The sequence below is a fragment of the Nuphar pumila genome, chromosome 16 (assembly GCF_984573655.1).
Source record: "Nuphar pumila chromosome 16, dmNupPumi1.hap1.1, whole genome shotgun sequence".
Lineage (NCBI taxonomy): Eukaryota > Viridiplantae > Streptophyta > Magnoliopsida > Nymphaeales > Nymphaeaceae > Nuphar > Nuphar pumila.
The window spans coordinates 62,362,529-62,434,617 of record NC_143264.1 but is presented as its reverse complement, the minus strand read 5'-3'; the positions used below and the strand labels follow the sequence as shown (position 1 = coordinate 62,434,617).

At 38.4% G+C, this 72,089-nt stretch overlaps 1 protein-coding gene across 1 annotated transcript; it reads right to left on the bottom strand.

The window, feature by feature from the left end:
• Nucleotides 1-27,902: 27,902 nt before the first annotated feature.
• On the bottom strand, nt 27,903-71,277 carry LOC149813341 (short-chain dehydrogenase TIC 32, chloroplastic-like). The gene is made up of 8 exons (XM_089991935.1): nt 71,106-71,277; nt 69,041-69,272; nt 68,853-68,932; nt 48,307-48,460; nt 47,978-48,056; nt 46,685-46,769; nt 28,509-28,555; nt 27,903-28,406 (listed from the first exon to the last, which is right to left on the bottom strand). The coding sequence occupies exons 1-8, from the start codon at nt 71,212-71,214 to the stop codon at nt 28,248-28,250; spliced, it is 945 nt and encodes a 314-aa protein (XP_089848061.1). The 5' UTR covers nt 71,215-71,277; the 3' UTR covers nt 27,903-28,247.
• Between the last annotated feature and the right edge of the window lie 812 nt (nt 71,278-72,089).

Below are 72,089 nucleotides of genomic sequence, written 5' to 3'. Positions count from 1 at the left end.
TGAAGATGATGTTTACGCTTCAACGCAACTTCTCATGAGTGTCAAGAGAAGCATGATTTTCACCTCTGTTGTTCACTCTCATTTTCTGGGACTGGTCTTCATGAGCTGCAATGGACTGATGGTGAATTAACTGCACATTTTCAAGTAACTTCCTTGACGCTTTTCTCATACATACATAGGCTTATTCACTTTTCGATGCCAAATCTGCAACATGCACAAATGACCTACACAATTGTTGGTAACTGGAGGGTATGTGGCACTTCTCATCAACACCAGATTGATTAACATTATTTGTATCCAACAGTTCAATCCTTGTTTGTCTCTTTCATCTTTGCATTAAATATGACTCAGGTATTTCTCTTATCTTCTCTTGATTAAGTGTCTTTAATGCATGACGACATAAAATACCTTTGAATTCATACTTTTTGCATGTACATTTAACTGTTTTGTTGTCAACATTGTAGGTGACATGTGCTTCTTGCCTTTTCTGATGCTCTTTGCCCTTCTATATAATATGGTATTTGTGCATATTCTCAGTTTGCACACATCCTTCTATGTTGCAATTCATGACTTGTATAACCTCATTTTTAATCTATTCAAATACAGTTAGTGTATACAGATCTGCAGGTCTCATCAATATTTTCATGTCCAAAGTTACAGGGCGTGTATTGAAGCATTTCATATATTGTTCAAGCTCATTCTGTCTACAAATAATTCATATTGTTCCATGAAGCGAAACATTGTTAAACATGAATATAGGGTTTTCTTTAGTGTGGCATGCATAGATTCAGCTCTTTGTGTGCTTATCATATCTGCACAAAAGTATTGTCTTCCATATGTCAATGCCCACTTCTGTTTTTCTGCATATAAATTTTGTAACCACAGACAGTCTTCAAGGTCGTACATTTGAATTATTTCCTCCCAATAAGACATAAAGGTGACCTCGTCTATGCTCTCAAGTGCACACCTTGTAAACTTTTTGTCAAACCCTATCTTTTGATTAAATATGTGTCATATGTTCTTTGCTGTATTTTGAAAGATATACCACAAACATAGGCGATGATGTGCATTTGGCCACACATGAGACACTACAGTCGCAATTGCGTGATCACCATCTATAAGTATAGCTTCAGGTTTCTTCTTATTCATTGTCTGTGTAAATACTCTGAACAATCACTTAAAGCTTTCCTTGGTCTGGTCATACAAAAAAGTGTCGCCTAATATACAACTATGTGAATGATGGTTCACTCCGACAAACTGCGCAAATGGCCACTATTCAGTATTAATCTTCACTGTCGTATAAAAAATAAATACATCATTGAAGCATTCATAATCTACTCTTGACTTTGAATCTACCCAAAACATAGTCACAACATATCCATCTTCATCCAGTTGCATTGAACTAAAGAAACCAGGGTCATTGCTTGATTTCTTCTGTAAATAATCAACCAAACAACATATTCTTCTATTCTTCATGTTATTTGACATCTTCCTTCTCAAGTGGTTTCTTTGATCCATAGGTGTGAATGGCACATTCTTGCGACCACCATTTATGTGCGTGCACAAATTATGTCTTCCTTGGTACAATATCGGCGCTATCAGCTATTTCAACAATTACAACATGTGCTTCAGTTACTTTATGACGTGACCTTAACATAGAAGTCATAAATGAAGCTGCTAATTCATGGTTATGATCACTGATTAAAGTATAAACTATATATTTTCCATTCGAAAGTCTTCTTAACACCATTCTTGCTGAACAACCAGATCTTAAATCTGGCTTGCTCCTTGTTGGATTTTCACTTGACTTCTTCCAACCTTCCTTAGAAAAAACATATGTCTTTCTCACCACAACACCCTATGCATTTTTTGACTAAGAATACCTTCTAACACTGAAGCCAAGTTTTAAGGCATAATCATTGTAAAATTTATATACAACATCCTCATTATTAAACTACATTTCTTCTACGGGAACAAAGTCAAGTGTACTATCATGTACATTCTCAGTGCCTGCACCTTTGTCAAGTGTGTTGTTACGATCGTCTACCTCATTATTGAATTGCATTTCTTCTGCTAGAACATTCAAGTCAAGAGTGAATCCAATGCTTGCACCCTTCTTATCATGTGCATCATTAGTGCACATGTTCACTTCTTCAGGTGCGTCATTAGTACAAATATTCACTTCTCTTTAACTTTCCAATGATTGAGATAGATCATCTTCATTACAACCAGATGATAAGCTCACCACTATTATAAGCAAGATATCAATTTGTGTTAGCCAGCGCATACGTTTACTACAATTTATTAAAGATGCATATAACAATGGATACCGATAAGGTTAAGCAAGTAAAAGAAATGATTTAATGAATCACAGTATAAAAGCAACAATGATTTGTTGTTTGCTTATACTATGTATTGAGTTGTTATTTACCATGCCAATAAAAGAAACGATTTGTCGTATATGTGTGTTGACGATAGCGATTCACATGACAGCGATTTAATTATATCTACGACACTCTAAAGAGATTTCAATAGAAATCGCTAAATGAGCAGTGATTTGAATACGAAAATCACCACCGCAAGCGCACAATAATGTATTTTTGCAGGCACACGTTTTAAAATTCTTTCTACAAATATCTTACAAATCGATACTAGAAAACACATAATATCTTACAAATTGATATATATATCGCATAATATATTACAAATCGATACGACAATTTAGCATAATACCCTATAAATCGATACTACAAAACACATAATATCTTACAAATCGATATACATATCGCAAAATATATTATAAATCGATACAAAAATTCAGCATAATAGCTTATAAATCGATATTAACAAACAAAATAATATCTCACAAATCGGTAGTATATTACTACAACCGCGATTTACGATACATTGCATATACTGAGTGAATGAACGATACCAGATGAGGTAGAGGCCCTTCCTCGCATCTGTAAACAAGCATTATTGTCAATAGGTCGCAGCGTCTTACAAATATCGTTAAGTTTCCAACAGTCGAAAGGACAAGATCCACCTGCAATAACAAAACAAGCTTTAATGGCACTCACGATGACATACGTTCTTCAACAATAGCATGATGACATGGAAAGATACTCACGACGCCTTAGTGGCACTTGTTGGAATGTTTGTGTGTCATTGCTTTCTTCCATACTGCCTAACGACAACGAAAAAGAAGAGAAGATTGTAAAAAGAGATGGCCGACAAATGCTCCTATGACGCCCACCAATGATTAAACCAGTCGATCGCCAATCCGGGAATGTTTTGTAACACAAGGCAGGAACGAGAAGGCGGCAATGTATTGTAACACAAGCTAAAAACTAAGGCGGGAACCTGGACAGGAGACGACGGCAAAGGCAGCTCCGACGGCAGCAAACAATGGTAAAGGGTGTGTCATCAAAGGGAGCTTTTGTTACAGCAGATGGTGCAAAAGTTTACTACTTAGGGCAAAAACGGAACGTTTGGACTTTGAAGAGTTAACATCATCCTCGATTTTCTGGATAGAGGACATTTTTGTCCTTTTCTCAAATCGTTGTTTTCCTTTTTTTGAATGAAGGACATTTTTTTTATTTTCTCGAACCATCGTTTTATGGCGAGAATAGCAGGAAAGGGTACTTAAGTCTTTGCAACTGCACCTGACTCTGATGCTAAGTGATGCTGACACTCACGGGAATACGAGCCCCACGTGCTTATATATGTGGCGCTCATTCGGACCCCTGAACACGCACTATAGCAAACAGTGTCTTCGGGTGAGAACACACAACACCCTATGTGACATCGTGTCCACCATCCGTATGTGCCAAAAGGATGTTGTCTTGGATGGTCTGCTTTTCTGATTTTGTCAAATGATTATGGATAGGATCCCATGCACTGTAAACCATGATTTTTTTTTTTTTAAATTATATAGGGAGTTGCACAAGCTAATAGATAGGTATTGACTTAAGTTTGTGGCACCACCCTCCACTTTAGATAAGCGTGCGATTTGCACAAATGTGCCTCAACATTTTCTTCCTCTTAAAGAAGCTCTTAACTGCTCGGCATGTGTCAGGACCTACAATATCCCAGCACTTTTGGAAGAAGCCTGGGAAACAATCTGGCCCTGAGGCACTGTTTCCATCCATCAGAAACACTGCGTTCTTCACTTCTTCATCATGAACTGGGTTCAGTAAAATGACAGTCTCCTCCCTACTCACTTTCGGATCCACCTTACTGCCAAAAGTTTCCTAATCAATTTCCTCTCTACTGAATAGCGCTGCAAAGTAATCCCGTGTTGCTGCTTGAATCTCCGGCTTGGAGATTACTTGGGATCCATCTTCACAAGCAATACATGTTATATGCTTTCACAGATTATTTTTCTTCACCATTGCATGGAAATAACTCGTGTTGCGGTCAAGCTCTTGGATCCACCTGCATCTTGACTTCTGCCACCAAAGGGATTCATTCATCTCAAGCAAGGATTGCAATTCTTCATGCATCAACATCTCTTTGTTTATCTTCTTCCTACCCTTGATCAACTCTCAGTTGGAGCATTGATATCTCTTCTTGAATTTCAAGGGACTTGAATGGAATGTCTCCCACTACTTGGGCCTTCCACGTAGGGGTGGCAATCGGGTCGGGTTGGCGGGTCGACCCGGCGGGTCAGCATACCTCAACCCGAACCTGACTCGTTTAATAAACGGGTTGGCTGTGGCAAACACGAACCCGACCCGTTTATTAAACGGGTAACCCGACACGACCCGCCAACCCGTTTAATAAACGGGTTGGGTCGGGTAAACGGGTTGGCGGGCGGGTCGGGTATGGGTAAACGGGTTGATCCGCCCTCCTAACCCGTTTATTAAACGGGTCAGCCGGGTTGGGGGGTTGGCATACCCCTAACACGAACCCGACTCGTTTAATAAACTGGTTAGGCGGGTCGACCCGTTTATTAAATGGGTTAGTTTAAGCTAAACCCAAACCCGCCTAAGAGGCGGGTTGGCAGGTCAGGTTGGCAGGTCGTGACAGGTTTTGCCACCCCTACTTCCATGACATAATCTCTTTCTTTACCATCTCCAACCGAGGAGTGACCCTAAACATGGGACACCTATCTTGGTCTAGACCATGCACGGTGAACTACTTCCTTGCATCTAGGAATAACAGACCATAACTCAAAATTTTGAAAGGATGACTTGGTACCTATGTTGGCGCCTGCTTGAAGCAAGAGAGCAGTGTGATCAGATATGGTGCAGGGAAGCAATCTCAGCTTGTTGATCGGGAATCAGGCCAACCTATGTAGTTATGGTTATCCCAAATTATGAATTAAGTTTGACCACGTTTTTTGATGGGAAAGTGGAAATCAACAAGCTCCACTTTTTGTGTTTGCTTGCGCAATTGAATAATAAATTGCCCTGGCTCTTTGTTTTCCACTTCAGTTGGCAACATCAAGGATTTTGCTCCTCGTATGGGGAGATGGAAAATGAATCCACATATTAGACCTCATCAGTTTTTTTTGAAAGGCAAGCTGGGGTTAGGCAGACCCCAACCAGATTTCATTCATTCCTTTAGAAAATAATTACAGTAAATTATATTTCCTCCCTCAAGGGGAATCAATCTGGAGGTGATCTTTCCAAGATTTTTGTATGCCTCCTTTAGCCATCTTAGCTAAGTATTGTGCTATGTAATTGGAGTTATACTTAGGTTTTTGTACAATTAATCACTCTATCACACACTACAACAAAGCAGTAGATTAGCGACGACCACATTCCGTCGCTAATCCGTCGCTACACATGTTAGCGACGGATTAGCGACAACGAGGCGACGGTATGCTTACATCGCGAATATTTCGACGCTAACTGGCGACGGAATTATTCCGTCGCCAGGTCCGTCGCTAAGTGCGACGGACTAACGAGCGCTATATTTCGTCGCCAATCCGTCGGTACTAAACGGCGACCACGGCTTGGTGACGGATTTACTTCCGTCGTTATGTCGTCGCTAGATTTATATTACTAGCGACGGATGGTTCCGTCGCAAACACGAAAAAAATTAAAAAAAATTTATTTGAAAATTAAATACCGAGAACTGTACAATTTATATTTCCTGTACAACTTATATTTCCTGTAAATAAAAAACAAACCACACAAAAAATTTCATATAACAAGAATTTACAACAATTAATCGTTCCACCTTAAAATTAACAAGTTTAATTATTTACAATTCAACAATTACAATTAGGAAACATAAAAAAATAGAACTTCTTCAACACAGTTCTCTAATCATCGCCAAGATTTTGTGCGTCTTCTTGTTCATTGTCTTTATCTGTCCCTTCAGCTCCACTACGCTGATTATCGCTAGCAACCTACACAAGAAAAGAACAGTCAGTATTGATAAACAAAATATAATGAAATAAATTACACACTATATGTGATTCTATCATGTGCTCATGTGTGATCTAAGGCAATAAAAAAACTCTATATGTGATTCTATCATGCTTATATCTGCTCTAAGGCAGACAAAAAGTTATATATATATGTGATTCTATCATGCTCATATGTGTGCTAAGGCAGTCAAAAAATTGAATATGTGATTATAGCATGTTCATATGTGTTCTAAGGCAGCTAGAAAAACTCTATATGTGATTCTACCATGCTCAGATGTGCTTTAAGGTAGGCAAAAAACTATATATGTGATTCGATCATGCTCGTATGTGTGCTAAGGCAGTCAAAAAATTGAATATGTGATTATAGCATGCTCATATGTGCTCTAAGGCAGGCAAAGCAAAAAAAATTATATGTGATTCTATCATAAATGATATATGTTCTAAGGCAGTAAAAAAAATCTATATGTGATTTATGCATGCTCATATGTGTTTTAAGGTAGTCAAAAAACTGAATATGTGATTATAACATGCTCATATGTGTTCTTAGGCAGTCAAAAAACTGAATATGTGATTATAGCATGCTCATATGTGCTCTAAGGCAGACAAAAAAACTTTATATGTGATTATAGCATGCTCATATGTGCTCTAAGGCAATAAAAAAACTCTATATGTGATTCTATCATGCTCGTATGTGTGCTAAGGCAGTCAAAAAACTCTATATGTTATTATAGCATGCTCATATGTGCTCTAAGGCAATAAAAAAACTCTATATGTGATTCTATCATGCTCATATGTGTGCTAAGGCAGTCAAAAAACTGAATATGTGATTATAACATGCTCATATGTGTTCTTAAGCAGTCAAAAAACTGAATATGTGATTATAGCATGCTCATATGTGTTCTAATGCAGTCAAAAAAACTTTATATGTGATTCTATCATGCTCATATGTGTTCTTAGGTAGTCAAAAAACTGAATATGTGATTATAACATGCTCATTTGTGCTCTAAGGCAGGCAAAAAAATTTATATGTGATTATAGCATGCTCATATGTGGTCTAAGGCAATAAAAAAACTCTATATGTGATTATAGCATGCTCATATGTGCTCTAAGGCAATAAAAAAACTCTATATGTGATTCTATCATGCTCATATGTGTGCTAAGGCAGTCAAAAAACTGAATATGTGATTATAACATGCTCATATGTGTTCTTAGGCAGTCAAAAAACTGAATATGTGATTATAGCATGCTCATATGTGTTCTAATGCAGTCAAAAAAACTTTATATGTGATTCTATCATGCTCATATGTGTTCTTAGGCAGGCAAAAAAACTTTATATGTGATTATAGTATACTCATATGTGGTCTAAGGCAGTTAGAAAAACTCTATATGTGATTCTACCATGCTCAGATGTGCTTTAAGGCAGGCAAAAAACTATATATGTGATTCGATCATGCTCGTATGTGTGCTAAGATAGTCAAAAAATTGAATATGTGATTATAGCATGCTCATATGTGCTCTAAGGCAGGCAAAGCAAAAAAATTTATATGTGATTCTATCATAAATGATATATGTTCTAAGGCAGTAAAAAACTGAATATGTAATTATACCTGAGAGGGACCTGGAATCGAAGATCCCCTTTCCAGAACAGCGGCCTTGATCTCATTTCGGAGAAAGGGGGCGACGGTGTATTAGAAGTAGTTATTCAGTGATTCATTAACGATCTGGCGTACAACATCATCGGAAAGAATAGTCGGTTGCTTGGAGCTTATGTCGGCGCAAGAAGTCGGTGAGCCGTAACTGGAAGAACCAATAACTGGTGAAGTGTTCATATTACTCCAAAACCCGAACACGCGACCTTTTTTGGGTTCACCTGCTATAGTCACCCATGCTGTAGGATCAAATGATGGATGCAGAGTAGCGTCATCGCTATATCGCTCTACCATCTGTTGCTCATATGCCTCCTACAAAATAATGTTTAAAGTATTCATTAATAATTAATGATAACATTATGATAACTTGCATATATATTGCAATGATTATTAATAGAATTAATACATACCGTTGTCATTCTCGCCTTCTCTGATACGAAGACTCCCGTGGTCTTCCGTTTATGTGTTTCAACAAACACATCCTTATATGGTACACTGCCTCCTTTTTCTTCTTCCTGCGAAGTTAAATAACAAAAGATTTAGTACACAAGTTTGCAACAATACTTATAAAATTAATATTATATATTAATGAGTTACCATTTTCTTCAGGTGGCTCCCAAATGTCCTAGATCCACCTGTGTGTAGATGGGCTTCGGGCATCTTCGATCGATTTTGTGCAGCCTTCGCAGAGCGATTTCTAAATGCATCTCCCGCCTACTTATCACACATTTCATCCCAGTAATCTCTCCTGATAGTAATAGGACCATGGCCCTTCCACAGTAATGGATCATCTACTACGCCAGATGTTTTTTTTGCTGCAGTCTTCATAGTGTGCAGCATGTCTGCAAATCGATTGGCAGCCACCTTCTGCCACACCTTCCTTGCATCATTTTCTTCCACCGTAGTGGTGAAGCGATTCGAAGCCTACAAATATTTTCAGAAAGTTAGTAGACATTGCTTAAATAAATTAAATATGAAACACATTAACTATGAGGAACAATTGTATACCATGAATGAGGACCACAATCTGTCTAACACCTCTTTTGGGTACTCTTTCCATTGAGCAACTAGTCCTGGTAGATGTTGAAGAAGTGAATTCCTAATCTCCCGTACTACTTCTTGTGGCTCAAACCTCGTGCTGCACATGAATTGTTACACAGTAAATATCAATATAAAATATTTAAAAGATATGCAATAAACTGAACAAAATACTTACGGTCGATTATCGATATACACTATTCGAATGAGTCTTCTTGTGCCAGCCTGAGAAGACCCTGTTTCCTGTGTTGGTTGTTGACTTGTGTGATCAACTGGTGTAGGTGGGTCGTGTACAGGCGCAACATCATCTGTAAAAAAATATATTAGAAATTCTCAGAATGCGCATTTGAACAAATTAAGCATCCAATTAGTTATATGATATACCTATCACAGGAGCCCGTGAAGATGAAGGCTGAGCCTGGCTACTACTGGATGTGCGACCACTATAACCTCCACGAATCATATTCTAACAAATAACATATGTCATACAATACATTCAAATAATTCACATCAAGTATTACAATGCATTCAAGTCATTCACATCAAGCATTGCAATGCTCAAATCATTCGTTGCATAAATTATAATACATTCAAATAATTGAAATCATTCACATCAAGTATTACAATGCATTCGAATCATTCGTATCAAGTATTACAATACATTCAAATAAAATTTTTAATCATTCACACCAATTATTGCAATACAACTCACATCAAGTACTGCAATGCATTTAAATAGAGGTTTGTAGTATAAGATTTTGCTCACTAGCTTGAGAATTCTTCCTCGTCACTAGTTTGACTTTTTTCTTCTTGTTCTTCTTCTTCTTCATTGTTTGCCCATCCACTTGGTACATCATTTGGATCACATTCCTCTATGAATGTTTCATCGGCCAATGGAGATATAACATGCATATCATGCGCAACATCGTGACCATAAGCGAAGTCATAGACATCATCTGATTGATAGTAATCGCTGTCTTCAGCTAACTCATCTTCCTGTAACTGATCATACTCGGGGTATAGTTTGGATTTCACCTTGCAAACTGCCCACCAATCATTTCTATCTGACTTTTTTATACTCGGATATAAAGTATAATAAACTTGTTGAGCTTGCGAGGCTAATATGAATGGTTCATATGTTCCAAACCTGGATTTATGATTCACCTCCACAATGCCGGAAGCTTTGTCGAGTCTTGTTGCAGTTGGATCAAACCAATGACACTTGAATATCGTAAGCTTGTTATTCATGCCTAAGTAAGTCAACTCCATTATTTCCTCTATAACACCGTAGTAATCATGTTCATTTTCACCGTAGCTGCTACCCTTGACATACACGCCACTATTTATCGTTGATTTGTTTATACCGTAGTCTTTTGTATGGAATCGATAACCATTTACGATATACCCGTTGTAGCATTGCACAACTTTGGTCAGACCATTTTCTAAATCACATATTTCTTGATCTTTAACATCACCATGGCGAACCTACGGACAGACATAAACAATGATTGTGATCACGATCAATTAAGTAACTTAGTGTTGTTTATAAGTACAAAATTTATGTTAGCTTCTTTACCAACTGTTTCAACCACTCCACAAACTTAGTTTCACGTTCTTTTTGTACTTCTGCATCAATGAGATGTAAAACTTCGCTTTGCAACTCCAGATCAAATCGTCTGCAAACCACAAATACTTATATTACCGAGCCATGTATCCACATATAGAACATAAAAGGATTTATAATTGAGTTGCATATACATATACTTACTCGATGTATGGGTCGATCGCTGAGCAATTAAAAAGAATATAGATGTGTGCTGCATCTTGCTCTCGATCTGTCAATAGCCTTGATCGGCAACTACCAAATGCATGCCCAAGTGGTTGAAATATCAACAGCTTGTCAACTACAGTTACTTGTTCTTCATCATCGTTACGGGGCGGGCATGTGTAACGTGTTGGAATATGAGGTTTGAAGTACATAGATGAGAAATTTGAAATCTCTTCTAAAATGTACGCCTCACAAATAGAGCCTTCTACTCTTGCTTTATTACGAACCTTTTTTTTAGGTCGAACATGCATCTGACAAGAATATACATTTCAAATTTTAAATATCTGTCATTAAAGAGACAAATATAAAAAAACATATACCTTTCAAATGGGTACATCCATCATATTGCACAGGGCCACCAACCCTTAGTTCATATGGCAGATGTATGATCAAATGTTCCATAACATCGAAAAATGCTGGCGGAAATATCTTTTCTAGCAAACAAACAGTGGTGATGACAGAGTCCTCGAGATTCTTTACATCTGATACAATGACCTCCGATGCGCACAATGTTCTGAAAAATCCGCTAAACTCAGACAATACCCCCCATATAGGTTTGTCTAACGTATCATGGAATGCTAGGGGTATCAATCGTTGCATAAAGATATGACAATCATGGCTCTTCAACCCATATAACTGTCCATCGTCAATCTTCACAGCCCGAGCAATGTTAGAGACATATCCATCTGGAAATCTCAGTTGTCTCAACCATTGACATACATGTTTTATTTGATCAGGTCCGAGCACGTACTTCGCCTTTGGTTTTAGTACTTTGCCATTATACTCTTTGAGTTCCAATTCTGGTCTTTTACATATTAATTTTAAATCCATACGGGCCTTCGGATTATCCTTCGTTTTTCCTTTAATATTCATTACTGTATTGAACATATTATCAAACACATTTTTCTTTACATGCATCACATCCAAATTATGTCGTATCAATAGGGTCGGCCAATACGGTAGTTCCCAAAAAATAGATTTTTTCGTCCAATTGTGATCCTTCCCAAATCCACGGAAGGGTGTAGGACTGCGGGCATCTGTTAATACATCTGGAAAGTATCGCAATCTTCTTAGAATCTCTATGCCGGACAATCTTGAGGATGGACCTTCCGTTTCAGTTGTGCCTGCTTTAAATGCGTTCTTTTGACGTCGGAACGGATGATCGCTGGGTAGAAATCGACGATGGCACTCAAACCAGCAAGGCTTCCTTCCATGCCTCAATCTAAAAGCTTTGGAATTCTCCATGCAGTACGGACAAGCCAACCTCCCATGTGTGCTCCAACCAGATAACATATCATATGCAGGGAAGTCACTGATTGTCCATAGAACAGTGGCCTTCATGTTGAAATTTTGTTTTTTGTGGGCATCATACGTGGTAACACCGTCATCCCACAGTACTTTTAGTTCATCAATCAATGGCCTTAGATATACATCAAGATTTTGGCCAGGTGAGGTCGAACCAAGGATCAATAGAGACAAGAAAAGATTTGGACGTTTCATACACAAGCTTGGTGGAAGGTTGTATGGAGTTACAAATACTGGCCAACATGAGTATGGAGTTGATCTACCCCCAAATGAATTAAATCCATCTGTACATAGACCGAGTCTAACATTTCGCACTTCCATTGCGAAGTTCTGATGAGTTCGATCAAAGTGCTTTCAAGCTTCAGCGTCAACAGGATGCGTGATCTTGTTTTCATCGTGTCGAACTTTATTTGCATGTCATCTCATGTGTTTAGCTGTCCTTGAAGACATATACAATCGCTGCAATCTAGGAGTGATAGGAAAGTAGCGGAGCGACTTGTATGAAACTTCCTTTGATCTCGTGCTACCATTGCCTCTTGTCTTTGGCTTGAACCGAGGATGCCCACATGACGGGCATGATATGTTGTTTTCCTGCTCCTTGAAATACAACATGCAGTGATTTGGACAAGCATCAATCTTTTTATAACCCATACCTAGAGCGTTGACCATAACTTTCGCACGATAGAAATTTTGTGGCAATTTCTCATCTTTGGGCAACATACACTTCACAATCATGCACAAACGGTCAAAACATGATTGACTCAAATTATACTCGGACTTCAAATTCATTAGTTGAAGAACTGCAGACAAGATAGTGTGACTCTCACAACCGTTCCAAAGTGGCTCATCAGCATCTCTAAGTAAATCATAAAATCTACCAGCTGCATCGTTTGGTGATTCTTCATCTACGGCAGTTCTTACATCACTAGAACTCATAGCAGAACCCAGTTCTGTTCCTGCGGCATCAAATATCAAATTCGTATATGGATTATCATGCACCACATTCACCCGTGCATCAAAATCGTTTCTAAATTCTTCTCCATGAAACGTCCAGTTCTGATAATCACTCACAAAACCCTTCCTGTATAGGTGATGTCTAACGCCATGAGGTTCTACAAATCAATTATTCTTACAAATCTTGCAGGGACACCTAATCCGACCTGTGGGATCTACTGTACTGACACTTGCCGTTGCAAATTCAATAAAATTGTCAACACCATCTATATATTCATGCGATAACTCATTGTCCACTATCCTACGGTACATCCATTCACGGTTTGCAGTCATTTTGTCGTATGATGTTGCGAATAGTATCCTAACCAGTTAAAAGAGAACCATCAGAATGCTATGATGAAGAAAATATCAAATTTATCATGCAATATATGATGTCATACAATCACAAGAATTATGATGCATGCATTGATAACTTAATATTTTCATGTGCAAACTATTCATGACACGATACATTCATTTGAAGCATGCTTTCAGTATACAATTTCACATGGAAGACATAATCAAATTAAAAGTAACTACATGTAAGCATGGATACAATCACATCAAACATTGCAATACATCGAAATAATTCATATCAAACAAATCTCAAACATGTACCTGCAGCAAACACACTTCAATATCCCACTAACTACTACCATGCCTAGCATGGACTCCGTACTCCAAAAATAAGAACATTTCCATATTCATACATTAAAATCATGCTCAGCATGATCTCCGAACTCTAACAAAGCAGTCCTAGATATCAACAACTAAGTGAGTGTGTGAACAATAAAGTGTTACATTCAATAAATTAAATAACATGTGATGCACTTGCATCACTTACTCACCATGGGTATTTACCCGATTTGCATTGTTTTTGTCACTTACTTACCACGAGTGGCGGGGCACAAGCGAGTTCCGTTGAGAAATCTGCACACAAAAAATGATGTTTTAAAATGAAGTCACCATGAAAAAAAACCCTTTCAAACTTAGGACAATAGGATCCTGCCAACTCATCCTTGGGCGGATATGGATCCACGAATATCATATTTGTAGGAATTGTGACTAAATTTGCTAATGGGCAGCGCCGTTTGAAAAATGAGGTGTGGAGGGGCCCAGCTGAGCATTCAACGGGGCTTAGCTCTTGTGGAAGATTAGTTGAGGTGGCTCTGGCGATTGGAGGCACATGTAGGTGACTCCGATGAGGCTCCGACGGACATGGGAGAGGCTCAGGAGGCTGTGGATGGAGAGGTGTGAGGGTTGAACTCGAGCGCAACAAAGGAGAGGGTGCAATGGGAAAGGGCTTTTCCTTGCCGGGGTCGATCCCCTGCCGAACATGACAAGGGGTTGACCCCCTACCGGACAAGGCAGGGGGTTGACCCCCGGCCGGACACGGCAGGGGGTTGACCCCCGGCCGGACACGGCAGGGGGTCGACCCCCTACCGGGGTCGACCCCCTGCCGGACATCAAAAGGGGTTGACCCCCTGCCAGGGTTGACCCCCGGCCGGACACAGTAGGGGGTCGACCCCCTGCCGGGGTTGACCCCCAGCCGGACACGGCGGGGGGTCGACCCCCCCCCCCCCCTCGGCCGGACACGACAGGGGGTCTACCCCCTACCAGGATTGACCCCTGGCCGGACACGGCAGGGGGTCGACCCCCGGCCGGACACTGCAGGGGGTCTACCCCCTACCAGGGTTGACCCCCGGCCGGACACGACAGGGGGTCGACCCCCTACCGGGGTCGATCGCCTGGCGGAGTCGACCCCCTGCCGAAAAACGCAGGGGGTCGACCCCAAATCCATTTAACGGTGGGGGCCCGGAAACACCTGCGGTTGCTCCGGGCGGCGGCGGCGGCGGCGGAAGGTTGACAGAGATCGACTTCCGGCGAATGGTGGGGGCTGGCAGAGAGGTCGACGGGATGGATAGGGCGGCCGAAGGAAGAGGGCGGCAGGAGGGAGAGGGCGGCGGGCGGGAGCAGCGAAAGGAGAAAGGAAAAAGAGGGCTGGGATTAGGGGTAATGCGACATTTCGCGACGGCTTAGCGACGGATTAATTCCATCGCTAAGCCATCGTAATTCAAAAAATGAAAAAGGCGACAGAAAATATTCCGTCGCCTAGGCCGTCGCTATTTTGCGACGGAATTTTAGCCGTCGCAATTCCGTCGCTAACTGCCGTATTTATTGCGACAAAATATTCTCTCGCACAATCCGTCGCTACTTAGCGACGGATTTTGCGAGAGAATATAATCTGTCGCTAGTTTCATGAAATTCTCCAAATATAGCGACGGATTCATTTCTCTCGTTAATCCGTTGCTAAGTAGCGACGATATAACTCCGTCGCTAAATTCCGTCGCTAATCAACTGTTTTTTTGTAGTGCACAACTATACAAAAATGTCTTCACTTCTTGAGGAATACCTGTCTTCACTTCTTGAGGAATATCTTGACCTTGGTATCGGCCTTCTAAGAAATTTGAGACTCTAGACGCTAAATCTGCCCATCCAGTCTCTAAGATGGTTTTCAAACAAGGGACAATTTGTTGGGTTTCCCTTCTTATGGGACCCATCTATCTTGGAAATGGATCGTCTGATAACTGATCATTTATGGCATCATCAGTAGTTTGATGTATATTCATTATCGCGGCAGAATTCTCAAGCACGATGCTTGATCTTCTCGAGAATGATTTGGAGTATTCGCTGGATAGCGATTTGTAGAAGTCCTCATCATTCAGCTGTTCAGAGTTTTGAGGATCAACGATTTGTCGATGGCGATTTATGGTTAGTGCTTTAAGTTGCATAGCGATTTGTTGCAGTATTCGCTGGATAGCGATTTGTAGTATTCGCTGGATAGCGATTTATGATAAGGCAATTCAGGCGCATTGTAAGTTGTGCAAGATGTTTGGTCTTCTACTTTAAATGTGGGTCTCGTCCTCTATTTAAGGGATGGATGAGAGAGAGAAAGTGCGAGCTGAAAAAGCAGGAAGAAAGTTTGAGAAACATTTTTTGGGCACCAAAAGGATGTGTTGCGAACAAAGGCAAGAAGTGTTGTTACACTTCTTTTAGGACAACTTCGTGAGGTTGGTTCTTCAGAGCATTTGTTCTTTGTTCTTCAGTGAGGTATATCCTCTTTGTTTATTTTATTACACCTTCGTGTGTTTGTAAGGGCTTATGTTCTTTGGCCACTTTGTAAACTCTGTTTGAAAATAGTGGAAGGTGTTGACCTATTGACCGCCGTGGACGTACCTCAGTTTGAGAGGGAACCACGTAAATCTTTGTGTGCTTCTTTTATTTTCGTTGTTGGTTTATCTTTCTTCCACTGTCATCGTTGTATTTCCTCCATCGATTCACACTTGTGGGAAAGTCAGTTTTTACCCAACATCTGATATCAAAGCCTTGGTTCCTCTAGTCCCAGTTCGTTATATTTGTGTGTAAAGTCATGAAGAATAACGTCGGTCGTGTGATCAGTTTGAATGACACAAATTAGATGACCTGAAAAACAAAAATAGAAGACCTCTTAGTTTGTAAAGATTTGGATGGACCTATAGAGGGTGATAGCGGCAAACTAGAAGAGGTGAAAGATGATGAGTGAAAAAAACTAGACAAAAAAGTTGTCGGTCTCGTTTGACAATAGATTGATGATAGTGTTTTTTATCATGTATCCACAGAAACTTCTGTGCATGGTCTTTGAACCAACTGGAAAGTCTTTATGATAGAAAGACGACAGTGAATAAGGTCTTTCTATTTCAAAAGCTTGTGAACCTCAAATATAAAGAGAACATCTCTATTACAGAGCATCTAAATGAGATCAAAAGCATTGCAAATCAGTTGACTACAATGAAAATCACTTTTGATGATGAGTTGCAAGCCTTGTTGCTCCTTAGTTCCCTTCCTAAGAGTTGGAAAACCTTGGTGGTCACAGTTAGTAACTCCGCACCTAATAGAACGGTAACGATGTGCCAAGTTATCAACAGTCTGTTGAATGAAGAAACTAGGAGAAAATCATCAGGTCCTTCCCTCTCCGAGGCACTTATGATTGAAATTCGGGGGAAAAGGAGTAAGAGCAAGACTTTGTACTATCGTGACAAATTCAGAGGTCACTCACACTCGAGTTCAAAGAAAGACATTGAGTGTTATTATTTTCACAAGAAAGGGCACATGAAGCGGGATTGTAGGAAGCTCAAGTTCAAGGAGCAGAACAAAGAGAAAAGCTCAGAAGAAAAGCAAAGTGCCACAGCCGCAGTCACAGATGAAGAGCTCATGGTTATCTGTGATGGTACTAGCATCAATTTGATCGGTCAAGAGACTGATTGGGTAATTGATTCTGGAGATTCATTTCATGTTACTTCGCAGGCTGATTTTTTCACTTCCTATTCGTAAGGTGATTTCAAAAATGTTCGAATGAGAAATGAAGATGTGTCAAAGATTGTTGGCATAGGCGACATTTACTTGAAAATAAACATTGACTGCAAATTATTGCTCAAAGATGTTAGGCATGTACCAGACATTCGACTGAATCTGATCTCTGCCAAAAAGTTGGATGATGAAGACTACAACAACACCTTCAGTGACGGAAGGTGGAAGCTAACCAAAGGCTCCTTGGTGGTAGCAAGAGGAACGAAGACCTGCTCCCTCTACACTTTGCAAGCGAAGATCTGCAAGAGTGTTATGAATGCTGTGGAGAATGGCTCCTCCACAGAGTTATGGCATAAAAGGCTCGGGCATATGATCAAGAAGGGGCTACAAGTCTTGGTCAAGAAAGAGCTCCTAGCAGGGGCAGAAGGTACATCTTTGGAACCATGTGTTCATTGCTTCCATGGTAAACAGAATAGGGTTTCTTTCCATAGAAGCATTGCATCTAGAAAATCTTATGTTCTAGATCTTGTACATTCTGATGTGTGTGGACCTTTGAAGGTCAAGACACTTGGTGGTGCATTGTATTTTGTGACTTTCATAAATTATCACTCTAGGAAAGTCTGGGCTTATAAACTGAGAACTAAAGACCAAGTTCTAGATGTATTCAAGCATTTTCAAGCCATGACTGAAAGAGAAACTGGCAGACAATTGAAATGTGTTCACTGGAATAATGATGGTGAATACATTGGGCCATTTGATCAGTATTGCAGCAATCATGGCATCAAGTATGAAAGAACCGTGAGGATGACTCCTCAACAGAATGGGGTTGCTGAGAGAATGAATCGCACAATTCTTGAGAGAGTCAGATGTTTGTTGTCATACTCTAAATTGCCAAGATCTTTCTGGGGTGAGGCAATGAGGTCAACAGTTGATCTTATCAACTTGTCTCCTTCTATTCTCTGGAAGGGAGATGTTCCAAAGAAAGTTTGGATTGAGAAAGAAGCTTCCTATGATCACTTAAGAGTGTTCGGCTACTTAGCTTTTGTTCATGTTCCAAAGGAAGAGAGGTTCAAGCTTGATCCAAAGGCCAAGCAGTGCATATTTCTTGGCTATGGCCATGAAGAATTTGACTATAGACTGTATGACCCTGTTGATAAGAAGGTGGTTAGAAGTTGAGATGTTGTCTTCTTGGAAGATCAGACCATTGAAGACATTGGTAAGTCTGAGCCATCAGAGTCCAGTAAAGGTGATTTTGTTGACTTAGATCCCCTTGATGTACCGTTTGTTCATGATTTTGTGGAGGAGATGTCACCTCCTCATAATGATTTAGAGGAAGGAAGTGTTGAGACAGAAATTGAGGGGGCGCCAACACCCCAAGCGCCACTTCCTTAGACTTTGGTAAGGAGGTCCACTAGAGATAAACAACCATCCAGAAAATACTCATCAAATGAGTATGTGATGATTACAGATCAAGGAGAGCCAGAAACTTTTCAAAAAGTTTTGGAGAATGAAAACAAGTCTGAGTGGCTCAAGGCAATGAAAGAGAAAATGAATTCATTGCATGAAAATCATACCTTTGATCTGATAAAGCCACCTAAAGGGAAGAAGGTGTTGAAGAACAAGTGGGATTTCTGGCAGAAGACTGATGAGAACGTCTCTCAACCTAGATTCAAGGCACGACTTGTCGTGAAAGGTTTTGGTCAGAAAAAGGAAGTTGACTTTGATGAGATCTTCTCACCAGTTATGAAGATGTCCTTTATCCGAGCCGTGCTCGGTATAGCAGCAACAATAAACTTAAAAGTTGAGAAGTTTGATGTAAAGACTGCATTTTTGCATGGTAACTTGAAAGAAGAAATTTATATGAAGCAACCTGAAGGCTTCATTGACAAGGGCAAAGAACACCTTGTCTGCAAGCTGAAGAAGAGCTTGTATGGATTGAAGCAAGCACCAAGGTAGTGGTATAAGAAGTTTGATTCTTTTATAACTGAGCATGGATATTCAAGAACCTCCACAAACCATTGTGTGTTTGTGAAAAAAAATTAGATGAAAATTTTACCATTCTCTTGCTTTATGTGAATGATATGCTAATTGTAGGCCAAGACATCAGCAGGATAAGCAAGCTGAAGTTGAGGCTGAGTGAGACCTTTACCATGAAGGATTTAGGTTCAGCAAAGCAGATTCTTGGGATGAGAATCGTTCGTGACAGATCACATGGGTTGATCTGGTTATCTCAAGAGAATTATATCAAAAAAGTTCTTGAGAGGTTCAACATAGATAAAGCAAAGCCTGTTAATTGTCCTCTTGTAGGGCATTTCAAACTTAGTTCAAGTCAATATCTTGCAAATGATGAAGAAGAAATTGAGATGCAAAAAAATTCTTATGCTTCGGCAGTAGGTTCTCTGATGTATGCTATGGTCTGTACTCAACCAGACATAGCTCATGCTGTTGGAGTTGTTAGTCGATTTCTGTCAAATCCAGGGAAAGGGCAGCAGTGAAATGGATTCTAAGATATCTTCAGGGCACTTCGAAGATGAGTCTGTGTTTTGGAAATGGTGAACCTATTCTTGATAGGTTCACAGATTCTGATATAGCTAGTGATGTCGATAGTAGAAAATCTATTTCTGGGTATTTGATTACTTTTGCAGGGGGAGCAGTTGCATGGCAGTCGAAATTACAGAAATGTGTAGCTCTTTCCACCACAAAAGATGAGTTCATCGCCATTACAGAAGCAAGTAAGGAATTATTGTGGTTGAAAAAATTCTTGCAAGAGTTGGGCTTGAAGCAAGAAATGTATGTTCTTCACTATGATAGCCAGAGTGTAATTCACTTGAGTAAGAATTCCTCATTTCATTCAAGATCAAAACATATTGATGTTTGATATCACTGGATTCAAGATGTTTTGAATGACAAATTGCTGTAACTTGAGAAAGTTCACACTGATGATAATACATCAGATATGTTGACTAAGGCATTGCCCAAGGACAAGCTTGAAATCGTCCTCATAAGTCGGGAAGGGGGAGAATTATTGGGTTTCCCTTCTTATGGGACCCATCTATCTTAGAAATGGATCGTCTGATAACTGATCATTTATGGCATCATCAGTAGTTCAATGTATACTCATTATCGCAGCAGAATTCTCAAGCACGATGCTTGATCTTCTCGAGGACGATTTGGAGTATTCGCTGGACAGCGATTTGTAAAAGTCCTTACAACTGAATGACGATTCAGCTGTTCAGAGTTTTGAAGATCACCGATTTGTCGGTGGCGATTTGTGGTTAGTGCTTTAAGCTGCATAGCGATTTGTTACAGTACTCGTTGGATAGCGATTTGTAGTATTCGTTGGATAGCAATTTATAATAAGGTGATTCAGGCGCATTGTAAGTTGTGCAAGACGTTTAGTCTTTCGCATTAAATGCGGGTCTCGTCCTCTATTTAAGGGATGGATGAGAGAGAGAAAGTGCAAGCTGAAAAAGCAGAAAGAATGTGTGAGAAATTTTTTTGGGCACCGAAAGGGTGTGTTGTGAACAAAGGCAAGAAATGTTGTTACACTTCTTTCAGGACAGTTTTGTGAGGCTGGTTCTTCAGAGCATTTGTTCTTTGTTCTTCAGTAAGGTATATCCTCTTTGTTCATTTTGTTACACCTTCATGTGTTTGTAAGGGCTTATGTTCTTTGGCCACTTTGTAAACTCTCTTTGAAAATAGTGGAAGGTGCCCACTTTGTAAACTCTCGAGCACCTATTGGTCGCCGTGAACGTACCTCAGTTTGAAAGGGAACCACGTAAATCTTTGTGTGCTTTTGTTTCTGTTGTTGGTTTATCTTTCTTCCACTGTCATCGTTATATTGCCTCCATCGATTCACACTTGTGGGAAAGCCAGTTTTTACCAACATAATCAAGTTTAGAATACCTGGTCATCCACACCATTCTTTGTCATCCATAGTGCCAGTCATGGAGAAACATCATGTTTTTATGAAGTATCCAGTGTGAGTACGAAGGGTGAACCCATAACACCAAGTTGCATGGTAAAGCCCGCAGATACTTATCTGGGTCCATCCCAGCAAAACAGCCGCCTCCATCACACTGCAACTACGTCTTCCGAGTTGTCGAGGGTACAAAGCACATGCTCCCTCAACAAATGAACTCCTTTCTGAATCTGAGATGGGTTCCTTCTATCACAGCAAAAAATCCGCTGGTTCTGCAATTCCATGTAGTCAAAATAACGAGTTGGAAGGTCCTCTTCCAGCTCCATCATATGAGCTTATCCCTGAATTTTATTGCAAACCATGATTGAATATCGCTGAGAAGGTTCCCAATTGGGCACCATTTGACGCCATACAGGTTGGTAGACAATTTCCAAAGCAAGGCAGTCACTGGGCATAGCAAGAAAAAATGACTTCAGTCCTCAATCCATGCCTCACAGCTCGCATCGACCCGGGAACTGGAGACCTTGCTTGTAGAGTCTTTCCTGCGTGAGAAGCCGGTCCTCCAGGGCCCATCTAAGGGGAGGTTATTGTCGCCCTTGGAAAGGCCTTTTTGACCCATACAAATACGAAAAACTGATTCTGTTGAGCATTTCCTAATTGCTTCCCAAGCCGATTTGATCATGAAGTGATCCTTAGGCAGCCATTTAAGACGGTCTGGGAGCCCAGAGGAGCGGATTTGGCCATTAACTATCACCTTAACAGCTTCTGAAATACGAAAAATAGATTCCACATAGCAGCATTCGGGTGTTTGTTTTACATCTAATTGATCGCTAACTTTGATGGTTCTCAAACTATGATACATGACCTCCTTAGTGCTTGGAGGAAGGAGATTTAAAAGAGGGCTTTGAGGGTACCAAAGGTCGAACCAAAATTCGACCTTTGCACCCCCACCAATCCCCCATCTTGTATGGTTTAATATTGCACTTGCTCCATGTTTGACTCCTTTCCACCCATACGAGCCTCTTACTTTAATTCAGAACCCATAACGATTCCAACTTGAAGTATTTACCTTTGATGAGCTGCACCCATGGAGTTTCAATCTGATTTGCTACCTTCCAAGCTAATTTGGCTAGATATGTATTCATTTCGCTCAAGTTGCGGATGCCCAGTCCTCCTTCCTCATAGGGTTTACAAACTTTGTCACGACACATTAGGTGAGCATGCCTATGAGATGCTGAGCTTTGCCAAAAAAAATTACAAGTAATGGTCTCTATTGTTCTTATGATGTTGATTGGAAGGAGGAAGGAACCCATCCAATATAAAGGAAAGAATGAAGAAATGACTTGATCAACACCACTCTGGCTGCCATAGATAATTGCTTCACATTCCATGATTCTAACTTGGAGCTAAATTTATTTACTAGGGCTCTCACATCACCCTTTTCAATCTCCCTTTGAAAATCGGCAGGCCTAGATAGGTGAAGGGGAGCTCCTTGATCTACCAACCACTACAACGAGAAATGATGTTAGGCACTGTTTTGGGACATGTTGCATTGTACAAACATTGTCTTCTCATTGCTGATTTGAAGACTTGTCACCGCCTCAAAAAACCCCACGATCTCTAGGAAGTTCGGTATCGATTGTTTGTGGTTGCATAAGAAGCGTCGTCAGCATAGAAAAAATGGTGCCAATGAAACTCTTTTATGGAAGCTGGGAAGAGAAGACCCCTGGTCTCTGAGAGATTGAAATGTCTAGTCTCTCTCCATGACTAGCAAAAATAAGGTGACACTAGTCCTCCTACTTTCCCAAAACTGCTTGCTGGCCTCCCCATTAATAATTACATAGGTCAGGGTTCTGACACATCTCATTATTTTTCTGCCCAACATCTGTCAAAACCAAAGAACAATTGCATGTCTTTTAAGAAATCTCGGTCTATCCTATCATATGCCTTAGCAAGGTCCGTCCTAAATATCACTCCCTTTTTCTTGTGAGCATTGAATCTATCGTTTCATTAGCCAGGAGGGCATGTTGATTAAGGCTTATGATTTGTTTCAAAATCCCTCTCATTGTGTTTACCAAAATTTTGTGATGATCTTGTAAACAAAATTGCACAACCCAATATGACAAAATTGGTTGAGTCTATGGAATTAGTGTTATATGAGTGCAATTCACTCTCCTCAAGAGCTTGTTTGGAAAAAATTATTAATGGCCTTCGTTACATCTCCCCCAAGGATTCCTGATTAATATTTGTTTTTTGGAATAGGGTGTTGAAGTATCAAACTGCCTCTGCTTTAATCTCCTATGATGAGTGAATGGAAGTGCCAACTTCCAAGGGAGGTTATGTGATTCCTCACGACATTTCTATTGTGAAGGGAATGAAAAAAAGGCAATATTAGGATCCCCACTTCTAACCAACGGCATCTTGCATTTTGTTTTCACATGGATTCCTCCATTTCATAGAGTTAGAGTTCACCTTTTAACTGGAGCTCCATCGAATTTCCTTCGGAGTCCCCTATTTCCCATGCGATTGGCACACCTCAAGGTCAACATATATAGTTTTAAGTCTCTCTGGGATGGTACCTACAGAAGACTTTGCCCATCTGATAAAGTTTATCTTTGTGGCCTCCAAACGCGCAGTTAGAGTGAACATGGCGCACCCACAGACCTCCGATGCCCAACTAGATTTGATGGCTTGCTCACAGTCACTGAGGGGCCAGCAGTTAAAGAATTTGAATCGGAGAAAAGGCCGAAGGTGGGGGGAAGAGATAATCTGAATCCCATTGTGGTCAGAGATTAACTTGAGAATTAGATTACCCTCCGTATATGAAAATCACTAAATCGAGCGATCATTGACAAGACATCTATCGAATATGCTCGCTCGAAAGCGTCGTCCCTTTGGTTGTGTAATGTTAGAAGAGAGTTAGGAGTCTGCATCTCAGATAGACCACATGTTGCAGTCATGTTGTTGAAGTGCTCGTTGTCCACGTGCCTAAATCCGGAGCCTACCCGCTCCACCAAAGATCGAGAGGTGTTCCAGTCTCTGAAACGATCCAAAGGCTTTCTCTTGGGTGTTGCACCAGATGCTGCCACAATTCGCTTCTTTAAGAAGCTTTATTACAGCCATAAATGCATGTGGTCACACCGACTTCATTAGAGTATTCTATTATCATTGTCATAAATTGGTCTGAGCTAACTAAATTTTTGTTTCAAGCAGATGATTCTGTTGTTTTCACTGCATCAAAAATTCCAGACATTTCAAAGCATGGAAATTTCCCTTTAATATGAGACAATTGATCCTTGGTGATCTTTGTTTCCAGTAGAAACACCACATCGATTTTTTTATTTCTCAAGACTTCAAAAATCTGCCCGCGGGCCCACCAGTGACCCAACCCCAAGCTTCATTGGATGCATTGGGGGAGGGTGTGAAAGTGTCTTCCTGAGATCCAGTTTGCTGGTCCTCTGTGACTGTAGAAGGGCAATATCTCTACATCACCATCCCTTGAAGAATGGTGGCCCTCAACAGTCGCTAGGTTGTCACAATACATCAGAGTTTCTTGGTTGCGATCACTAAGGATTTCCTTGTTCTTAGGGCTGCGACGGGCTGGGGTCCCCTTCCTCCTGAATGACCTGTGGAGGGCTCATGCCACCCCTCTATTCTCTTTACTAGGGGCCCCCTCTGAAGGGGGTCTTAGCAGGCTTTTTGGTTCTAGATGAGATGTTTTGATTAATGAGAGAAAGACTCGCCCCATGATCAATTATGTGGGGACGAGTGGAATGGGGTGGGGTTGAGCAGTGGTTAGAGAATCCTGATGGGATTCCAGGTTCAATTCCAATTTTTAAGAGGCTCTGGCCGAGACAGCCTCTTCGTATCCAATCTCACCGTATTCGGCTCAGCGCCATCACTCTGCGGCGCCAGTGCTGCTGCTCGACGTTTTTGTGCTCCCGTATGTTGATCAGACGGAGGATGCAGGTCCTGATCTTTGCCAGAAACCTGAGGTGTTTCTCTGCTGAGGGGCTGGTTATGGGTCTGCCCCTTGCGAAGGTTGATAGTTCCTTTTTCCTTCGGACAGGGGACACCCTGGGTGGAGGCACCTTGCGGGGGGTTTCCTACAGCTTCTCCTTCCTCCCCATTCACTTGAAGGACCTCGAACTTGTTTCCAGGAGCCGAGCGGCCGTCTCTCTCGCCCTTCTGCGGTTTCGACGAGATACCTTAACCTGGGTCTATCCTTAGGAAGTTGCATCTTCTACCTTCTCTGTGACTTGCGGTTTCTTGCCACAGCGTTCTGCTATGTGGGAGATCGACCCACATATGGAACAATATTGTATATTGTTCTCGTATACGATTTCCTGCATGTAGGTTATCCCATTTTCTATCTCGATCTCTATTACCGGCGAAGGGTGGAAGACAAGAGAAACTTCAATTCTAACTCGGGCAAACTACCTCTGTTCCTTCGATTTGGTGTACACATCAATGCCAACAAATTCCCCCCTATGGCATCCACAATACTTTGCGAAAATGTCCTCCGACCACAGCTCTAGAGAAAGATCAAGCAGTTGAATCCAAATTGGAAGTGCGGTGTTGACCTCCAGTACAATCGGTGCTCCAGGCTTCCATCTATTGGTGACCAACGTCTTCCCCGCCACACGCCACGCTCCTTTATGGGTTATAATCTTAAAATGTTCCTCGCTCCTCACTGAAACCAGGAATAGCCCATCCTTGAGGGTGGCCAATGAGAGAACTGGCATTTGAGGCCACTGAGCCATTAGTGATTCGAACATGTATCGATACTGTATGCGTCGATCCTCTAGGCCGTCAGGGAAACCGACTATTACTGTTCATCTGAGGGGTTCCAGAAGCTGCTCGTATCGACTACCCAGGATAGTGATCTTAGGCTTGTCATTGTTGGAACTCACAATGAGGGATTTTATTGGACTTTGATCCTCTTTCCTGCATTCTCCTACAATGCTCCCCCAAGACGTAATCCTTGGAGGTTGTTCTGCAGGTGGTAGCTCTGAGTATTCACGGACAACCGTGGTCCTCCGAGAGCAGTGGGCTCGCCTGGGGGGGTGGGGGATGGGAGGGCATCCGCTGTTGCTGTCTCCCCTTCCTACATTCTCGCCTTTCCTCTCCCCTTCCTCCATTGCTCCAAGACCTCGCCATTTTTTGCTACATGGAAATTTTGATAATCCTTGTTTCTTTATTTGAAATTTTCGTTGAATTGTTAGATAAGGTCTTGAGAGAGTTTCTCTGTTCTCTTATTTATCCATCTTTGAGGAAGGAATGTAAACATGAGTCTTAAAATAGTTGTAAACAATATGCATGGAAGCAGCAGGAAAAGCCGAGTCTACCATGTCTGGCAGGAGCAGTTAGTGCATGTCACCTTGAGTTGGGACGCCCCAAGTTCGAATGGGATCGTTCGAATGTTGTATAACTGGTAGGGGTCTGCTTAACCCCAGCTTTCTCCTTCGAAAAAAAAAAAAACATAAATATCATGACGAAATCATGATACTTTGGAAAGACAAAAAAATATGTATACCGTTTAAAACAGTTAACAAAATATCATGATAATCATGAAAATAACATGATATTTGTCGCAAATAAGGGTGCACACCAACCTAGCCGAGCTTGGGCTCAAAAAGCTCGGCTCCTTCAAAAAAATATGTGTTTAAGCTTGGCTCAAACTCGAGCCAAGCCTGAACATTCAACGTACAAAATCAGCTTGGCTCAAATTCGAGCCTAACTGGGCTCAGCTTGAGCCGAGTTGATTTGTTTCCAAAATCATTTTTCAAACAAGCACAAATAGCAGGAATCGACAACACCGGACCTCATAAACAAGTGAACAAAGGCAAAACCACTTTTTGTGTCTTTTAGAAAACAAAAATTGTACACATCCTAATATTTGTCATTATACAACTACAAACTGAGCTTAATTGAGCTTAATCAGGTTTTAATGGTTGATCAAACTAGGCTCATTTATGTTTAACGAGCTTGAGCTCTTGTTCAAGCTCGAGTCGTTTACTTACCCGGACAAGTCCGAATCAAGCTCAAACTAGCTTGGCTCATTGTGCACCCCTAGTCACAAAGCGTGAGAGCATGCCCGATAAGAACGAGGTCCGAGGTCGATGACTACATGCACCTAGAATTTGAAATGACCACTTTATCCTTCAAAGTGGTGGCACGGTGCACTACTTTCAAATGACAGAATGTGCAATTTGGGATGCCACTGTCCCCAAAGATGTGTTAACGAAGGTTGCAGTGTTGCACTAACTTGCTCAAGGGGTCTCTGGTTTGAATCGCACGGGTTTATCCCCTGGCTTGCCTATAAAAGAATAAAGTAATTGAGATCCTGTGATCCTAACATTATTAAGGAAAATGATTGCCTGAACTGAGAAAAAAGTTGCCATCATCCACCAACTGTTTCAAAAGTCACCTCAAACATTTCTTCTGTTAATCTAGTGAACACTGCTTGTTATTTGCATTCAGTTTGTCTGGCAGGAGCAGTTAGTGGACGTTGCAAGTTAGAATCCCAATGGTATATGGTTGTATAACTGGTAAGGGTCTGCCTAACCACAATTTCCTTTAGGAAGGCATCACATAATTCACACCAAACGATTCTCTGCCTCATAAATTGACAGAGCACCTAGTTATGTGTTTTCAACATATCCATTGCCATAGATCCTCTCTCTCTCTTCAATTGTGCTTGAAGGGAAACTTATATCAAGACATTGATCCTACAGCCGCATATCTAGATCAAGTGCATGCAGAAATCTAGAAGCATATCACTCACTGGATCAAGCTGATACTGAAATCCCACAGTTTCTTTGCCAGCTCTGGATCTCTAGCATGGTGGCTGGGATTTGCTTCATTGGAATCACAAAAGTACTTGCCACTTACACCTTGGACTTGGGGACTCAATGCAACATAACATGTTGTAGCTGCTCCCTGTGAAAATATTCAAAATAAAACCAAATTTGTTATAAAGTTTTTCAATAGGAGATGCACGCAATGTGGTTCGAAAATCGACCAAAAGAGGTTCAAGTGCACCTGTTCCACGCTTTTCAATGTAAATTTGCTGATAACTTGGGCGATACCTGCAACGAAAATGGAAAAGTTAACCATCTTGAAGAACAACATGCCACCTATTATGAAAAGAAAAAGTGGTAGGGAAGTGCATAATTTTGTAGCATTGTGCATAAGATAATTTTTCCAATCAAAACGTCCACTTACAAAAACCAGCTAAGCAAATACTAGTTTCTGCAAACATTTGGATAGCAGTGCGCTCAGCCGAGGCTGCATTCGACAAGATTAACCATGTACTAGGGACCATTAACTTGATAATGGACTTGCAGAAAATTAGGCCCAAGTGAAGCTTTGAATTGGTGACCAGTGTTCACCTAATGGCATCCGACTCTTGCTACTTTCTTTCTCTCAAAAAAAAAAAAAACTCTTGCCAAGTGAATGATGCAAATCAGAACTCGACTCTTATTGTGGTTGTGGCTTCTCTTCAAGAGATAGTTGTCAACGATTTATCCTATTGGGCATATTTTTCTCTTTATACATCCCACTTGCCAATTTTAATTTAAGCCACCAAGTTGGAATTGGATGAGTTTTAATCATTCAATGGTACGTATTAATGATTGGTGAAAGGGCATAGTGAACAGAAAAAATCAAGCTCTAGAGCTAATGTAGTAAAAGGGCATGCACATGCATGTATTAAATGAAAAGGGAACCAAATGAACAATGAATCAAAGAATGAAGTAATAGGACAAATGCAATATAGAATGGATTACATGTCAGAGGTTACACAAATTAATTAAATGTTGGTGTTCTCTATTTCCCTTTGGAAATCCAAAAAGAAATTTGAGCAAACAGCCAATTTATGAATGAAAGATGTCATGTCGATACAAAGAGGTACCCAAACAAATAGCTTTTGCAATTGGTAGGATAATAGCGGTTCCAAATTGACAAGACCCTATCCAATGATATCCTTTCCTTATCAGTAAATATTAGCCAAAACCAAAAAAATCCATTTGAGCATGGGAATGAAAAGATGGAAAATGCTGGAATTCATCGAGTACTCTGTTTATAATGTTCAAAATCGCCAATGGCCTATGACTTAAATACATAGACAGTCTAAAGGTTAGTATGGTTGTATAGAGGGAAGGAACAAAAATAAAAAACCTGGTTTAGGAAGTCGAATCAAAACCTAGTCAGGTCAGTTGTAAAGTTCATGAGAGAAGTACAGGAGATCCTAATGGTACGATGATATACAACCATTTGAAACATGATTATAGAGAATACCACTCCGTTTAATTATTTCTACAAGCCCTTTTTCTGCTGAAGTAAGCAATTGATATAGTCCACGACAAACCAGTGCTGCAATCGAGCATCAGTCACGAGGAACGATGATAACGGTCTAGTCTAATAAACCCTAGCTCCAATATAGCATCACTTGAATAGGAAAAGCAACCAACAACCTTCATAAATGAAGCAAGATAACATAGCATTGTTCTAGGAACATCTTTCTCAAAATAGATTGTGAAGTATGGCCATGTTTGTTTCACCCCCAATCCGAACTATTCTCTCATTTGTGAGAATAATTCATCCAATGCCATTTCACACTGGTTTGCAAACGTGTGAAAGGTCTGAAATGCGTAAATGATTCACAAAAGGCCCTTTTCACATTGGTCGCAAATGTTAATTGTTTTTTCATGTAAATGGATCAAAATATTATTCATTTACTAGTATGCAGTGTGATTCCATTCCACGTCGGTAACCCTGTGAATTGGAATCACATTCTAGTTTTCAGATGTATAAATGATTCATTTGGCATTTGCACACATGCACAGACACATACCGATAAGCAACGTTCCTTATGTTATAAAGTGTAACATCCCGACATCTTAACCCAAATTTGAGGAATTTTTTTATTTTATTTTTTTTTAAACAACGGAAATAAGTAATACTATAAGGTTAAGTATTCCGGAACATTACCGTGGGGAGCAAAACCAAAACATTTATTTCATTTCATTATCAATGAATAATAACATCAAAAGTTTCTCAAACTATCCCTAGAACAGTATGTAAGGAAACGGCTTTGAATATATTAGGTTCAATAATGAACCAATACACATGCACATGAAGTGCGAATATACCCACTAAAAGGAAAAACACAAGCACATAATGTGCTAACACATAAACCCACAAAGGGGCAAAAATGCCTATAAGGCATAAGTTAATATTATTGAAGAGAGGAAGGGTGTAACACCCATTACATGGAGCAAAAGCTCCTCCAAAGGAGTGAATAAATTACAAGGGGGAGACCCCTATTTATAACAAGAGAGAAACCACATAGAGGGCTCACAAAGGAGTCGTTGGGAGCCCCCAACGGTCACATTTGTGACCGTTGGGGGCTCCCCAACGACTCTTTGGGGAGCCTCCCTAGGTGGCGCAAACCACAAAAATGAAAAAAGAAAAAGAAAAATAAAATTACAAACATATTCCAAATGGAATATGCGTAAAAAAGGGAAAATGACTAAACTACCCCTATGCCTAATAATAGAGAAATATATATTTTATATATATAATTAGGAAGATACATATGAATATATATCATATATGTATATGTACCATCCTTTATATATATAAAATATATATAAGATTACAAAGATTGAATGATACATTTTAACACCCCCCCCTCAAACTTTGCGTGGGGGAATGAAAAGATTGAAGAATGCAAGAGGAAGAATCTCAAGGCTTCAAGAGCCTTCAGTCCGAATGCCATTGAAATTTGCAAATGTCTTTCTCCAAAGTCTTTAACGATGAGCACCTTTCATGATCTATCCAAGGTACTTCTTTTCTTCTCATCTTCAAGATCCTGTGGAACAAATCAAGAAGAAGTCCAAGTAAAAGATATATTTGCACTTTAATCAAGTGAAATATTCCAAAAAAAGATGAATTAACCAAAAAATCATATGATATAATTCATCCAAAAGTAATGGTGCAAAAAGATATTTTATGCATAATTCATCACAGGATTTGATGGAACAAGATAATTATTTATGTATGCAAAATGATTTTAGAAAACCAATTTTTCATAATCATATACCATGTTGAAGAGAGAGTGGAAACAAATTACAAGAATGCATAATGCATTCATAAAGTCCAACATTGGACAAACATAACCTCATAACGAGGAATAACATAATGGTCCACAAGGGACACCACAAGAAGACTACGAAGAGGCATAAGTTGCACATAATTTATTGAATGATGGCAAAAAGGCCATAATGAGCATATGCATATAATATCATGAAATGAATCAACACCTAAAAGAGTCATTAATGATCATGCTCCAATCATACTTTAGTCAAGTAATATTATATGAACCGATAAGATAGAAAGACAAGTGTTATTGATTTTAGCAAGTCCTTTGAAAGCGATTTCAAGAGGGAAATGCTCAAAAGAGTGTATAAAACACAAGAGTTCAAGAGGTTTTAAGTTCACTAAGAGGCAAAAAAATGAGAGTTATTTTAGTAGAGAACCTTACACATTTAGGAACATCTCACTCAAATTATTGCAATTACAAAAACTCATTTTGCATATCAAATATAAAAGGTAACCAAAAAATCAATTTGATTTTAAAATATGCATATTAATGATATGATTCACTTGTATCTTTAAAAGACAAAATATGAATGAAATTTCACAAATTTCAACAATAATTCATCCATTACAAGCAACTACTTCATTAGTCCTCCAAAACCCACAAATCAAGTGTGTAAGCTACTAGATCAAAAACATAAATATAATGACATTAAAGGCCAAGGACACACACAACGGTGTGTAAAAGAACCTCTTGTCTATATGTAATAATACTTGAAATGAGTGCATCAACGATAAGAACAAGAGAATACACCCCAACATGGACCAAAAGCATCTCTTGTCTACGTAAAAATACACTCAAGACCAAGTATGTTCAGCTACTAGAACAAGAGTATCAAGTCAACCATGGGCTAAAACATAATACATCTCTTGTCTACATAAAATGACACTTGAAATGAGTGAAAGAAGCCAACCATGGGCATACATTTCAGCGACTAGAACAAGGACACAAATGCCAACATGGACTAAAATCACACACCATGGTGTGAATCAACGTGCATTGTCTACATATAATAACACTCAAGACAAGTGTGTTTAGCTACTAGACCAAGAGAACAAAGCCAACAAAGGGCTACCAATACACAATGGTGTAATAATATGTCTTATCTACATATGATGACACTTAGATAAGAGGTATAAGAGGAAAAGACTTTTGAGGCAATAAAACTTGTAATGACAAACATATAAATAAAACCTTGGACAATATTTTGAAAATAAATATGTGCACGTACGCACAACAAGAACACTTGGAACACTTGTGCACAAAAGCATGTAAAAGTACGAAATCACAAATGTGCAAATGCACTCATAAGATTCATAAGCAATAAAAGGTTGGGCAATAATCTCCAACACCCTTGAATTAAATATACCTTAAAACATTTAAAGTTCCAAGACACCATATATCCATCACATTTATATATAAATAAGAGCATCCATAAGATCAATGGCTAAAAGAAAATGAGTGACACACTCATAATTAGAGATCATATAACAAATCATTCTAGAGTCCCAAGGTGCCCATAACTCACCTCAACAACCATCTTTAATATGGTAATTGGACAATCTAAAATAACATAACACAAGGTGGCCTTAACTCACCTCAACAATCATCTCTAATATAACAATAAGGCCATACAAAAAGGATTGATGCATCATATAACTTGTGATGGATAAAAATAAATGTCATAAAAAGGCAATGAACACTTAGGGAAATCATTTTCCAAATATGTGATTTTACAAAGAGGGCCGATTCAAAGGTCCAACATAATTAATCAGAACAATATGTCTTATAATAATTTTGCATAAATACGAAATTATGTTCAATCATGATCATTATCAAAAGACTTAATAAACACAACATGAAATATTTAAGCAATGTCATGTGTGAGGACGAATTTGGAATAATCCAAGAATCAAATCAAGCCTTTATAAATTGCAATTATATGCATACCAAGATGTAGAATGGCAATAATCTTAAATGAGCAAATTTAGGACAACATGTAACAAGATATTGCGGAAGCACTTATAATGATAAAAGAAACAATCTCACAAGTCCACTAAGGGACAAAACAAGCCCTAAGAAAGGCAATATATATCATCTCTTTATTGAAAAGAGAGTACCATGTGAAAATGTCTATGAATAGACAATACGCATACAAGCATGAATACTTTATAAAAGAAGTGTACGAAGACACTCTCACAACACTTGAACAAAATACGCAAAAAGCATAATAATAGCAAACATGCAATAATGCATGTATTTTATAAAAGGAGCAAATGCTTGAGACTCTCAAGCTTTCACAAAGATGGTAATATTTAAAAAATCTCATAAAAAACCAATATTAAAAAGAAGCTTATAACAATCATGAAATATTCTCAAAGAGTATATACTCATAAGAAGATTCACAAGGATCAAAAGGCCTCTCAAAGAGAGATCCAACAAACAAAATTCTCAAATGAGGGTACATACGAAAGGAAGAGGGAAAACTTTATTAAAGTGGAGAAAATCCTAAAGAGAATACTAGGATTGCGTTATGGCATAAATCTATAAACAAAAATTCATAATATTATATGACTTAATAGATTATAACCAATGGCATGAATATGTTTTAAATAAACACAACATGAAATATTTAAAACATATGTAATAAGTATGCAACATTAATGAAGACCATAAATCTTATAATAAAACATATTCTTGAAATAGAATTGAAGAATGAAAAGAGAATAACCATATTTTATGAGATCATTTTTAAAACTTAATTCAACCGATATTATAAAAATGCCTTCTTAATCAAACATTGCTCGTATGAAAAAGAACTCATTAGGTAGGAAAATAAAACATCATTTTTCAAAGACACATGTTATTATGAAAAAACCTCATATAGGACATTTTAGAGGGTAAACACATACCTTTAATATGAAATAATTATGATGAGAGTACGTGAGCAATGCTACATCTCTCACAAACATTTTACTTCTAACATAACTTTCTTTAAAAAACTTATTTTTCAAGAAAAGACATACGAAAGAGAATAATATACAAAGTTCAATGGAATTGTTAAGAATCCAAACTCATAATGACATGGAGAACACATATGCAAAAACATATCTACTTCTTTATAATGCTCAATACTTAAAGAAATATAATGCATACCAAATATTTTTAAGAAGCAAAAGAGAGAAACACATATGCAAAAACATATCTAATTCTTCATAATGCATAATACTTAAAGAAATATAATGCATACCAAATAATTTTAAGAAGCAAAAGCGAGAAACGAGAACTTTACCATTCTTCTTTAAAATTTCTTGAATAGCACGCTTCCCAATGCAACAAAGAGCAACTCGATCCCAACCTGGCTCTGATACCATGTAAGGAAACGGCTTTGAATATATTAGGTTCAATAATGAACCAATACACATGCACATGAAGTGCGAATATACCTACTAAAGGGGAAAACATAATGTGCTAACACATAAACCCACAAAGGGGCAAAAATGCCTATAAGGCATAAGTTAATATTATTGAAGAGAGGAAGGGTGTAACACCCATTACATGGAGCGAAAGCTCCTCCAAAGGAGTGAATAAATTATAAGGGGGAGACCCTTATTTATAACAAGAGAGGAGCCACATAGGGGGCTCCCAAAGGAGTCGTTGGGAGCCCCCAACGGTCACATTTGTGACCGTTGGGGGCTCCCCAACGACTCTTTGGGGAGCCTCCCTAGGTGGCGCAAACTAAAAAAATGAAAAAATAAATTACAAACATATTCCAAATGGAATATGCGTAAAAAAGGGGAAATGACTAAACTACCCCTATGCCTAATAATAGAGAAATATATATTTTATATATATAATTAGGAAGATACATATGCATATATACCATATATGTATATGTATCATCCTTTATATATATAAAATATATATAAGATTACAAAGATTGAATGATACATTTTAACACAGTAAATCCAAAATCTCGATCCAATGCTTCATCCGGCAGTTGCTCATAAGCTCTACTCTTCACCTGAAAAATGATATATCTATAGGAATTAGACTACAACTGTCTAAGTAGGAATTACTGTAATTTTTCTTACAGGTATATCATGTGTCAAGTATGTGATGTGGGTGTCGTGCATGATTTTCAGCATATACAGAAACAAGTAAAGGAAACTACACAACAACTGTAACATGTATAAAACTTAGCCGACAATTTATAGCATTTAAGAAATTTTTCATGCAACAATTATAAGTGCTAGGCATGCAGAAACATTAAATTAGAAGCAAGTAACAAACCTTTAACCGGCATTAGAAAGTAAACACCATACACTCATTATCATGTAATGATTGAGGGAACAATTGAAATATGCATGATCTAATGCATAGCAGGAAAATGCATGACTTATGTGTAATGCATGAATCCTCTTATTATCTTTCATCAAGTTCCTTTGTCCATATGCATGCCCTATTAAATGCACACAACTTTAAGTTCCTCTTTTTAATTAATTATCATTGCCCGCGGATACACCAAACGGGTAAAATCACCGAGGTTAAATTAGGTTTTCAGGGTAGCTTAACACACAATTTGTATTTTATTACTGGGTTTCGAACTTAGCCCTCGACCGATATCAGGAAACAACACCATCCATCGAAATATTGAAAAATAGCATCCAATGTCGGGAACACCATGAAAAATAGCATCTACTGACGTCATTTTCTTGGTATACCAAAACAACAACTGTGTCAAACACACCACTCTCAGGCAAAGTGGCGGACTCTCACTAAAATCATGGTCAGGAGAAGAACCTCAATATCGGGTTCAGAGGACAAAAATAAAGTCCATGGAGTTTTTGTATCCTCACAGTCTCCCCAAAACTAGAACTCTAAGATCCCCATTCTCCAGATGGGAGATCCCAGAACGTATATTACATTGTTTTTTACTTTCTTTCTTTTTTCTAATTATTAATTCATCTCTTTTACATTTGCAAATCAACATGCAAAATTAATAACATAGGCTTGCACATCAGCATACAACCATAAGCTCGCAAATCAGCATGCGCAGCTCTTCACGGTCTACCACCCGTGGCAGCAAGAGAACAGTGCAATAAGGCAATAATATCAACTTCATAAATTTGCAAATCAACATCAAACATAAGCTCGCAAAACAGCATGTCAAGCTCTTCACGGGACCACAGCCCGTGGCAACACATAGAACAGTGCAATATAGTGCAATAAAAATAAAATATAATTTTTATGATGCATTTAAATAATTAAAGAAAGAGCAAACCAAAGCTCAAAGCTCTCCAAGCCTGTGATGATTCATTTAGATCAGTGTTGTGAAAAGCGTTGAGGCGTAGCGAGGCGCTCCACCAAAATCTGAGGCGAGGCGTAAGACTCGAGGCGCAAAGCGTAAGCCTCAAAAAAAAATTTATTGTATGATTAAAAACTCACTTTATAAGAGGAAACTCAGCATATCACACTTTGAAAACTTTATGCAAATCAAGCTTCTTAAAAAGTGAAAAATATTGTTTTCCTAATATAAAAATGGATTCTCCTGATGTGGGAAATGTGTCTTTCATGGCAAAAGAATTATACTTTGGTATTTTAATTGTATATTTTTTACATTAAATTTATGCATGCAATGATTTTTTAAAAAACAAGTTTTAAAATAATAAAGGCTTTAACTGCATTTTATGCATTCCTTCTATTTACTTTCTATCCCTACTGAATTTCCATTACTTTTCTTAAATGCTTCAGACTTCACGTACGTTCTTAGATTCTCGCTTCTCACTTTGCAAACAGCCTCATGCATTGACTTATTCCTACGGTAATAAAACAACGAAATGTAAGTAAGGATGTCAACGGGTCGGATCTAGGTTCGACTTAATCAGAACTGACCTAGTGGAATTCGGATTCAGATAAAAAGGGTAAAACTGAATCTGGATCCAACTAGTCCAAAACCCAGTATTTACACTTAAACCAATTCGGATTCAGATTTCAACAAAAAATTAGTATCGAACCCGATAAAACGGATTCGGGTTTGGGTCGGATATCGGGTTATACCCGAACAGCTGTCATCTCTACGGAGGCCAAAGCGAGCCTTCTATGTTCTAACCCTCCAGAACGCGCGCGGCTCCTTCGCTCACTGAGGTGGGAGCCAAAATTTCTAAGCGCCAGCAAGAAACCCTCACAAATCCCCCGCTGAAGCTCCGCCGCCGGACCTCCTCGCCCCTCCGGCCGATTACCATCCGGAAACCCTCGCCTGAGAGAGGCGCCAGTTCGGAAATCTTTCTGTCCTTTTTTTTGCATCGTCACTGAATCATTGCTCGGTTTCGCCTTTACCGATCGACAATCTCATCGAAGAGGAGCGCTCCCCGCGGGGAGAGCCGTAGGGCTTTGAGTTTATTGGATTCCAAGGGAGGGAAGCGGAAGAGAAGCTGTTTTGATGAAGGCGCTTAGGGTTTCGGAAGCGGAGCTATGCGTTTACTTGCATCCTGTGTCTTCTGGCAACGTCCTGCAAGCGCTCCATTGACAACTGAGCTCTTTGATCCTAAAGTAAGCGCTTTGAGTTTTCGCCCACTCGATCGTTTGTTTCATTTTTCTGAAAATCGAAGATAGTGATTCTTCTTTCAGTTTACGGTGAAAATGCTTTAGGAATGCGTATGATTCAGCACTTTACTAATCGATGAAAGGGGAAGTGATGGTATGATCGTAGAAGGGAGTTTTCCTTGGGAAAATTTATCTTTTCGCAGCAGAAATGTTTACGGTGAAAATGCTTTAGGAAATGCGTATGATTCAGCACCAACTTCGCAGCATAAATGTTTCAAAAGAATAAACATATATGCTTCAGAATTCTTGTAAAAACAATTGCGCCCCAAGCTTGCACCTTGAGGCACAGAGGGTCGCGCCTCAAGGCGAGGCGTGCCTTTTGCGCCTCAAGGCGCGTTTTTTATAACACTAATTTAGATTATCGATGCATCATACGCAAAAATCATAACTATATGCAATTTATACAATAATACCAACACGATTCCAAATGCACATTTATTCATACCAATATAACGATGTGCATAAGCTACCACAGTCATATGCATGTGTTCACCATCCATGTGAAATTGCTTTTATGTAATCACTTAACACACATGCAATTCATTCATGATTCATAAGTACATGAGAACATTTATGCAAGATTCTACATGCCAAACACACATCGATTTCATGTATGCACATGCACTTGAAACCAATTCATAAATGCACGATAATTAAACATGACCCATAAATGTAGGCACATGAAACTTTTCATTCATGACATATGTTAACATCCACCTACATGAACATAACCCAGACCTAGGAATGGAATTTCAGGGTTGCACACATTCATATCATGTATGCACCTGTACCAAAACAAACTTTGCAATAACATATTAACAGACATGCATTCATATCCATCAGGCCAAATCCAAACTAAAGCATAAGGAGAACTTCATTCATCAGATTAAGCCCACCATACTTATGTGCAGGTACTTCTATAATGCAGAAAATTCACGACATATTTGACCATGTGTAACTGAAATTTGATTTCTATACATTACATTTAAAACAGAAATCACAAATTAAATATTGGATTTACACTACATGAGTGCATGCCACACTGACATGTTTTTAATGGCATCTCTTTCAACGATCACTTCGTAGGGGAAAGCACAAAACAAGCATATTAATTTGGATCAGATTTATGCATTTAGACTTCTCTTAACAAGCAAAATATCATTCAAACGATCATCAAAAGGAAGAACCAAAAACATAGGCATAAACAGATGTCTAATAATCATGCAAAACTCATTTAGGCCATTCTGACATGTATTAGAATGCAGGGAAAAATTCTGCATGTATTAGAATGTAAGCACAAGGGAACACATAGAAGTAAGCACATTCTGGCATGTATTAGAATGCAGGGAAAATTCATTTATTTCTTTTTTTTTATCAATGTGGATTCATATCCATATATTTTAGGCTCGACAGACTATGTTGCCTTCCACATCCAATTGTCTGCATCATTCACCCATTCCAACATAAATTTAACAATTTCATAAAGTAAGCATTTTGATTCTTAATCCTGACACCTATTTGTTAAAATGTACCCATCAATTGTTGTAATTAAATATATTTTATATATATATAAGATGATACATATACATATATGGTATATATGTATATGTATCCTCCTATTTATATATATAAAATATATATTTTCCTTTTGTTTAGCCGTAGGGGTATTTTAGTCTTTTCCTCTGTTTTACGCACATTCACTTTATGAATGTGATTGTAATTTATTTTATTTTTCTTTTTCTTTTATTTTTATTTCTTTTTTTCTCAAGTACCAAAAGGTACCTTGGGGGGCCCACTCAAATAGACGTTGGGCCCCTTCCAACGGTCACATTTGTGACCGTTGGAGGGGCTCCAACGTCTATGAGTGGAGCCCCTCCAAGGCTCCTTTTTGTTGTTATAAATAGGGGCTCTCCCCTTTGTATTTCTTAATCTTTGAGGGAGCTCTTGCTCCATTGTAATGGGGTTTTTACCCCTTCTCCATTATTTCTTCAATGATATGCAACTTATGACTTTATGTCATATTTTTCCCTTTTTATGGGTTTTATGTGTTAGCACATTATGTGCTTGTGTTGTTTCCCTTTAATGGGTATATTTGCACTTCACGTGCATAGGTATGGGTTCATTATTGAACCCAATGTATTTCAAGTCATTTTCTAACATGGTATCAAAGCAAGGTCACGATGGGGTTGTCCTTGGGTGCAACGGAAAGCGTGTCGCTCAAGAAATGGTGAAGTATTCATTGCTCTTCCTTTTTGTTTTGAAGTTATTCGGTATGTATCCCTTTTATTAAAGTATTATGCATTTGAAAATATGTTTCTTGCATATAGTTTGTTCGTTTAATGGTTATGATAGTTGAATTATGTCTTTTCACATTTCGTATGCCCGTATATTTTAAAAATATCTCCACTCAAATTTGGTGAACTCGTTTGTTGTTCAAATATATAATTTGCGTCTATCGAACTACTCATCGCATATAATAGCAATTTATGTTTTTTAAAATTACCTTCAATTATGTGAGATTTATAATTCTTACATAAGTATCTCATGATTGACCTATAAGTTAATTTTTAAAATTATATATATGATTTCTTGCTAAAGTAATGATCTTTGCTTAAAATTTCTTAACTCTCATATGAACCCTAATTTGATTTGAGTTCCTCTTTTTTTTATTATGAATTTTAGTGCATTTTTTGAAAAATTTGATATAATCCTTATATGAAAATCTCTCACCTCTAAAATCTTTGTTGAATCCTAAAGTAGTTCTTGTTAATGATAACTTATAAGAACTCCTAAAAGTTTTTCAATGTTTCTTTTTTGAAAAATTGTTTATGATAAACCATTAGGAAAGATTTTTTAAAAGGAATTTCTCACACTACATAGAGTGCATAGTTCATCTATTGCATCCTTTTGGTATAAATGATTTCATTTTTTATCTTTATAAACTTGTTGGTTTGTATTTTTCATAAGGTTTCGAAACCTCTTAATAATATCTTTTAAAAATGCCTACATTGGCCATAATATGGTTTTCTTTGTCCTCAATTGCAATTGTTAAAGTTTGAGAATTTCAAGCATTGCTCTTTTTATAAAGTACATACTTGCTCACTTTTGTGTATTTTTGCATTTTGTGCACATTTGTTTCTCAAATATTTGCGCTTGTATGCATTCCCTCTTTTTTATGAAATACATGCCTTAGTGCATGTTTGTTTACACCTTGGTGTGTATTTGTTCAAGTATTGTATGAGTGCCTTCGTGCACATCTTTTATAAAGCCTTTTGTGCTTACATGTGTATTGTCTCTTCGTAGACATTTTTGCATTATGGAGCCTTTATGCACATTTCTTTTTGTGAAAAATATAATGAATTTAGATATTGAGTCCTTTTTAAATCATTGTAAGTGCTTTTAGCACTTTGTATGTTTCCGCATATCTCATCACAATCAAAGGATTTTTTAAAAAATTGTTTTATGGGACTTAATCCCTAAATCTATAAATTTTCAAGTGTTTTAAATATTCTTTCCTTGAGTATTGTGTTAAAGCCTTCTTTGTGAACCATTACGGTTCCTATGATTTCTTTGATTAAAAGCTTGATTGTCTTGATGAATTCTTTATGTTGTTGTGTTTATTGCTTAATAAGTCTTTTTTGGTATAAATGACTTGTTTGAAGATTAAGCATAATTTGTGTTTATGCAAAATTGTTGTTATAAAGCACATTATTGATTATTGGACCTTTTTTAATCGGTCATCTTTTCTTTGAAAAATGTTTCCTAAAGTGTTTATAGCCTTTTTGTGGCATTTATATTTGTCCATCACATGTTATTTAATGCATCATTGTTTTGGCCTTATTATTGTTTTATTAGAGATGTTTGTTGAGGTGAGTTATGGGCACCTCGTGTTATATCATTTTAGATTGTCCAAATTGCCATATTATAGATGGTGGTTGAGGTGAGTTATGGGCACCTTGGGACTCTAGAATGATTTGGTATATGATCTCTAATTATGAGTGTGACACTCGTTGTTATGTCTTTTTAGATTGTCCACTTACCATATTATAGATGGGGGTTGAGGTGAGTTATGGGTACCTTGGGACTCTAGAATGATTTGGTATATGAGTGTGTCACTAGTTTGATGTTGGCCATTGATCTTATGGATGCTCTTATTTATATATAAATGTGATGGATATATGATGTTTGAAACCTTAAAATGTTTTAAGGTATATTGAAATCAAGGTTTTAGGGATTATTGCCCAACCTTCCATTGTTTATGAAAATTATGAGTGCATTTGCACATTTGTGATTTTGTGTTTTTTTGCACAAGTGTTTCATATGTTCTTGGTGTGCGTATGTTCACACATTTATTTTCAAGAATTTTATTTTATCGATTATAGTATCTTGTTGAAGATATTTTTTTACATGCATGTTATTGTTATGAGAATTCATTTTAAAAGGAGTATTGTTTTATTCGAGGTTTATTTTCATTACAAGTTTATTGCCTCAAAAGTCTTTTCCTTTTATGTCCATTATCTAAGTGTCATCATATGTAGACAAGAATTTTATTACACCTTCGTGTGTTTTTAGCCCTTTGTTGGCTTTTGCTCTCTTGGTCTAGTAGCTGAACACACTTGTCTTGAGTGATCTTATATGTAGACAAGACACGTTGATTCACACCATCGTGTGTGATCTTAGTCCATGTTGGCGTTTGTGTTCTTGTTCTAGTCGCTTAGATGTATGCCCATGGTTGGCTTATTCCACTCATTTCAAGTGCCATCTTATGTAGACAAGAGATGTATTATGTTTTAGCCCATGGTTGGCTTATTACTCTTGTTCTAGTAGCTGAACATACTTGGTTTTAAGTGTATTTTTATGTAGACAAGAGATACTTTTTAGTCCAATGTTGGCATGTATTCTCTTGCTCTTGTCGTAGATGCACTTATTTCAAGTATTATTATATGTAGACAAGAGGTTCGTTTACACACCTTTGTGTGTGTCTTTGGCCTTTAATGGCTTTATATTCTTGATCTAGTAGCTTATACACTTGATTTATGGGTTTTGGAGGACTAATGAGGAAGTTGTTTGTAATGAATAAACTATTATTGAAATTTGCAAAATTACATTCATGACTTGTATTTTTCAAGTAAATCATCTTTTTGATATGCATATCAAGTTGATTTCTTAGCATTTAATCTATATATTAAGTGCTTATGGTTTTTGCCACCCTTATATGTAAAATGTTTTTTTTTTTTTCTTAAGTGTGACTTTCATAAATGTTTTAAAAAAAAAAAAAAACCTTGTAAACTCTTGGGTTTATTTTGCCTAAAGTATGCTTGGAGACTTCGTTTCTCTTATTTGGAACTTCACTACATGTTTGAAGCATGTTTTAGTTCTTTGAGTATTAATTCATATAATGATTCGTATATGCATATGCTCTTTATGGCCTTTTTTGGGCTCTCATTCAATAAAGCATATGTGTGTTATGCCTCTTCGTAGGCTTCTTGTGGTATCCCTTAGTGGATCTTTTTGTTATTCCCCATTATGGGGTTATATTTGTCCAATGGTGGACCTTATGAATGCATTATGCATTCTTGCAATTTTTGCATAATTTGCTTCCGCTCATTTTGTTTTAACATAATGTATGATTTAGAAACTTTGGTTTTCTAAATTTTTCGTTTCATACTAAAGTAACTATCATATTATGCATAAATTTTGCACTTTCTTAGGAATGTTTCTTTTTTAGTAAAGTGCAAAGATATTGTTTACTTGTTCTTTGTTGTTTTCTTTTCTCAGGATCTTGGAGATAGGACAAAGGGAAGTACCCCGGATGGTTCGGAAAATGGGTTCATCATTTGAAGACAATTGGAGGAAGGCTATTTCAAGTTTCATTGCATCCTTGCCGAAGCCTCTTGGAGTCACTGAAGCCTCGTGGAGTTTTGCCCTTTTTTCAATCTTTTCGTTTCCCTGCAAAGCTTGAGGGGGGGGTGTTAAAATGTACCCATCAATTGTTGTAATTAGATATATTTTATATATATAAAAGATGATACATATACATATATGGTATATATGTATATGTATCCTCCTATTTATATATATAAAATATATATTTTCCTTTTGTTTAGCCGTAGGGGTATTTTAGTCTTTTCCTCTGTTTTACGCACATTCACTTTATGAATGTGATTGTAATTTATTTTATTTTTCTTTTTCTTTTATTTTTATTTCTTTTTTTCTCAAGTACCAAAAGGTACCTTGGGGGGCCCACTCAAATAGACGTTGGGCCCCTTCCAACGGTCACATTTGTGACCGTTGGAGGGGCTCCAACGTCTATGAGTGGAGCCCCTCCAAGGCTCCTTTTTGTTGTTATAAATAGGGGTTCTCCCCTTTGTATTTCTTAATCTTTGAGGGAGCTCTTGCTCCATTGTAATGGGGTTTTTACCCCTTTTCCATTATTTCTTCAATGATATGCAACTTATGACTTTATGTCATATTTTTCCCTTTTTATGTGTTAGCACATTATGTGCTTGTGTTGTTTCCCTTTAATGGGTATATTTGCACTTCACGTGCATAGGTATGGGTTCATTATTGAACCCAATGTATTTCAAGTCATTTTCTAACACTATTGTTATAAACATATATATATATATATATATATATATTACACTCAATAGAGATCAATGATATCCCTGTAGGACTAATCAAAATAGATTTCCAGAATCCTTTGATGAAACAACAAACTCAATTATCACAGATCCTCTCTTGAAGTCCAACAAAAGTGTAGCTATCATGAATATTTTATAGAAATCAGTAATAAAAAAATCGACATTTCCAGGGCCATGCTTTTACATGTATACACTTGAATCAAAGTTCCTATTGTGGACTAATTACACAGAAACAATACATCATTTAACAGAGATTAACGTTCTAAGCAAGAAGCTTAGCTTAGGTATTGAGATTACCCAAAACCCCCAATTTAGTAACCCTTAACTGAAAATAGACCCCATTTTTTTTTCGATCATGGCAGTCGGAACCCCCAAATCGGTTGATTTGGGGTTTCCGACAACCCTCATATCCTCCTCCCATTCCCTTATTCGTGACAACCGAAACCCCCAAATCAAAGATTTGGGGTTTCCGAAGTGGGATTTACCATAATCCCCAACTATCACAACCCAAGCACAATCAATAACCCACAAAAAAAACACAGCATCCTACCTGTTCTGGCGAAGAGTAGGTGGCTGTTGCGGTCGGGAAGATCGTCGGCGTCGGTTGCTCCTGCTGGCTCGCGCAAAAACGAGGGGGAGATGAGAGTAGAGGTGGGATTTGTAGGTGGGTGGCCCCCCGAAAAGGAAGGACCCCCGGTGGCTGCACATCCCTCCTCCTCCAACCTCCTCTCTCATCGCGTTAGGGTTCAAAAATGAACCCTTACGCTCGTTTTATCGGATGTGGGGTTGTTGTTGTTGTTGTTTTAACTTGTAATTCACATTTTAACGCATGCCCCTTTTTTCATTTTAACGCACCAATGGGTGCGGGTTTGGTTCGACCGAACCCGTGACCCATTTTTCGGTTTGGGTCCTCCTTTTGGAACTTGTCCCGGATCCATTCACAAGTCCGAATTTTCTTTTCAAGTATAGGTATTTAAATTTTTTTATTTTTTAATATAGAACCATATTAAATTACTTTAGGTCTAAGTTCATTATTGTGGATCTTTACTCATTTATTATGGATCCAAAATCCATTATGCTCATAAAACTCATTAAGAAATTCGGATCTAAGGATCTGAAATTTTCTTCATATTAGGATTTGGACCCATGGATCCAAATTACACTATCATGGATTCCAAGTGACTTATAATGGATCCAAGTAAATTTTAATTGGTTTCCTACTCTTTTTACCTCTCCGTTGTGCGGGATCCAAAAACAAATATTGTGGGTCTAAACTTCGCATAAGCTACTACGGATCCTATGAAAGTGTTATCGATCCGATGTAGAAATTTTCCTCATAAAAATCCGGTTTCAACGTCATGCATCAACTCCATTCGTCCTGGATCGAATATCCAATATGACCCTGATATGGAGGATCCAATATCAGAGATCGGATCCATTTGCCTAAAATCCCTTATTGGTTATCAAATTAAAATATTCGTGATCCATTATCTAAGATTTGAATGGAATATCGAAGTTATGAACAGGGTATTTAGGATCCAACATTGAAGATCCAAATAAAATATCCGATATCCGAATACAAATAACACATACAACAATAAAAATATCCTTGTACCAGCTCAAGGACATAAATTTCAAGTTAATTTATCGGATAAAAATCACGGGTATTACATAAAGAAATCATATGATTAGAGGCATAATCAAGATCACAAATAGTACTATATTTGACTGAACCATATCTTATGTTACTTTACCACATAACAAGCATTAAGGGTTCAACCAAATATAAGGAAGATATAGCTTACTGTTCATGATACTATGATAACGCAAAAGATTGGTGGCAATAGATCCAGGATGTAGTGAATTAGCAGTTATCTGCACCCCTTCTTCCTGTTTCAAACATCAGAAAAGAGACTGAAAATTCTGTCATGAAAACCAATTTCAATACAAGAAAATAGACTGGAAATTATTTTTTTATAACAGAGACAAGTGGGTGGCAACTGTAGCTCAGCAGTATATTCCAGTATGGCAGGTCTCCTGACACTGTGGCACCGGTTTCCATGTGTCATAGGCCATTTGAGAGAACAAATATGGGGTAGATAGAAGGTTAACCAAATAGAAAATGCATCAACACCCACATGAAGATATACAAGCATTTTTTCACATTTTTGGGTTTCCTACTACTACTGTTCTTGTATGAAAGAATCAATCAGACCATAGGCAGAATCCACAAATTCCTTAATGCCTCAAATATCTTCAGTAGCCTCATTCCCAGAAAGAGTCCTAGTGTCGCAGAAATTATGAGTTCTGGATCATGTTCAGCAGTGTTTGATTATATGAGATTTATGAAACATGGTTTGATCTATCTTTGGTCCAACATCAGGACCATCAGCCTTTTTTTCTTTTAACAAAGGAAAATTCACTAATAATTTGGACTCTTGGGTTTCACCATTCTATCTTAGGCTAATTTATCCAAAGTATATGACATACAGTGAGAGTTCCTCAGGCTAAGGAAATGAAATTGGCATCACCAGGTTCAAATCATGTGCTGGAAACAATAAATTAGTCACAGGAGCACTGTATCATAAAATCAGTGCAGCAAACATTAAGGGTATGTTTGGTTGCATGTCATGTGATTTGGAATCACATGAGATGGAATCAAATGTGATTTGAAGTCATATGATTTTAAATCACATATTCCACCATGTGATTTGCTATCACATGAGATTCACTTCAAATGTGATTTCAAATCACATTCCATTTCTCATTTGCATGAGATTCCAAATTGCATGTTTGGTTAGCTGTGCAAATGAGATTCATTCTCCATGAGATTCGAAATCACATGTTCGGTTAGCTGTGCAAATGAGATTCATTCTCACATTTGCATGAGATTCTAAATCACATCTGTATCCAACCAAACATACCCTAAAACAGGTAGAAAAAAATTTGACCACATCACAGTGTAAGGAACTAGCATTTGTCCTTTTATCACAAGTTGAAATAAAGATCATGGAAAAGAATCATAATGCATTCAATGAAAGCAGAAAGAAGACATTTTATCATGTGCATTTCATAAGTAACATTTAAGGAAATAACACCTTTAGACGTCTAGAAAGCTCATTTGTGTGCAGTATATTGGCAAGCTTTGACTGTCCATATGCACCAATGCTACCATACCTGCACATTTAACAATGTTAGAAGAAAAACCTAATCATGAAAAAATTTGGTTTCAACATTCTTCTGAGAGCCCCTGAGAATTCAGGGGAAGGAGTCATTCTAAATTTTACATTCATAATTAAAAATCAAACAGAACTATATCCTCTTGACAATTTGGATCACAAAATAAAATTACTATAGTCTATCGAGAAGAAGCAATGTATCATTGGTGCAAATCAGCCAAAATATAGAAATATTACACAACACTTACCCTGATTTATCATTTATTTTATCAAACTGAATCCCCTCTTTGTATGCAAATCTGTGTCCCTCAGAAGAAACATTGACAATTCTTCCTTCTATATTACTTTCACGGGCTGTAGTTTTCATCTTCTCCAACAAAAGATCTGTCAAAAGGAAATGGCCTGCAAAGAGTATGATGAAGAGTTGAAGACCTATTAGCAGGTTTACACTTTGCAAAACAATATCCATGCTAACTCAGAAACAATTACCATCTACTGTTAAAACATTGGTAAACAGCTAAATATCCCTAACTCTTTCAAAGTAATTATTAGGTTCACTTAGTTTTGTCACCCTTTTCAGTAGATAACCTCATCCTTATACCGGCACTTATTGAAACACGGCATGTGGACAATATTTTTTCTTCTTTTTTCACTGCATAAAATGGAGAAGACACCAGTGGCAGAAAAAAAATAAAACAAAAAAATTCCCTTAGATACATGTAAACTAGATGATGAATAAATATTAACATTAAGAGATCTTTGAGATGGATACATATGCAAAGCACCAATCGAAAAATGAAAACAAACTGTAAAACTATTGTTTGTGCCTCAGAAGTGCTGAAGCTATTTCGAACCTGAACTTACCAAAGTAGAAAATGTGCCCTTTATCGATAATTTCAAGAAATAATTGTTTTTATAAAGCATTCTATTAAAACAAGCTGATTTTCAATACATTTGATAAAACTATCTAAAGGTATGCTCAGGTGTGAATGGGTTTAAACTAATGCATGAGACACACACACACACACAAGCACGTTGAAGACGAAAACAAGGAAAACAAATGAAACACTTTTACGTGGTTCGGCTATGCCTACATCCACGGCTCTCCGTCTCTCAACAGTCCATGAGAGGTTGGTTCCTTTTATAACTCAGCTTTTACAAAATCAGGAAATCAGGATGGACTTTTCCTGATTGACAGGTCTCCAGCTATCATAGCAATTTTTTAGGTAATGGAGACTACAAGAGGTTTTATCTTTATCTCTAAAACAAGTTCTCATCTCCAACATTGACTTTATCTTCTTGGATAACACTGGACAGTTTTGACTCTGAGCTGGATCATTTGATGAACCATTTGGAATCTGTAACAGGTGCATTGGGGTCATCACGCTGTCCTTGTACTGGATCTGAAGTCGGTCCAAGATCCGGTCCCGGATCAGATTCTTCAACATGACCCCTCAAGCTAATCTCCTTGAGATTCAGCTTGTCTCTTAGATAAATAAATCTTTGTCTGCCCAAAGGATTGGTGAGGATATGAGCTAGTTGTTCCTCAGACGGAATGAACTTGACGTCAACTTATTGTTTTGCCACTTTTTCTTTGACAAAATGAAAATCTACTTCTATATGTTTGGTTCTGGCATAAAAAAACAGATTGGCAGACAAGTAGGTTGCTCCAAGGTTGTCGCGCCATATGACTGAGGATTTAGATTCCTGTATGCCAAGCTCGGACATTAATTGTTGCATCCATAGGAGTTTCGAGACTCCTCCGGCTAATGCTTTATACTCAGACTCTATGTTGGACTTAGCAACAGTTTGTTGCTTGGAGGACTCCCACGACAATAGATTCGAGCCAAGATAGGTTAAGTATCCATTTGTAGATCTTCGATCATCTGGGCATCCGGCCCAATCTGCATCAGTGTACTCCGATAGCACACAACTATTGGATCTGGATATCCAAAGGCCCAAATTGATGGTATCTTTAAGATACCTTAAGATATGTTTCACAAGTAGCCAATGAGTATCTGTTGGATCATGCATGAATTGGCATGCCTTATTGACTTCATATGATATGTTTGTTAAATTATATTACCAGAATCTTGTAATCTTATATATTTTACATATATAAAAAGGATGATACATATACATATATGATATATATGTATATGTATCTATCCACTTATATATATAAAATATATATATTTCCTTATTTTAGCCATAGGGATAGTTTATGTTAAAAGATGAACTCCAGATTTACCTACGCAAGGAGGAAAACAAATGATAGAGAAAAGGGGCTGCAGAAGGTCACGGCTAAATTCGTTCATGCGTGACTGATCTATTCAGTAATACGTATATGAAGTTATTACAAAAAATTAGGGTACAGAAATACCCTTTAATGAACAATTATAATTACAACATAACACGGCTTCTATATGGATACGGGTCTACATTGAATCCAGATCCGTAAACTACTTATTTTCACCCTCCCTCAAGTTGTACATGATCTTGGATCATGAACAACTTGCCTTTTAACATTCAAAACCTGTCCTTTGTTAATCCTTTTGTGAATATGTCTACAACTTGCTCTTTTGTTCAGACAAAATTGGGCTCAATCTCTTTTTTTTCGACCTTTTGCCTTACAAAATGTTGGTCTATCTCAATGTGTTTTGCCTGACTATGATAAATAGGATTGAAGGACATATTAATGGCACTTTGGTTGTCACATGGTAAGAGTGATCGAGCAATCGATTCTCCTATCTCTGTGAGGAGATGTCTTATCCATGTAGCCTCTGCAGTTGCGGCAGCCATCGATCTGTATTCGGCCTCTGTGCTCGATCTAGCTATGGCTTTCTGCTTTCTACTGTTCCAAGAAACTAGGTTTGACCCGAGGAAACTACAATGATACGTTCATTTGGATCCCCTGTCCAATCAGTGTCAATATAAACAATCATCCCATGTGCACCTTGATTCAGTTCACTTTTTTTGTACACAAGTCCATCGCCGACAGTGCCTTTTAGATATCTTAGTATTCTCTTGATTGCCTCCATATGTCATGTACGAGGCTCATGCATAAATTGAGATACCTGATTGATTGAATACACTATGTCAGGTCGAGTGAATGTTAGGTATTGTAACATACCTACTATGTTGCGGTATCCAGTAGGATCTTCATATAAGTCTCCCTCTTTAGAGCTCAGTTTCTGATGTATGATACTTGGGGTTGCCAAGGGTCTGTAATTCATCATATCTGCTCTACTGAGAATATCCACAGTGTACTTGTGTTGAGTGAGAGTAAGAATATCACATGTCTTGTCGACTTCCACCCCAAGAAAATATCGTAGATCTCCCAGATCCTTCATTTTAAATTTCTGATTCAACAATTTATTTACTTCCTCAGTATGAGTTTCGCAGTTTCATGTAATGATGATGTCATCTACATATATCAATAGGAGTGTGGTCATATTGCTTCTTATAGATGAATAATGAATGATCAAGAAGAGACCTAGAGAAGCCATGTCTTCGTATTTCAAGGAAAAAACTCTCGAACCAAGAACGAGATGCTTGTTTCAAACCATATATCGCTCTTTTTAATCTACACACGTATTGATTAGCATCTTGTTCTGTCTGTGGGCTGCTCCATATAAACTTTCTCCTTTAGATCTCCATGCAAAAAGGCATTTTTAACATCTAACTGACTTAATGTTCATCCATGTTCAACAGCTAGACCCAACACAATTCGAATGGTCCCCATTTTCACAACAAGGTCAAAAGTTTCATCAAAATTCTACCCTTGCTCTTGTGTGAATCCTTTGGCAACAAGTCTAGCTTTGTACCTTTCAATACTCCTACCAGGTTTATATTTGATCTTATACACCCATTTCGATCCAACTACATTTCTATTGAGTGGTCTGGGAACAACCTCCCAAGTACCACATTCATGTAAGGCTTCCATTTCTTCATTCATCGTTTAAATTCACTTCTTTGAGTTAGCAACTTGATAAAATATGAGAGGCTCATCTTCTTTGTTTATGGTTGTCAAAAACAATTGAAAATCCAATGAATTTTTTTTGTAGCTGACCCATTTGTCAAATAGGTGTCGAGCCCGAGTAGACCTCTTGACAGCCAACGTCTACGAGGAAGTAGGAGGCACATTAAGGTCCGGACAGGAAGTAACGACGGGTGGAAGTTCCTTTTGACGTCGGTTGTAAACGATGCCCTTATACCTTCCTGTTTCCAAGGGTTGTGCAACAACCTCTTCTGATTGTAATGCATCTTCTGACTCCTCACATGTTTCCTTCTAACTGCAGTCCGGAGGGCATTCATTATTAATGTTGGAAAAGAGTTCGGAGCTTAGCCATGGATAATATACCTGATGCAGGGCAGGACCCAATTGGACCCATCATGCCACCTGATCCACCACAAAGGGCAAACAATCGAACCCACGTGTCTGATCCCATCACAGGTACGGAGCCGCAACGCAAGGACGTACCCCTGCACACCTACTCCAGTCGTGGTCTAGTTCGAACATCACAAAGCCAGCAGCCGACTGAAGCTGACCCGAATTGCGATTCGGGTCCAAGGCTGGACCCGCGACCCGGGTCCAGTAATAGTCTTTAAAAAGACCCTCTCCTAGGGTGTCGTGGACAGAGAAGATGGAAGACTCAACAACCTTTTCCTTTTTTCTTTAGTTTTGACATTGCCTGTTCCTTTCTTTTTTTCCTTTCAGTTAATCGTTGTTACTTTATTCCTTTATTGTTCCTTGTTCCTCTTTATTGTTGAAACCTTATTGAAAATAAAAGACAGCATAAGCTACACCGATTCCAGGTGGGCATCGATTCATTCTCCTCCAAGAACGCTGCATCAAAGTGGTATCAGAGCAGGCGTCCACCTTCATCAGCAAGATGACTCTTGAAGCGGGGACCGATCCGGCACGAGGCGAGGAGACTGGCAGCGAAGATGCAATGTTGCGCGTAATGGACGTACTGACGAAAATCCAGGAGAATATGTTGCGTATGAATAGAGATATTGCAGGCTTGTCGAAGCGACTGGATGGGTTTGATGAGCGCTTGACAGCTCTTGAGGCGCACAAAGAATCGTGCGCAATACCAGGCGCAGACCTCATTGTTGGCACGTCCGCAAGTTTGAGTCCCAATGTTGCAGAACCCTATCAACCGACGCAACTCCAGCAATGTCGTGTTGTTGCCTTCCCGCCGACTCCAGTATCCACCTCTGATCCGGGCACTTTTCAGCAGCACCAGGGGGCCCCGACGAGCAGCAACCCCCATGTAGTGGTACCTCACCCCAGGCAGCGAACACTTGCGTTGGTATCGCAGGTCGGACCGAGCCTGCAGGAACCCAATGGTACACTGGGTCCACCTACAGGTCTGGGCTCGTGACCGCGTGTCCCTGTGACTGCGCCGCAGGTCGACCCGAGCCAGCAGGGCCCCAGCGTTACGCTGGGTCCACCTGCAGGCCCTGGCTCGTGGCAAGGCCTCACGCGGGTTGCGCCACAGATCGAGTTGGGTCAACAGGGCCCCAGCGTCACGCTGGGCCCTGCCGCAGACCCAGGTTCGTCAGCCCAACCCGGGAGGGATTCACCTTTCCCTCCTGACCACGCGCGGGGAGGCTTCGTGGTCGCACCCCCATGAGTGGGAACAGGCGAGGCCCTTTTTGTTGGGCTGAACCCAAGAGGGTTTGGTCCAGCCTTCACTACTGCAGGGTACATGCCCGTTTCGCTGGGACCAGCCCTTGGGTCTTAGGGAGCGGGTCTGGGTCTAGAACCCCTTCACCCGACTTACCTAGTTGGGTCCGGTTCACGAGCTGCCCCGAACTAGATCCAACCTATTAGTTTTGATCCTCAAAATCGACCCCATGTCGACCCAAACCCATATCGGGTCCGGACGGAGCTCCAGTTTGGATTTGAACCGGGTCAAAACCAGACCTATAGTCTTATGGATCGTGGATCGAGTTCAAACCAAGCCTCTTATCCCCACAACTCAACCCTTGATCCAACCTATCCACATCTGGGTCCGACGAGTAGTTTAGGAATAGGCTCGATTCACATCCCATCGGGCGAATCAACCCATCAATATATCAACCAGACCCTGTACCCAAACCCAAACCAACCCATCAACCCAACCCTTAACCCAGAACCCAATACAACATCCGACCCAACACCAGTATCCTAACCCAAACCCATATTATACCATCCCTATGTTAGAAAGTGGCTTTGAATACATTAGGTTCAATAAAGAACCCATACACATGCACATGAAGTGCGAATAAACCCATTAAAGGGAACAACACAAGCACATAATGTGCTAACACATAAACCCACACAAGGGGCAAAAATATGACATAAAGTCATAAGTTGAATATTATTGAAGAAGAAGGAAGAAGGGGGTATAAACCCCATACAATGGAGCATAAGCTCCTCTAAGGAGTGTAGAAATACAAGGGGGGAGACCCCTATTTATAACACAAGAGAGGAGCCATAAAGGGAGCTCCCAAAGGAGTCGTTGGGAGCCCCCAACGGTCACATTTGTGACCGTTGGGGGCTCCCCAACGACTCTTTGGGGAGCCTCCTAGGTGGCGCAAACCCAAAAAAGAGAAAAATAAGAAAAGAAAAAATAAAAATAAATTACAAACATATTCTGAATGGAATATGCGTAAAACTGTGAAATGTCTAAACTACCCCTATGCCTATAAATAGAGAAATATATATTTTATATATATAATTAGGATAATACATATGCATATATACCATATATGAATATGTATTATACTTTATATATATAAAATATATATAATATTATAAATGTTGAATGATACATTTTAACACCCCCCCTCAAGCTTTGTGTGGGGGAACGAAAAGATTGAAGAAAGCAAGAGGAAGAATCTCAAGGCTTCAAGAGCCATCAGTACGAATGCCATTGCAAATGTCTTCCTCCAATGTCTTAAACGATGAGCACCTTCCATGATCTATCCAAGGTACTTCTTTTCCTCTTATCTTCAAGATCCTGAGGAGCAACAACAAAGAACAAGTAAAAAATATCTTTGCACTTTACTCAAAATGGAACATTCCTAACAAGGTGCAAAATTTATAATAGAATAATTACTTTAGCATGAAAAAGAAAATTTATAAGACCAAAGTTTCAAAAATCAAATATCATGTTGAAGAGTGAGCGGAAGCAAATTATGCGAAAATGAATTGCAATAATGCATAATGCATTCATAAGGTCCAACATTGGACAAATATAACCCCATAATGGGAAAAACACAATGGTCACCTAAGGGACACCACAGTAAGCCTACGAAGATGCATAGTTTACATATGCTTCATTGAATGATATCCTAAAAGGTCATAAAGAGCATATATATGAAATGAATTAACACTTAAAGAACATCATTAATGAACATGCTTCAAACACACTTTAGTTAAAATGAACTCGGATACAAATGTTCAAAAGCATGATGAATATGAACTTCAATAAGAGGGACTTTATAATTTTAGCACACATAGATCAACAATTGAGATTTTCATATCTTTTAGGGAGAAGATCTATGTCAAACAAATGTCATATATAGGAAGCATGATTTGACTAAGTATATTAAAACATCCACCCAATAATCAAGAATGAATATCATTTGAGACAAAAGACTTATTTTTCATATCAAACGATATCGAAAAGTCATAAGCACTTAATATATAGATTAAATGCCAAAAAATCAACTTGATTTTAAAATATGCATATCAAAAATATGATTCACTTGAATATCTTAAAACACAAGTCATGAATGAAATTTTGCAAATTTCAATAATAGTTCATCCATTACAAACAACTACCTCATTAGTCCTCCAAAACTCATAAATCAAGTGTATAAGCTACTAGACCAAGAATATAAATATAATGTCATTAAAGGCCAAAGACACACACAAAGGTGTGTAAAAGAACCTCTTGTCTACATGTAATAATACTTGAAATGAGTGCATCAACGATAAGAACAAGAGAATACACCCCAACATGGACCAAAAGCATCTCTTGTCTACGTAAAAATACACTCAACACCAAGTATGTTCAGCTACTAGAACAAGAGTATCAAGTCAACCATGGGCTAAAACACAATACATCTCTTGTCTACATAAGATGGTACTTGAAATGAGTGAAAGAAGCCAACCATGGGCATACATTTCAGCGACTAGAACAAGGACACAAACGCCAACATGGACTAAAATCACACACCATGGTGTGAATCAACGTGCCTTGTCTACATATAATAACACTTAAGACAAGTGTGTTCAGCTACTAGACCAAGAGAGCAAAAGCCAACAAAGGGCTATCAACACACAAATGTGTAATAAAATTCTTGTCTACATATGATGACACTTAGATAAGAGTTATAAAAGGAGAAGACTTTTGAGGTAATAAAACTTGTAATGACAAACATATATATAAATCAAACCTTGAATCAATAGAACAATATTCTTCAAAAAGAATACCCATAAAAATAACATTTTAAAAGTATCTTCAACAAGATACAACAACCGATAGAACAATATTCTTGAAAATAAATGTGTGAACATACGCACACCAAGAACATATGGAACACTTGTGCACAAAAGCACGAAAACACAAATGTGCAAATGCACTCATAATTTTTCATAAACAATAAAAGGTTGGGCAATAATCCCTAAAACCTTGATTTCAATATACCTTAAAACATTTTAAGGTTTCAAACATCATATATCCATCACATTTATATATAAATAGGAGCATCCATAAGATCAATGGCCAACATCAAACAAGTGACACACTCATATACCAAATCATTCTAGAGTCCCAAGGTGCCCATAACTCACCTCAACCACCATCTATAATATGGTAAGTGGACAATCTAAAATGACATAACAACGAGTGACACACTCATAATTAGAGATCATATACCAAATCATTCTAGAGTCCCAAGGTGCCCATTGTTAAAATGTATCTAATATATATATATATATATATATATATATATATATATATATATATATATATATATATATTCTGTATATTACAAAATACCCGATAGGGGTAGTTTTGTAATTTTACATAGTTGTTTTAGAAAACAACTATTTTCAGTTTTCATTAAAATGTATTTTTCTTTTTTATTTTTTTCCTTTTAATTTTTGTATTTTTTAAATAACAAAAAGGGGCTTCAACATAGAGTCGTTGGGGGCTCCCAACGACTCCATGGGAGCCCCCTTTTGGGCTCCCCTTTTGAGGCATTTTGCCTCCTCTTCTCTCCTCTCCCTTTTGTATAAATAGGGGTGATCCCCTTGTATATTTTCCATTCTTGAGAGCTTTCTCTCTTCTCAATAAGAGGTTTTTTATATTGTTGCCTTCTTAAAGGCTTATGCTTGTATTGTCCCTTTGTGGATTTGTGATATTGTCTCTTTTATTCATTGTTGTAAGTGCTTGCATGCACTCTTTATATTTCCGCAATATCTCATTACATGGTATCAAAGCCACTCGATTCTTGAAGGAAAGGTGTGGTTCATGTTTTTCATATCTAGTAGATATTTTCTCACTTCTTGGCAACATCATGGAGACAAAGATTGACCTTTCTTTCAAGCTCAATGGAAAGAATTATATGATGTGGGCATCGGCAATGAAAAATAATCTCAAAGGGAAGAAGCTTTGGGGTTTTGTCATGGGTTCCGTTCCGGAACCTAAGCTTATGCTCACGAAGATTGAAGAAGGTCAAGAAAAGGCTCTTGAAGGAGATGCTCACCTCAAGGCCATTGAAAGTCATCAAAAGGAAGTGGAAGATTGGGAAAGCAATCACGCAAAAATCCTTGCGTGGTTTATGAATAATGTGGAGCTTAAGGTATGTGCTAATATAGCTAAATTTCGTAGAGCCAATGAGGCTTGGTCCTTTATGAAGGGTATGTATACCCAAAAGGATCTTGCAAGAGCATACTTCTTGCAAGAAAAGATTAGAACCACCAAGCAAGGTGATTCTAGCATTCAAGACTATTATAGTGCTTTAAACCCACTATGGGATGAATTGGCTCTCTTGGAGCCAAAATGGGTTTCTATGGAAGATATTGATTTAAGGCAAAAACAAATGGAACAAGAGCGATTGTTTCAATTCCTTTTTGGGCTACGTCCCGAATTTGAGCAAGTGAGATCTTCACTTCTCCATAGATCTATTTTTCCTCCTATTGAGGATGCTATTGCCGAAATCACTCAAGAGGAGACAAGGCTTGGCATGAGTAAGCATGTTGATGAAGTCCTTGCCGTATCCAAACCGGGTAATAATGTTAGAACCTATAAGCCTCCTCATTTTGGGAAACAAGGAAACTACAATGGAGGAAGAAAAATGATTGTTTGTCATTATTGCAATGAGCCGGGTCACATTAGACCCGCTTGTCCTAAGCTTATTGGAACCTTCAAGCCTAAAGTGGCTTCTCTTGAGGAAACCACCACCAAAGAAGATGAAGGCAAGAACAATGACATCAAAGAAACTCTTGGACAAATATCTATGGCTCTCCAACAAATGCTAAAAGTTTCTTCTTCCACATCGGGTGCGGCTATTGCTTCATCATCTTCACCCAGTACGTATTCTTGGATCCTTGACTCCGGAGCTTCTTTTCATATGACCCCTCATGAAAATGCACTTATTGATGTTTGCACCAATTCAAAGGACTCTTGTGTCTCTACGGCCGATGGAACCTTTTTAAAAATTTCAAGTATTGGCTCTTTTAAAGATTCACAAAATTTTTGTGTTCCAAAAGTTAGAGTTGTTCCTAAACTAAATTTAAACCTATTTTCGGTTTCTCAAATTGCCGACCATGGATGTGAAATATCTTTCTCATCTAATGGTTGCTTTGTGCAGGATCTCCGGTCCGGGAAGCGGATTGGGCAAGGCCATAGAAAGGGAGACTTCGGATGTTTGGGGGCCTTCTCCGGTTATGTCTAAAGGAGGTTATTCATATTATGTCACGTTTATTGATGATTTTACTCGGTATGTTTGGATTTATTTCCTTAGTCATAAATCGGAAGTATTTACTTTCTTTAAAGATTTTCATAAAAAGGTTCAAAATCAATTTCAAAGTAACATATCTATTTTAAGATCCGATTCCGGTGGCGAATACTTATCTCACGAATTCCAAAACTATTTAACTCAAAATGGCATTTGCCATCAAAAGTCATGTCTTAGGACTCCCCAACAAAATGGCCTAGCGGAAAGGAAACATAGGCATATTATTGAAACCGCTAGAACATTACTTGTTTCTAAGAATATTCCAAAGAAGTTTTGGGCCGAAGCCGTCTTAACCTCAACCTATCTAATCAATAGAATACCCTCTTCTAAGTTAAAAAATGCTTCTCCCTATGAAAAACTCTTTAAATTTTCACCCGATTTCAATTGTCTTCGTATTTTTGGTTGCAAATGTTTTGTCCTATCACACAAAAGGGATAAGTTATCTCCAAAAGTAATTGAATGTGTTTTTCTAGGATATGGTGAAAATCAAAAAGGGTATAGATGTTATGATTTTAAGAATGATAAATTATATATTTCAAAAGATGTAACACTTCTAGAAGAAGAAAATGGTTTTGATAAACTAGAAGAAACAAATGAAATTGACTATATATTCTTATATGATCTTATTGATGACATACAAGAAGATTTTCTTGAAAACATTGATGATTCTCGTGAGGTATCCCCTCTTGACATAACACCCTCAAATGATAGTGATTCTAATATAAATGTTCATGATAGCGATACCAGTATAAATGTTTACTCAAGAAGAAATCAAGAAAATCCTATTAGTAACCTCGAAAAATACTCTCAAATTTCTGAGGAACCACAAGTTAGGCATTCTTCTAGAATATCAATACCCCCAAATAGGTTTGTATCCTATGATTCCTTAACTCCCAACTATCGGGCATGTTTAATAACCTTACACTCTTATTTTGAACCGGCACACTATAATCAAGCTAAATCTATACCTCATTGGGTTGAAGCAATGCAAGTTGAACTTAATGCGCTAAAAAAGGCCAATACTTGGGAAATAGTTAATCTACCCTCACACAAAAAACCTATTGGTTGTCGTTGGGTCTTCAAAGTTAAAACTAAAAGCGATGGCTCTTTGGAACGATATAAAGCTAGATTAGTTGCTAAGGGATACTCCCAAGAATATGACATTGATTACGAAGAAACATTCACTCCCGTAGCTCGAATGACTAGTGTTAGGACTTTAATAGTTGTTGCATCAACCAAAAAATGACCTATTTATCAACTTGACGTAAAAAATGCTTTTTTAAATGGAAGTTTAAGTGAAGAAGTTTATATGGATCCGCCATCCGGAATAAATATTAAGCAAGGTCAAACTCTTCGGCTTTTGAAGGCATTATATGGTCTTAAACAAGCTCCTAAGGCTTGGTATGATCGTTTCAGTGATATCATGATAAAGTTAGGATTTCATTCTTGTTATACTGACACTGCTCTTTTTGTTAAACATGCAGGTTCTAGTATCATAATTTTGTAGCTTTATGTTGATGATATGATTATCACTGGGAATGATCAAAATAGTATTATTAATGTTAAAAATATGTTAAAAAATAATTTTGATATGTCTGACTTAGGTTTTCTCAGATATTTTCTTGGAATTGAAGTTGCATATTCTCCTAGAGGATATATTTTGTCACAGATGAAGCTTGCTGCAGATATATGTTCTAAGTCTGGGATTTCTGATGATAAGAAAGTAGAGACTCCCGAGGTTATTAATGCCAAATTGCGGTTGGAGGATGGGGTTCTTCTGAAAGATCCTACACCTTACAGACAACTCATTGGGTCTCTTACCTATTTAACCATCACCAGACCAGATGTCACTCATGCGGTTCACTCTGTTAGCCAATTTCAGCATGCTCCTACAATTGTGCATATGAGTGTTGTTCTCCGAATCATCCACTATATTCGGAATACCATCAATAAAGGGTTATTTCTATCCTCTTCTTCTTCCTTGAATCTTCTTGCTTATACTGATGCAGATTGGGGGGGTAATCCCAATGATCGAGTCTCAACTACTGGTTTTTGTGTTTTTCTAGGAGACTCTTTGATTGCCTGGCGATGCAAGAAGCAGCAGAAAGTTTCACTATCATACACTTAAGCTGAGTACCGGGCTATGGCAACCACGACAATGGAACTTGTATGGCTTCGCAGTTTGCTTAAAGACATGGGAGTTGATATCACCGAAGCCTCAAAGCTATGTTGCGACAACAAGAGTGCCATCTATATTGCGAGCAATAATACTTTTCATGAGCGTACAAAACATATCGAAATGGATTGCCACTATGTCCGTGACGAATTCTTGCGATGAACTATTGCTCTTCCGTATGTCACTTCAGAATATCAGTTGGCGGACTTCTTCACTAAAGCTCTTCCGACTCCTCGCTTCATGTTTCTTCTTGGCAAACTTTCCGTCATCTCCCCGTAAAGTTTGAGGGGGGGTGTTAAAATGTATCTAATATATATATATATATATATTACAAAATACTCGATAGGGGTAGTTTTGTAATTTCACATAGTTGTTTTAGAAAACAACTATTTTCAGTTTTCATTAAAATGTATTTTTCTTTTTTATTTTTTTCCTTTTAATTTTTTTATTTTTTAAATAACAAAAAGGGGCTCCAACATAGAGTCGTTGGAGCCCCCAACGGTCACAAATGTGACCGTTGGGGGCTCCCAACGACTCCATGGGAGCCCCCTTTTGGGCTCCCCTTTTGAGGCATTTTGCCTCTTCTCTCCTCTCCCTTTTGTATAAATAGGGGTGATCCCCTTGTATATTTTCCATTCTTGAGAGCTTTCTCTCTTCTCAATAAGAGGCTTTTTATATTGTTGCCTTCTTAAAGGCTTATGCTTGTATTGTCCCTTTGTGGATTTGTGATATTGTCTCTTTTATTCATTGTTGTAAGTGCTTGCATGCACTCTTTATATTTCCGCAATATCTCATTACACCCATAACTCACCTCAACTACCATCTATAATATGGCAATTTGGACAATCTAAAATGACATAACAAAGAGTGACACACTCATAATTAGAGATCATATACGAAATCATTTTAGAGTCCCAAGGTGCCCATAACTCACCTCAACTGCCATCTATAATATGGCAATTTGGACAATCTAAAATGATATAACACAAGGTGCCCTTAACTCACCTCAACAAACATCTTTAATAAAACAATAAGGCCAAACAAATGATGCATTAAATAACATGTGATGGACAAAAATAAATGTCACAAAAAGGCAAAAAACGCTTTAGGAATCATTTTTTTTTAAAGAAAAGAGGACCAATTAAAAATTGAATCAAAGGTCCAATATAATCAATCACAATAATATGTTTTATAACAACAATTTTGCATAAACACGAATTATGCTTAATCTTCAAAAGAAGTCATTTATACGAAAAAGACTTATTATGTAATGAACACAATTATGAGATATTAAGCAACATCATGCGTAAGAACCGATTTGGAATAATCAAAAAGACAAAAACAAACCTCAACTATGATAGATATAAAGTGCAATTAAATGCATACCAAATGATAATAGATGCACTTTTATGCAATGCAAGATTTTTAAATGACAATAATCTTGAATGAGCAAATAACGAACTTAGGCCAATATAAGCATTCATAAAGATGGTGAAGTTTGAAAATCTTATGAAATCCACTATTGTAATTTAAAAAATGATGCTCACATCCAATCTCAAAAGATCCACAAAGGGTTACAAGTATTAATGAATCTTTGAAGGATATTATGTAAGGGAAAAGATACTCACAAACAATCTTCTCACAATAACCATGAAATCTTCATAAAAGAGCATATACTCACAAGAAGATTATAAGGACAAAAAGGCTCCTTAAAGAGAGCTCAAAACACACAAAATTCCCAAAGAAGGGGGAAACTCCACTAAAGTGAGAGAAATCCCAACAAAGAAGAATAATAGATTTGTTAAAAAACCTTATGATAAAGTAAGATTGTACTATGGCATAAATCTATAAATTTAAACATTTATTGAGGAAAAATTCAAAAAACTCTTAAGTTTTATCAAAAAACATGACTTAATTCAACCGGAATTATATATATAAAAAAAAAATTTCTTAATTAAATGTTGCTTATATAAAAAGGACACATTAGGTAAGTGAATCAAAACTTATTAAGGAGTTTTTCATATATGCCAAGCATTTTTCGAAAAACTACATCTCACAAACATTTTAATCTTAACATACATTTCTTTAAAGACTTACCATATATAAAAGGTATTCTTATAAACAAAAATAGGTTTAAAATATAAATTTAAGGCTCCAATGGTCATAAATCTTTACCGACCCATTAAGTTTTGAGCAATCATATATCTAATTTTTCACCAAACAAGTTATCATTTTAAAAAATTTCAAAGAAAAACATACGAAAAAGTATGTATATGAAAAAGATTCAATAGAATATCAAGTAACTCAAATTTTTATAAAAAGACATAATGACAAAGAGTACACATAAAAAGAACATATTAAATTCTTCATACAATACTTAAAGAAATAGAATGCATACCGAATAACTTTTAGAAAAGAAAGAGAAATGAATACTTCACCATTTTTCTTTAAAACTTTCTTGAATACCACGCTTCCCGATGCACCAAAGAGCAACTCGATCTCAACCTTGCTCTGATACCATGTTAGAAAGTGGCTTTGAATACATTAGGTTCAATGAAGAACCCATACACATGCACATGAAGTGCGAATAAACCCATTAAAGGGAACAACACAAGCACATAATGTGCTAACACATAAACCCACACAAGGGGCAAAAATATGACATAAAGTCATAAGTTGAATATTACTGAAGAAGAAGGAAGAAGGGGGTACAAACCCCATACAATGGAGCATAAGCTCCTCTAAGGAGTGTAGAAATACAAGGGGGGAGACCCCTATTTATAACACAAGAGAGGAGCCATAAAGGGGGATCCCAAAGGAGTCGTTGGGAGACCCCAACGGTCACATTTGTGACCGTTGGGGGCTCCCCAACGACTCTTTGGGGAGCCTCCCTAGGTGGCGCAAACCCAAAAAAGAGAAAAATAAGAAAAGAAAAAATAAATTACAAACATATTCCGAATGGAATATGCGTAAAACTGTGAAATGTCTAAACTACCCCTATGCCTATAAATAGAGAAATATATATTTTATATATATAATTAGGATAATACATATGCATATATACCATATATGAATATGTATTATACTTTATATATATAAAATATATATAATATTACAAATGTTGAATGATACATTTTAACACCCTACCCACCAGGACCATCCACCTTACCTTGAACTTCCTGTCATCCCGGTGCCCCAACGCCAGCCGCAGATGGCTCCCGTCCATGGGCAAGCCAGACCGAGGCAAATTCAGCAGGGGGCAGCACGACCTGAGCGTCGGTCACCCATCGGTGGGGTTCGTCAGCACCAACACCCATGCAAGCAGTACCGTCCAGAGGGCAATAAGGCACTATGGGATGACGATGCTTTCTGGAACGAGTATCCTGCTGGAATGATGGAGGCTCATCAATAGAGAGCACCAGAGCACCCCTCCACTTATGGGGTGAAGCTGGATCTTCCAAATTTTGCGGGGCAGTTCGACGCAGAGCAGTTCTTCGGCTGGTCTTATGTCGTGCAGTTCTTCTTCGACTACCACACCATCGTTGACCATCGTCGTGGCTCTCTAGCGGCTACTCGATTAAGAGGCCTAGCACAGACATGGTGGGTGGAGCTGCAACGATCGAGAGAGCGACAGGGGCTAGAGCGCATACAGTCATGGGAAGAGATGCAAAGATTGATGCAGTCAAAGTTCGTGCCTTCAGATCACACCGAGAGAGCCTACAAGGAGTACCTGACCCTACGTCAAGGCACCCGAACTGTGGCAGAGTACACTGCGGAGTTCCATCGTCTTTCCCTACGTGTACAGATCGATGAAACCGCCCGCCAGCAGGTCACGAGGTACGTTTCGGGTCTCCGCCCTACCATTTCTGATGATTTTAGTTGTATCATGATTGAGACATTAGATTAGGCAAGCAGTTATGTCATGAATGTCGAAGAAAAGCTGAAAAGAAGGCAAGAATATAGGACCTCCCATAGTGAACCCACCAATCGACCTAAGTCGGGTTTCCCAACCAGGGGAGCAAGCTCCCCTAGTGACTCAAAGCCTAGAGCAGACTTCAGCAAACCTGATCAGTCAGGACCAGCTTTCCATACCCGGTCCAAAGCCAAACCTAGTGAGTCGACCATTCGTTGTTTTAGGTGTCAGGAGTTAGGGCATGTCGCGTCTAAGTGTCCCACTGTGAGCAAGAGCACCCATCTTGTTGAAGGTATTGTAGAGTCAGCATCTGAGAGTGAGAGTGAGAGCAAGTCATTAGTTGAGGATGAGGATGAGAGGGAAGTTATAGAGTTCGTCGGTAACGTCGAAAGTTTGTTGTTCATCCGTCATATGTTGACCGCACCCCGGGAATCGGCCCCATCGAAATTGTTGAGGCATAACATTTTTAGGACCAGGTGCAACTGTGAAGGTCACGCATGTGATGTTATCATTGATACCGGGGCATGCGAGAACATGGTGTCTGAAAGTGTAGTGTCTACCTTGAAACTCAACATCGAGAAACTGTCCCAACCCTATAAGATAGCTTGGTTCAAGAAAGGGAACGAGGTCCCCATCACTCAGTGATGTCTAGTCTTGTTTTCCATGGGAGAACACTACCACGATGAGGTGTGGTGTGATGTAGCCCTTATACACGCGTGCCACATCCTTTTGGGACGTCCCTGGCAGTTTGATCGCCAGACAACTCATGATGGCCGCAAGAACACATACTCTTTTATCTTTAATGGTCATAAGATAGTCCTTCTCCCTATCAAGGAGACCGGTTTTCCCACCGTGTATAAGCCTGAGCGAGTCCCCAGGCTTGTGGGCCTCTCGTACCGGCTTTTCTTGAACCATTGTCAGGAAGACGACTATTGTTATGCCCTGGTGGCAAAGCCCTTGATGAGTTCATCAGTGTCCATTCTCGCAGATGTTGCCCCTCTTATAGAGGAGTTCCGCGACATTATGTCGGATGACCTGCCTGATGGATTACCTTCGACAAGGGTAGTCCAGCATGCCATTGACTTTGTGTCGGGGTCGAGTCTACTCAACCTCCCCGCATATCGCATGAACCCCTCCGAGCATACCGAGTTATTGAGACAGGTTCAGGAGTTACTGCAAAAGGGTTTTATTTGCGAGAGTGTTAGCCCTTGTGCAGTACCCGCCTTGCTCACTCCTAAGAAAGATGGGTCCATGCGCATGTGTGTTGATAGTCGCGCGATCAATCGCATCACGGTCAAATACCGTTTTCCCATCCCCCGTTTGGACGATATGTTTGATATGTTATCTTGTGCCACCATTTTCTCTAAAATAAATTTAAAAAACGGGTATCACCAGATTCGTATACGGGAGGGAGATGAGTGGAAAACGACATTCAAGACACGTGATGGGTTGTATGAGTGGTTAGTCATGTTGTTTGGGTTATCTAATGCCCCAAGTACCTTCATGAACATGATGACCCTTGCGTCCGTGTATCAGGATGTTTGTTGTTGTCTACGATGATATTTTGATTTATAGTTCATCTTTATCCGATCATTTGAGTCACCTGCGTCAAGTCTTAGAAATTTTGAGGAGAGAAAAATTGTATGCCAATGCGAAAAAGTGCGAGTTTATGACGTCCAGTGTCGTGTTCTTAGGTTTTATTGTGTCATCTGATGGAGTCAAGGCAGATCCCGCAAAAGTTCGTGCGATTGTCAATTGGCCTACCCCAAAGACTATAGGAGAGGTCTGTAGTTTCCACGGGTTAGCCACTTTTTACCAACGTTTCGTGAGAAATTTTAGCACCCTCATTGCCCCCATCACGAAGTGCCTAAAGGGTACTAGCTTCCATTGGACGCACGCTGCTGGAAGAGCCTTTACGATCATCAAAGAAAGAATGACTAGTGCCCCTATCTTAGCTCTCCCTGATTTCAGTGCAGTCTTTGAGGTTGAGTGTGATGCCTCTTAAGTGGGAATTGGTGCCGTCTTGAGTCAGAATCGTCGTCCTATTGCTTTTTTTAGTGAGAAGCTGACTCAGGCCAGGTGTCAGTATTTCACTTATGATGTTGAGTTCTATGTCGTTGTACAAGCCCTTCGTTATTGGAGGCATTATCTCATTTATAAGGAGTTTGTCTTGTACACGGTCTATAGAAGTAAAGCCTTACCCATTGAAGACGCTCTTGCCGAAGTATGCCAAGAAGAAACTCGTCTTGGCATAAGTATTAAGAGTGATAAAATTTTGGTTGTTACTAGGCCCGGATCAAATGTAAAAGCATATAGACCTCCTCACTTTAACAAAAATAATGGATATAGAAAGGGAGTGATTTGTCACTATTGTAATGAACCGGGACATATCAAGTCGGTTTGCCCAAAGCTTAAAGGAAAAGTGGCCGCAGTTGGAGAAAATTCTCCAAAGAAAGAAGAAGAAAGTGTCAAAGAAGGAGATATCAAAGAAACTCTTAACCATATCTCTGAAGTTCTCCAACATCTTCTCAAGACTTCTTCATCTTCAATATCAGGAGCTGCCATCGCCTATTCTTCATCACCTCTAGGTATGTGGATACCAGACTCCGGTGCTTCTTTTTATATGACATCTCATAAAAACTCTTTTTCTAATGTTTTTTCCGAACCCATATCTTCTTATGTTTCAACGGTCGATGGGACATCTTTAAAAATTGAAAGTATTGAAACACTTGATTTTAAAACTTCTCAAAACTTTTTTGTTCCTAAAGTAAGAGTCATTCCAAAAATTAATCTAAATCTTTTTTCCGTTTCCCAAATCACTGATCATGGATGCCAAGTCTCTTTCTCACCTAAAGATTACACCGTGCAGGATCTGCAGTCAGGAAAGTTGATTGAGCAAGGTCATAGAAGGGGTGATCTTTATTTTATGGACTTTTTGAGCGGTTTCGATATCTGTTTGATCTACTGGTTCCCTGACCGACTTGTAACTGATATGCCATCATGGATTCGTTCTTTGTAAATGTACTTTTGTAAAGTTTCATGAACCAAAGTGGAATAAAGGATGTGGATTGTTGAAGATCTTTTTACCTGTATCGCTCCATTCACTTAACCATGAGTTATAAAATGATTCCGCAGTATGTATAAAAAAAAATTTGTGTTTCCGGGTTAAGTTTTTGGGGCGTTACATCATCGGCTCTCTATCTCTCAACAGTTCACGAGAGGGAGGTTTCTTTTATAACTCAGTTTTTACAAAATCAGGAAATCAGGATGGACTTTTCCTTATTGATAGGTCTCCAGCTATCATAGCAATTTTTTAGGTAATGGAGACTACAAGAGGTTTTATCTTTATCTCTAAAACAAGTTCTCATCTCCAACGTCGGCTTTATCTTCTTAGATAACGCCGGACCGTTTTGACTCTAAGCTGGATCATTTGATGACCCATTTGGAACCTGTAATGGATGTGCAATTGGGTCATCACACTGTCCCTGTACTGGATCTGAAGTCGGTCCAGGATCCGGTCCTGGATATGGTTCTTCAACAAACCAAACCTAATAATCAAATATAATTTATTCTATAATGATCATTGGATTTATCTCAATCTTGAGCATAAGGAAATTTATAACTGTACACGTTTACAGGATATAAATACATTAATATGTTTCCAAGTCAGCAAGATGTACCTATATGGTTTGTTGCAAACTGCAGTTCAACTCCATCATGGGAGAGAATAAATGGAGTTGCCATAACTCCTGCATTGTTACTTCAAATAACAAAACAGTCAGGCGCCATATCCATTAACTTCAAAAGGATAAACAGAAATTACTCTGCATGAAAAACAAGCTGAGACACAAAAGATGCTGTCATGTACATGAGAATGTTTAACGGAAGATTGAGGGAACAATATTCGGATGCAAACTTCCTTATTGATGACTTGGAGGTAAGGTCTAGCTCCATGACATCAAGTTTGGCAGTTGGGTTGTTCTTGATGATTGCTTCTTTAACTTTTCTACCAGCATCCACATTCCTGACTGCCATAAATACATGTACACCTCTCAACGCAAGAACACAAGCTGTCTCAGTACCAATACCACTTGATGCACCTGCAAATACAATAGCAGTATTACCTATACAGGCAAAAAATTGGAACACAATAAAATTTTGAATTTGTCATTTAGGTTGTATTTATTGCATTTAGTAGGGACAACTCATGAACGTCACCAAGCTGAAGGGATACCACAAGTTTGAAAACCAAGGCTGTGTGTCTCTTGCTGCAAGGCCAAAGCTGGGTGTACTCCCTGGTGAGCAAGGCAGATCTGGGGGTTTTACACCAATAAGCTTGAGAGTGAGTGAGGTGATTTTCCCGGTTCTCAAAAAAAAAAACTATGGGATGTAGTTCCCACTAGTATTCAAGTTATTTTCAGTCCAACAGGACCTTTTTGGTTCTAACTTTGAGGACATCGTTGAGCCACAAAAAGAAAAGGTGATAATTTTCAAACCCAGGCATGTTTTCTTTGACTTTCTTTTTTTCCTGCTCTTTGCGATTCAAGGACCTGTCCTTGCTTTCTTGTGCTTGTTCTATGCAGGCCAAAAACTTTTAAGACAAGGATATCCTTGGTGTTGACCACTCACATCATATTGGATAATCACGTCCAAACATTCACAGTAGACTTACAGAATCTTACATATTTATCCCAAGGTTAGTTCCTGAACATTTTCATATGATCGTCCACAGTGTCACTTCTGTCCCTTCCTTCTCTACTACTCACACTTCTCTGCTCTTACTTGGTGGGAAATTCTTTTACAACCTTCCTAAGTTCCTGTTTTCCAATGTTACATATTATAATTTGTTGTGTGCATATCCCTTGTGCCACCTCACGCCTCCCCCCTGTATGGCATTGTCATGCTATTGTCATTTCTCTAGCTTGATGGTGGCTTCCTTTTGCTATTGTTGCTCTAAGCCCTTACATTTTACCAGAGAACAATACTCCATCTTCCATAAACTACCAGGTATATTCACATACGATAACAATATTGTACTAAAATTTCCAAATCATGAATTATTCCAAAGGGGGAAAGAAATACCCCACCTCTGTTTCAGGTCCACTCTTTGTCTTCCATAAACTTCCAAGTATATTTATAAATGATAACAATATTGCACAAAAAAATCCTAAATATGAATTATGCAAAAGAGCAGAATAAATATCCCATCTAAATTTCAGACATCCATTTCAAATTTGTTGATTATACCTAAAAACTTTCTGACATCCACAGGTACAAATTACAAAGGGATGATTGCCATCTTTAAATACAAAAATACCAAATGGAAGAAAGCCAAAAAGAAAGAAACTGGTTTGGTTCACAACTCATATTTCCATTTATCAAAACTAAGAATTCTGCCTCTATAATAAAAAATATATAGAGGGCCGCTGCTGGGTGCAAATGGTCAAATGCTTGGACTGTCATCGTGGAAATACCGATTCGAGTCCTGAGGGCAGGCATTTCTTGCAAAATGATGCAGAAGATTACGACCAAATCCAGTAGGGGCTGAAAAACATAATAATATGCATACAAACATCTATAAGTTTCAGCCCTTCAAATATTAAGCCAAGGAAGAAGCAGAAGAGATAACTTTAACTTCAATTTAGGCTCTTTGTTTCCAAACCAAATAATCATATAAAAACTCCATATCATAACAGAACATAACAACCACAGAATTCCACCCATTGCTACCAAAATACAGAAGGAAAAATCAAAACCCATATCCAATTATGAGACCATATTTGATTTAACTCAAATTTTCTGGCAATGACCACATAACCGATAACTTGAAAACCAAAACCACCATTATGGTTCCTCTGCGCCAACTTAGAGAAAAAACAGAAAAGAGTGAAACAGAATTAAAAGACGAAGCAAAAAGATGTGCACCCACCCACCTGTGACAATAGCAACAAGACCAGTCCCATCTATTCCTTCTGTAACCTCTTCAGCTGTAGACTTTGCAGAGAACCCAGAAGGCCCTTTCCAACCGAAAACCCATACCATTTTCCGTTTTTTTCTGGCCCTTTTCCTAACAAGGCATACAAAATCGACCAGCCTCTCCCTTAGATGCCTGACTATATATTGCGTGTCCGGTTTTGGGTGTCTATTCTAAAAGCATTGTCAGTTAGCCCACAAAGGGCTCTCTCCCCCCATGTGATGGGAGAGACTTGTAATGACATGGTCGCATGACAAGCACACGCGAAGCGTCCCGAGTGAACGAACTCGGATCAGGTCTCATCCGGTGATCTGGCTGCTAAACCCTGATCTCAGGATTGTGACACGTAGTTTTCACTTTTTCGCCTAAAAAAAACTGAGTACGGTTGCTGAGTCAACGTTTGAGATTCAAAATCAATTAAAAATAAAAAAAAAACAGCATAGAAAACAACGTCTCTCGCCCTCCAACCCCAACGATATTTTCAGGAAAAAAACCTTGATCATTTTTTCAAAAACTCATCTTTTATAATACTTAAGTTTCTCTTTACCACAAGAAGGACAAAAGGGTTAACCTGTTGCATCATGAGAAATCTTTTGGATTTTTTTTTTATAGATAGCATACCCCTATCAATTATACAAACATACCATTAGGATTCGAACGTAAAACGTCAACCTTTTTATTTGTGGAAGGAGAAAAGAGCTAGTCACCAATCATATAACTCTCTCTCTCTCTTTATATATATATATATATATACATTTATTTTCTGGTCAAGCTGCTAACACCCAATAGGATTTCATCTATTTTCTTTTTTTGAATGGCACTATCGTTGTTGGCTTTGATCAACTTATCATAATTGGAAATATTGATGCTAAAATATTAATAAAAAGATTTTTATTGTTGACCATATTTCAATGTTTGGAAGCTCAAAGGGTATACCTATCGA

Bases quoted from the DNA above. Each gene is read 5' to 3' on its own strand.
- LOC149813341 (XM_089991935.1), bottom strand. From the start codon at position 71,214: ATGGTATGGGTTTTCGGTTGGAAAGGGCCTTCTGGGTTCTCTGCAAAG. The intron at 69,273-71,105 runs GTGGGTGGGTGC...TTGTATTTGCAG, and splicing joins TCTTGTTGCTATTGTCACAG to GTGCATCAAGTGGTATTGGT. The intron at 46,770-47,977 runs GTGTTATTTCCT...TGTTTGAAACAG, and splicing joins AGCTTTCTAGACGTCTAAAG to GAAGAAGGGGTGCAGATAAC.